The following is a 72,089-nucleotide window of genomic DNA, read 5'->3' on the forward strand; positions in this document are numbered from 1 at the left end:
GTCAACATAATAAAATTTTTTGTTCAAGGGACCTGAAACATTGTATAAAATAAAAACCTTGGTTGTTAGTTGTGTAGACGTAGCATAGTTGTTAAACTTGAAATAAGTTATTATAAAAAAAATTTGTTGTACCCTCTACTAACTATTAGTAACTATTATCGTTAACGTTGGCAGCACAATCCAGAAAGAGTTGCTAAAACTCCAAATAATTCAGTTCAACTAGTTCACTCGTTATTTTAAGTTGATACAACTAAGCACTTTTTACAGTGTAACAGCTTGTGAAGTGAAGCCTGAGATTGCTGTTTTTTTTCTTGCCTGCACATTAATGTATCTTTTATTCTCTCATAAATATTTATTAGATGTTAAATCAAGTGGTGATTACAAGCGGATTAATTACAGACTGCTGAGGCGGATTTATTGATTTGAGGCTGAAATCAAAAAAATTAAATTAGTAGCCAGAAGCTGCACAACTTCGGCCTAACATGTTTGCTCCAGAGGACAGGAAGTGGGTCAGCATCTCGCTCAAAGACTCGCAAGATGAACCGGTGACCTTTCAGCGACAGGAAGTGCCCTCTCACTGATGTGAGCGCTCGGGCAGCTGCGGCGGCGAGAACCTAAAAAAAAAATACACAGAGAGCTCATTATGATAATAGGGATCTGCCGGGGAGCTTTTCAGCGAGATTAAAAAACAACTTGATTAACCCGTGTGTCATTCACGCAGCTCCGCCTCGAGCCACTTTGAAATCCTGAGAGGGAAACAAGGCTCACAGCGTCCGCAGATAACCGCTCGATGGAGAAACTGCGTGCGACAACACCGATCTCGACAAAGTGACTTTGTGTTTTTTTTAAATCTCGTTGGAGCTGTTTCTCTTTGACACTGACACACGGGAGAATACAAATCACACTCGGGGCCCTATTTTAACGATGTAAGCGCACGGCGTGACGCGCCTGGCGCAGGTGCGTTTAGGGCGTGTCCAAATCCACTTTTGCTAGTTTGACGGCGAACAAAAGGGTCCGTGTGCCGGGTGCATGGTTCTAAAGGGTTGTACTTAGTGCCTTCATTAACTCATCGGTGTGTTTTGGGCGTAACATGCAATCAACCGATCAGAGCGTCATCTCCCATTCCCTTTAAAAACCAGGCGCGTTTGGACCTTGGAGCATTGCTATTATGATTATTTGTAATCTTCTGCATGTGTGTGTGCTGCTGTGCGTCCCTGTGTGTGTAACAAGCATAGTGTGTGCGCGCTGTGCACGAGCCTAGGACCATTTTACTAATACGCCAAAATAACAATGAAATGCTGCGTTATTGACTTTAGACCAGGTTTTTGTTGGTCAATGGCACGATCACCTACCGCTGCCTCAAGATAGCAATATGCCCAGAATGCACCTGAACACACCTCCCTGTAAGACCAGCACGCCCTGCTGCGTTGGTCTTAAACTAGCAAAGACACTTGCGTCGGGCTTTGCGCTGCGCTGTGCCGGGTGCAAGATAGGGCCCTTGATCACTTATTTTTTTAGGATTTTTTTCACTTTATGGCCAAAAGTGTATCGATACTTTACGTTCACACAATTTGTAAGTCTCGTATCCATTCACTCGTAGCCACATATGTGCGTGCCAGTGTTGTAGTTCTCGGGATCAGTCTTTTAAGGTCTCGTCTCGCAATCGACCACATTTTCACTCGGTCTCGTCTCGGGTCGCAGATAAATAGGAGTCAGGATTTTATTTCAAGACCGGTCAGGACCACAACTTAGGAAATGTGTTTTCAGAGGGATGAGTTGTCCTTTCCTCAAAAGCATCACGGGAATCCGTCAGCTGTATGGGCGGAGTCAGCAACAGCTTTCAGCTGCACGGCTTCCAGGAAGGCTGCTCTCGTGTATCCTCGATCATAGCTCCTCAGAGATCCCTCCTCCAGCCTCGATCCTCAGGTAGTCTATATCGACGACGTTTCATTGTTCAAGTGTCGCCGGATGTCCCTTCTTTTCGTCCTGATGTCCGTCCCCTTCCTCTTCCTTTGTGTTGGCGTTCTAAACTCCGGTGGATTTATGTGGACTATGGTTAACTGCTCCTCAGATCTCTGCAGGGTAAATCCAGACAGCTAGCTAGACTATCTGTCCAATCTGAGTTTTCTGTTGCACGACTAAAACTACTTTTGGACATACACATGTTCCACCAAAACAAGTTTTCTATTTTGCAGAGGCACCGTGGCTCCGTCCGGCGCTTAGCGCCGCCCAAGACGTTTGTGATTGGTTTAAAGAAATGCTGATAAACCAGAGCACGTTTTTCTCCGATGCGAGACCAATCCTCTGGGCAGGAATAAAAAAGCTTTGCGACGGCCTTCACCAAGGAGGCCCAACAACTCTTCCAGTTCTACCGAGGAGCGAGAAACTATCAAAAAAGAGAAGTGAGATCCAGCCAATATATTAGGCTTCCTGCTCACTCAGTCCATGTACACAGTGTTTTGGTCTAGAGGTGAAACAGCCACTTCACCTTTTTATGGAGCTTTAATTCTCATTTGGTCTTCCAATGGGTTCCCATGCTTCACCAGCTCGCCCAGTTAAATGAGATTAATACGACTCCAGGAGGCCCTCTAAACTCTCTCAGGTTTTAACGGCCACACAAACTCACACAAGCCGAGGTTGATGACTTCAGCCGGCCTCGTAAAGTGCACGTCTTGTCTCGTCGGCAGCTCCATCAATCACGGCTGATAATCACGATGGATGGGGGAGGAGCTCGGGCAAATTAAGGCCGAAAAACATTAAGGCGAGCACAGTGAGGAGGTGTAAGATTAATGCTGATGAAAGTGAGCGAGGCGGGGGGAAGGTGCATCAGTTAATCATTTGTAAACACAGAATTTTGCGTTTTAAATACAGTCAGATCAGTAATTGCATTTTAATGCTGTAGGTGTTGGACTGATGTTGGCCGTTATATTGTTGGCTAGTTTCATTTATAATAAAACATCAGATTTTTTTGTGTGCAGGAATCTTAATGTGTAAAGTAACTAGTAACTTAAGCTGTCAGATGAATGTAGTGGAGTAAAAAGTACATATTTCTCTCTGAAATGTAGCAGAGTAGAAGTAGAAAGTGGCATGAAAAGAAAAGACTCTAGTAAAGTACAAGTACCTCAACATTTGGAACTTAAGTACATTACTGGAGTAAATGTACTTACTTACATTCCACCACTGGACACAGATATGGTAATCATAATGGTCCGAAATGATGTGAAATTGCATTTTTAATGCAATTGAAAAATGTAACATATCGAACAAGTGACTAAAGCTGTCAGATGTTTTTTTTATTAACGTCATAAGGGAACAGTGTTAGGTAACGTATCTGGAAGGTTGCTCACTGACATAGTAATTAATTTGTTTTCATTTTATGCCTAGGATACGCTAGAACACTTTGAAAAGACTACATTCTGACACCATCTCACATCTAACGTTAAAGACTGTCATAATATGTAAAGACTGGAGATCCTGCAGGGTCACACATTGCAAGACTACAGCTAGATTTGTTTTCGAAAAATGCAACCGACCTAGCTAGCTAGCTACCACTAGCCTACGATATGCTAGAACACTTTGAAAAGACTACACTCTGACACCATCTCACATCTAACGTTAAAGACTGTCATAATATGTAAAAACTGGAGATCCTGCAGGGTCACACATTGCAAGACTACAGCTAGATTTGTTTTCGAAAAATGGAGGGAGAGCACCCATTGGTTGTTGACAGTGTTCACGTGATTTAACTTCACTACTAAGACTTCAAACTTAGGATAATATCAAACACATCCAGATGGGAGAAAGACTGACTGGGACTGAGTTTTATGACTTACACCAAACGATGGAGACGACGGGAGCATCCTCCCCGACTCTAGCTAGACTCTCAGGATTATATTCAGATATTGGACATCAGTCTGCCACGGTGGAATCGCTTGAAAAGCCGTTTAGTGTACGGTCTTCCACAAACCCAGGGAAAACACTGAGATGGCCGTCTGGTTTAATACAGAAAATCTCCACAGCGAGTCTATTCACGAGACGCAATGTGATTGTCAACATTGGGGGACAAAATCCACAGAGCTCGCTTAGTTCATCTGCAGGCTTTAGCAGTGTGAGTTAATCAACTGATGTGTCTCATATTCCTTCTTCCCCCCACCCCCCCTCCTCCCCTGACACTTTAGGTAGAAACTAAAAGACTGTGACTTAATTTGATGAACCCAGACTGCTGCTGAAATGAACTGTTTAGTTCAATGACTTTGTAGATGTTTTTTTTTTTATGTATCTTGTCTTTATGTTTCAGGTTGGAGAGAGGTTTCATATAAATGTGTCTGTCTGCCTGTAATTGGCACATTTAAATCAGACTGTGTAGCAGCCGTGTGGTAATGAAGAAAGTCGTTTAACCTTTTTTTGTCACGGGCGATCCAGTCTGACAGCTTAGGTTGCCATGGGAATCCTGTGGACACTGGGGTTTGTGGGTAATTGGTGTTGCGCTGAAGTGGGCGACAGCAAGTGTCCAGAGATAATGATTTCACAAAAGCAGAGCCAGCAGAGAGGATTCCGCTCTGTAATGCAGAATGGCATTCCCTGGGCGGACTCTCTGTATCTATATCTCTGTATCGGTCGTTTTTGAGACGCTGTCTATCACTGAAGTATAATAATGTTTTCATACGTTGAAGTGAAAGATTCTTCCTCACAAAAAAATGAAATTTGTGTTTCTGTTTTCTTAGATTTTTTATGTTTAAGAAGTCGTGGGAAAATATGATGCTTCACTATAAGGAAGCCACAATAAAGTTCAAAATCAAAGTTTTATTTTACTTTTACTTCTAATAATTAAGTACATTTAACATTGGAAAATTACTTTTGATACTTAAGTACAGCAAAAATCTGCTTTTTGATGGATTTTTTCAACATTTTTAAAGCATTTTCGACGTTTTGGGCTCTTTTTTCCACTACCACCAGAATAAACTAACACCAACTTATTACCACTAGTTTTACACTTATTTTTGGGAATATATGGTCCATAAACCTTATTTAGCCTATATGAAATTATATCTAACTTTTGAGTTTAAAAAAAGCTAAATTATTTAGGATGTTGATGGATAATCACAGACAGTCAAAGTTCAGTCAGGATGATGCTATAAAACTGAATAAACACCCAAAATTCAATGAGAGTTTTTCATGGAACCATCCATGTTACTTTTGGGCAATTTGGTTGAAAGTAGTCATGCATAGCCAGACCTTCCTCCACAGCGCTGCAGAGGAGGAAGGTCCACACAGCATTCCTGGATGGGAGAAAAACATGCACTGGTTTATTGGCATTTCTTTTAACCAATCACAATAGTCTTGGGCGGTGCCAAGCGCCTGAAGGAGCAACGGCGCCTCTGCTCAATAGTCTCAGGAAGGAACTTGTTTTGGTGGAACATGTGTACGTTCAAAAGTCGTTTTAGTCGTGTGAGAGAAAACTCAGATTGGACAGATAGTCTAGCTAGCTGTCTGGATTTACCCTGCAGAGATCTGAGGAGCAGTTAACCATAGTCCTCACAAATCCACCGGAGTTTAGAACGCCAACACAAAGAAAGCCCAAGGGAACGGATATTCAGCCTAAATGAATGAAATCCGGCAGAATTTCAATCGGCAACGTAGCAATCTCGGAAGTGGAAGGTCGAGGATATAGACTAGGTTGAAAGAAACACAAATTTCTGCTATAGGCAACATGAGGGCTAAAAGGTGACTTTAAGTTCTACGAAAGTCATTTTCTGGTAAGATACTTGTACTTTTTACTCAAGTATTGCTTCCAAGCACTTTATACAACACTGATAAATGCAGAGCTGCATATATCTATCACAAACTACTGCATCTAAAATGCCCATTTACAAGGTTGTCTGTCTATATTCAGGAAACTATTCAGAGTGAAATTTGAATTGAGTGAGCCATAAATTACTTGACCTCATCAATAACAGACATCCCTCATTTTCCTCTTCAGAAAGATGAATTTGTATCATCTGCCAAAACACGGTGCGTACATCCATCTGTGAAGGGAAGACATCATTACCCTCTGTTGATCCTCCTGGATCTCGTCTGGAGTGTCCTTGAGTGAAACTGTTTATCCCTTCCTGCTCGCTCTCTTTGTACGTTTCTGTGGATAAGAGCAGTAGAAGATGAACGCTGCAGGAATGTGCTTGCCGCAAAGGATCCAGGCAGTGAAAATGGTAATCATTCAGTAACCAGGGATTTAAGGATTTAAGGATTTGAAGGCTGCCCTTCAGAAAGTAGCATCATTTGGTATCTCAAATGGCAGATTGAGGTCTCAGCGTGGAATAAACCTGCTATTAATTTCCAATTGGATCAGCAGCGCGAATAAAATGCCAAAAAGCTGTAGAGCGTCCAAATGCTCTCTATGAAGGGCCACGGTATCTGGATGCAAGGCCACGGGTAGGGGGTGCAACGGGTCATAAAACTCACGTTTCGGATCGGGTCATGGTCAATTCCATGGCGGGCCAAAACAAAGAGAGCACGGGTCGAACTTGGCCCGCGGGCCCCAAATTCGGCATCCTTGCTGTAGAGAGACAACCAGAAAACCAATAAAAATGGTGAGCTTTTTATTTAAAACTGACCATTGACCAAAAAAAAAGGAATACTGCTAAATCCTAAAAATGCTGCCTAAGGACAGGAGAGGCTGCAGATTTCAGGTTTGTGTGTGTGTGTTTTTGCCTGAAGATACAGCCAACTAATCCGTGGCCTTTTCCCGCTGCTACCGCTGAGAAAGTGATGAATAAGTAATTTCCCGTGAACAGAATGGACAGATGGAGGCGAGAGAGGAAGACTAAAGGGGCTGGGGGAGAAGAGGAAGTAAAATAATACTGTAGGAAGAAGACTTCTCCTGCTTTCTCAGCAAAGATTTCCTGCAACTGTATCCTGATCATCCTTAGGGCTGCAGCCATCGATTGTTTTAGTTGTCGAGTATTCTACGAATGAATCCATCGCTGAATCTGCAATTCCGCCGGGTGACGCAAAATTGGGTGGAACCCCCGACAGATTTGGCGGATGATTTCTAATCTCAACTAGCAGTCATTTTAGACTCATGGCGTCACTTTATAGAGACAGAGCACATTTAAGGAGGGGAAAACAACTCTCCGCGCTCCATTGACTTGTACTGCGTGCAGGTGTCCTCCTCGTCAATTCCGTCTGCTAGCAAACAACAGAAACACGCCTAAAAGCTGCTGTGTGGTGATATTCACTACAAACAATGTAAAGAACCAAAACTTAAGTTTTCATAAGCTGCTGACCTGAAAAACTGAGCTTTTATGAAGACAAAAGTGGATACAGATGTGAGGAATCGGGAGAGAGAATGGGGAGGCACTAAGCTAATGTTATGTCTGACGTTACGTGTGTTAGCTTAACTTACAGACATCTAGTTAGGCTAAAACATTTGGATATTTGTCTTGGTAACAGAAGTGTTTGTAAAAAATAGTGTTTTCCCCGTTCCCCCTGCTGATTCCTCACGTCTGTTTCCACTTTTGTCTTCATAAAAGTGAGGACTCAGCAGCTAAAGCTAGCGTTATCAAAGTTATGTTTGTTAGCTTAACTTACAGACACATAGTAAGCATAAAACTGACATTTGGGTATTTGACTTGGTAACAAAGTGCTTGCTGCAAACATAACTTTAGACTTGACGTTGAAACACAGCAGCTTTTAGGCATTTTTCTGTTGTTTGCTTGCAGACGAAATTGACGAGGAGGAAACCTACACGCAATACAAGTCAACGGAGAGCCACAGAAAACCATAAGCAGGCTGTATTGACAGTTGCATCGATGACAAATTACTCCAGGAATCGTTGCAGCCCTAAACATCACGTCTTTTTTCCGTTAGACCTTTGACCTTAACAACAATAATGCAGATTACTGATTTCATTGTACTTCAAATTTTTTTTTTTTTGTATCATCCCTAATAATTATTATATCACTATTAGATTCATAGCAGTTTACAGCTGACATGTAGCCTACATTTACTCAGAGAGCATAATGACAGATGTGAATCTCAGATTCTTTTCTGTTTTATATTTTCAGGAATTCCTCTAGGCATTCCGGCAGCATCTGAAATAAACAAAATTCCTGGCGTCTCTTCCCATAACCAACCTGGCTGACAAGCAAAACGCTTAGTTATTCTGATGCAAAGCGAGCCGGGGCTGATAGCGAGGGTCCTTGATAAAGCAGTGAATAGAATGGGTCCTTTTTCAAATCCCACAGTTTTCCCATTCAGCCCAGATGAATAGACACGTCCAATCCAGTCTGAGCCTCTAATAGGAGCTGAACTTCTGGGGCAGCAACGGCCGCTCTGAATGAGTCGTGCACCCCCCACCTCCCCCCACCCCCACCCCCACCCCGCTTCTTGTGCCAAATCTCTCAGAAGGCATCTGCATTTCAGACTCTTTGTCTTAAATGATTAACATTGTTGAAATCTGCTTAGCGAACATGCATCAAAATACAAACCGCTCCGGTGGGATTCCGTTACATTGCAAATATGAAGCTTTCTGCAGGAAAACGGAGAGAAATGTTGATTGCAACAATTGAAACCCCTTAAATGTCTTATGTTCGATAAATAAGGCCTTAAAGTGGACATATTATGCTTTTTCGTATTTTCTGTCACGTCTACATTCTTATAATGTTTGACTTTCATGTTAAACGTGGCCAAAACTTCAATAATGAGTTAAACGTATTTCAGAGAAACCCCCATGAGCTAAAACGTTCAGATTTCCAACTGTTCTGAACGCTCTGGTTTCAACAGTTTTTTCTACTCTCGGCTAAGTCTTACGTAACTCTAAGCTGTCCTTCTATGATTGGTCATCTGCTCCAGGTAGGCAGGACCGGACAGTTTATTTTTTTAAGCCACTGCATTCACACCATTTCTTCTACGTATTTCTTCTACGTATTTATTATTATTTTTCCATACCCATTTTTTTTTGCACATTAACTCCTTCCACATTTTTCAACATAGAAACTTCATTCAAACATCAAAATGTTCAGCGCCATTAGGACATTCCTGCTTCTTCATGAAATGTCCATAACTTTCATAATTTCCAAAATATTCAACGTTTTTCGGGGAAATGTTCCCCCATTCAAGTGAATGGACGGAATATTCAAATTTGACACAAATTCATACGTCTTCAACTGCTGTCTACTCATTCATACATTCACGGAGAAATACCATTCAAACTTTAAAAATGTTCCACCTCTTTCATACATTCTGGCTAGCGTCAGCCTTTTCACATACAGCCTTCACACCGCCATTCTCATTCAGTTACTGTATGCTCTTTTAAATAGTGTGATTGTCATTTAAAGCGGATAAAGTAGACCTAACATTAAACGACTTTTGGAGCTAATCCACTGTTGCAGACTAATTTCCAATATCTGACTGAAACCCTGCAACACATTCTTACTCCCACCTCGTAAAAATACGGACACTTGGTCAGGTGCCTTTGTCGTTGTTATTGACGCTAAAAGTCTTCTTTAGCGTCATCTAATGCGCTTTAACTAAACACGCTTGGTCGGGACTATTGGCGTCCCTTTTGACGCAGTTATGTTAAGGAAAAGGTCGTGGGTGGGTTTACGTTTCCCTGACACACGGGAAGAACGGGACGGTTGAGTTTAGGAAAAGGTCGTGGGTGGGCTTACCCTTTCCATGACACGCGGGAAGAATGGGACGGTTAAAGAAGAAAGCAACTTTAGGAAACACGCGGGACACGAACTCCGGTCTCCTGGGTGAAAGTCCTTACATACTACTCGCTAAACCCCCGCGTAGCTGCTGCTCTCCCCGGTACGTTATACAAACACGCTGAAGGGCGCTTGGTCCGGTCGGTCCGCTGTCCAAAACGTCCGTATTTTACGAGTTTGGAGTGAGAACGGATTGGACCCTGAGAGTCTTGCTAGAGTCGGGGGTCTCCCGTCGTCTCCATCGTTTGGTGTAAGGTCATAAAAGTCAGGGCCAGATGTACGTACGTTTGCGAACGTAGTTGTTACAGACTGAAACTGTGTCGCAGTGTTTAAGGGTACTGCACTCCGGAACCTTTATTATTTAACCCAGGTTCCCCCCAGGGAGGTTAAGAGGGTGACCCCGCCCCGTTGACATGTGCTTCCCCGGTGTGTTGCTACCTGTGTATGTGAGCTGCTGCAAACGTTAAGTAAAGTCCGTTAACAGTTCAAAGTCTGCGTGCATTATTAACCGTCCAAGGTTATAACACTGGCGACGAGGATTTAAACCGAGTTAGGTCGAAGAAGAAGTTTCCGTGTAGTTTACGCATGGCTACTGTGGGTTCACTTAGTGAATATGTCGAGTCGGACAGTGATTGGATTGAATACGTCGAGAGACTGGAACACTTTTTCCTGGCGAATGACATTACAGAAGAGGACAAGAAACGCTCCATCCTCCTCAGTGTGTGCGGGGCGAAGACGTATAAACTGATACGCAACCTGGCTACGCCGCGGAGCCCGGGAGGTATTGGGTTTAAGGAGCTGGTGAAGATGGTGCAAGACCACCACAACCCGAAGCCATCTGTAATTGTTCAGCGCTTCAAGTTTCATACTCATGCCCGCAGGCCAGGGGTTTCGGTGGCTGCGTTTGTGGCGGAGCTGAGACAATTATCGCAGCACTGTGAGTTTGGAGCAGCCCTGGACGACATGCTGCGCGACAGGTTAGTCTGTGGCATCAGTGACGACGGCATGCAACGCTGGTTGTTAGGAGAAGCTAATCTCACGTTCAAGACGGCGTTGGAGATTGCACAAGCAATGGAAACAGCGGCCAATAATACTAAGGACATCCAACAGGCCAACGGGAGTGTGCAGCACCGCGCCGTTCATCGCGTGTTCAAGGAGAAAACAGGCAAGCCAGTGATGTCAGTTGAATGTTACCGGTGCGGAGGAGCACATTTTGCCAATGACTGTGGCTTTAAAGACACTGTATGTCATAACTGTAAGAAAAAGGGGCACATTGCGAAGAAGTGCAGAGCTGCTAAGAATAAACAGAGAAAGGATTGGGGGAAATCTAGGCACAATATGAACACACATCACCTGGAGAGTGAGGAGGCTGAGGAACAGATTTCCTTTAACATGTTCAACCTCATCGACCTCAGCGAGCCCCGGGCTGAGCCCATCAAGGCAACACTGCAGTTAAATGGAAAGGAGCTGGAAATGGAGGTGGACACGGGCGCCTCTGCTTCAGTGATAAGTCAAGCTACCTACCTCAACTTGTGGCGCTCAGAGGTAGCGCCTGCACTCAAAGGGACTAATGTCAGACTGAGGACATATACGGGTGAGTGCATTCCACTTCTTGGAGCTATAGAAGTTAACATTGTGTACCAAGGGCAGGAGGCTACGGCAAGGTTGTTTGTGGTTAAGGGAGAGGGGCCAAGTTTGCTTGGTCGTGACATCCTGCGGAAAGTTTGCCTGAACTGGGGGGAAATCAAGCACGTGAGAGTGATTGAAGACATCCTAGGAAAGTACGCGGATGTTTTTAAAGATGAGCTGGGCACCCTCCATGGCACAACTGTAAAACTATGTGTAGACCCCAACGCACAACCACGTTTCTTCAGACCTCGCCCAGTGCCATATGCCATGAAAGCCAAGGTGGAGGCGGAGCTGGAGAGGCTCCAGCAGCTAGGTGTCATTGAGCCTATTGAGTTTTCAGACTGGGCAGCCCCGATTGTGCCAGTTTTGAAAGATGATGGTAAAGTACGCATCTGTGGAGACTACAAACTGACGGCAAACCGGGCCTCACAGCTCGATACCTACCCTCTGCCACGGGTGGAGGACCTGTTTGCTACTCTGGCAGGTGGAAAGACATTCACAAAACTGGACATGAGTCATGCGTACCAACAGCTGCTGTTGGACGAGAAATCCAAACAGTATGTCACCATCAACACCCACAAAGGGTTGTTCAAGTATAACCGCCTGGTTTTTGGCGTGGCATCCAGTCCGGCTATCTTTCAACGCACCATGGACAATCTGCTCCAAAACATTCCCCATGTGGCAGTCTACTTGGATGACAGTTTAGTCACCGGGAAAACAGAGGAGGAGCATCTGAGTAACTTGGGCCAGGTGTTGAAGAGAATGGCAGAAGCCGGGCTGCGGTTGAAGCGTAGTAAATGCGTTTTCCAAGCTCCAAGTGTCACCTACCTGGGCCACAGGATTACGGCTCAGGGTCTGTCTCCTGTGGATGAGAAGGTGAGGGCAGTAAAAGAGGCTCCAAGTCCAAAGAATGTGGCAGAACTCAGGTCGTTCTTGGGCTTAGTAAATTACTATGGCAAATTCTTACCTGACCTCTCAACTGTACTGGCCCCCCTCTATCAGCTACTGCATAAAGACAGCTCATGGAAGTGGCAGCGAGCACAAGAGGCATCATTCCAGCAGGTAAAAGAACTGTTACACTCTGATCGACTGCTGGTGCACTTTGATCCAGACAGGGATGTCATCCTGTCCTGTGACGCTTCGCCCTATGGTGTGGGGGCGGTCCTTTCGCACCAGATGGAGGACGGCTCTGAAAAGCCGATTGGATATGTGTCGCGCACTCTCACTCCAGCAGAAAAAGGGTACTCACAGCTAGAGAAAGAGGGACTAGCTGTGGTTTTGCTGTGAAACGGTTTCACCAGTACCTGTATGGTCGTCCCTTTACCATCTATACAGACCATAAGCCCCTTATGGGTCTGTTCAGTGAGTCAAAAGGCATCCCACCCATGGCTTCAGCAAGAGTACAGCGCTGGGCACTAACCCTCTCAGCGTATCAGTACAAAATAGTGTATAAGGCGGGCAGCGAAAATGCCAATGCTGATGCCTTTAGCCGACTCCCTCTTCCAGACGCGCCAAACCAAACTTTCCTGCCCCCAGAGACTGTGTTCATGTTAGATAGGCTGTCTAACACTCCAGTGACATCAAAGCAAGTCAAAATGTGGACTGAGAGAGACCCACTGTTATCTCAAGTTAAGAGATGGGTGATGCAGGGCTGGCCAGCAGCTGTTGGGCAGGTGGAGTTTAAGCCCTTTTTCAAGCGTCAGCTAGAGCTAAGTGTCCAGGATGGCTGTCTCCTCTGGGGCTCCAGAGTGATTGTTCCACCCCCAGGGCAGGCACGGGTGATGGACGAGCTGCATGACGCCCACCCTGGCGTGTCCCGGATGAAGAGCCTTGCCAGGTCATTTGTGTGGTGGCCAGGGATGGACAGTGCTCTAGAAGAAAAGGTAAAGGCATGTGCACAATGTCAAAGTAACCAGAAGATGCCAGCACCTGCCCCGCTCCACCCATGGGAGTGGCCTGGTCATCCGTGGTCGAGGCTCCACCTGGATTTTGCTGGTCCATTTATTGGTCACATGTTCCTAGTGCTGGTGGATGCACATTCTAAGTGGCTGGACGCACACATCATGTCAAACATTACTGCCCCAGTCACCATTGAAAAGCTCAGGAGCATCTTTGCTACTCACGGGTTGCCAGATACTGTTGTGACAGACAACGGGCCCACTTTCACCAGTGAGTTGTTCCAGGAGTTCATGGAGAAAAATGGTATTCGACATGTCCGCACGGCTCCGTATCATCCGGCCTCCAATGGCTTAGCAGAACGAGCCGTTGAGACCCTGAAAGATGGTCTACGAAAGATGTCAGGACATACACTGGAAACTAAGCTTTCCCGCTTCTTGTTCCAATATAGGATCACTCCCCACACAACCACGGGCATCTCCCCAGCAGAAATGTTAATGGGGAGGAAGCCCAAATCTCATTTGGATCTGCTCCACCCAGACGTCGGAGCGAGAGTTGTCCGTTCGCAGGAAGAGCAGAAAGGGAGGCGAGACCAACATGCTAAAGAGAGGCTTTTTAAGCCTGGGGACTGTGTGTTTGCCAAGAACTTTGCTCAGGGTCCTCCCTGGCTGCCAGGACTCATCAGCCGCCAGACAGGACCGGTGTCCTTCACGGTGGACTTGTTGGATGGACGGCAGATCCGCAGGCACCAGGATCACCACACTGTCACTCTCGGACAGTGTGGACAGCTCGGTGGCTGATTTTGAGGTGCCAGTAGCACCACAGCAAACTGATGGACTGTCTGTGCAAAGTGAGTCTGTACAGGTAGACCAGCCTGTCTGCACCCCAAACTTGGCTGGGAGTACACAACCTGCTACAGGACCTGTTGGTCCCACAGTGGGACTGAGGAGATCTAAGAGGCAGCACAAGCCTCCAGATAGACTGACATGTTAAACGGTCCAAACGCTAGGACAAAATGTTAATTGTTATTAATATTATATGTTAAATATATTCAAGCACAAAGCATTTGGTAGATTGTTGTTTAAAATTGTTATGCAAGACACATTTCTGTAAGTTAGGAAAAGGCCGTAACGTGACAGAAAATATGTACGTTCATGAGTTTACAAAGGGGACCTGAGTGGCATAGTTGTATTTGTTTACATTATGTTTTCACTTAAAGGGGGAGAAGTGTTACAGACTGAAACTGTGTCGCAGTGTTTAAGGGTACTGCACCCCGGAACCTTTATTATTTAACCCAGGTTCCCCAGGGAGGTTAAGAGGGTGACCCCGCCCCGTTGACATGTGCTTCCCCGGTGTGTTGCTACCTGTGTATGTGAGCTGCTGCAAACGTTAAGTAAAGTCCGTTAACAGTTCAAAGTCTGCGTGCATTATTAACCGTCCAAGGTTATAACAGTAGTGTTATCAGCGCCGTGGCCAACCCGCAGAAAGCGCACACTGTGATACTTCAGCTCCCGTCGTATTTACCAAACCTGCAGTTCATCGGGTAACCAGCGCCTTTCTCCGCCCACTACACCGTAAATTGCGCTTGTAACAAAGCGTTGAGTACTGGTGCTATGATACGGCTGAGTGCAGACTGCCATATTCCCACTGCTGATGCTAGGACTGTTTGAAATGATCCTGATGCCAATATTTGTAACGTAGCGAGGAATTTAAGTTGGAGATTCAATGTCATCGTTGATTTCTTCCGGTAACTGTAATATTGCACAGCTGCTTAATCTGTAACGCTTAATGATTTCCTGTTTGCTCAACTGAAAAAGTGGGATCCTTGTGGCAAAAATCCTTTCAGCTCGATTCCTTGGCCTACGTCTTCGTCTTGCTCAGATTACTGCCGCCATTTCACCAGGAGGCGTATGCCAGGAAACCCGCTTGCGGCTGGTTTACACCTGCTTTTAAGAGGCGGAGAATTTTCACCGCAAAATAGAGGCGCGCCGTTACGGGCATTTTCTGTACATACCGCGGAATACGCAATTAGCACTTCACGCTTCCTCTTCCATCTCTTTATGGGGAACTCCCACTTTCCCCCTTGACCCTCCCGTGAATGCATATGCATGACACGGAAAAGGCGCAATTTGCCATTTTCAGTTCCCGCAAACAGGCAGTCGCTTTTACCTCAGCGCGGCCCGTTTGTACATACCTCGCCGTGCTTTTTACGCGCAACGTTGCGAAACAAATACGCCCGAGGTGGGACGCAAAAGCGTTAGCACATCTGGCCCTCAGTCCCAGCCAGTCTGTGTCCCGTCTGGACGTTCAGACAAAATCAACCATGTTTGATGTCATCCTAAATTTTAAGTCTTGGTAGTGAAGTTAAATCACGTGAACACTGTCAACAACCGACGGGTGCTCTCATTCCAGCACCAAACAGGAAGCAGCAAACGGCTAGAGCCGCTGGTGTTTATGGTTGCTTTGGCGCCGCCAAGCTAAACGCTAAAGAGGGAAAGTTGCCGATTTCGAACCCTTCTGAAACGGGCACGAATCTAGTTGTTGTATAAATCTCCTCCAGTTACCATAGCGGTAAAAAATAAAACATAGTTCATGCATTTTATTTATAGACTTTTCAGATTGTGTTATTGTAAAAATTCACGTCGTTTTTGCATGCGTAAGATAAAGCATTTTCAGATAAAGCTCCTACTGCTGCTGTTATTATTATAATTATTAATGTAGTGACACAGACCACAGCAGTCGCAGCGGTACGTTTTCGCCCGCTGGCAGCGTTTAATCACCTGACCCTGTAATGAACAGCGCCTCATTAGCAGAGTGAGCGTCCTGCTGCACGAGTCATTCCCCCACCCCGCAGCTCCACTCAACTATATTTATAGGGCCTGTTCAAAACACACACATCATTACTGACTCCGGGGCCACTTTTAGAGCGTTTGTTTGCTCTCTGTAATGCCCCTTTTGCAGAGTAGTGATGATGGTGACAGAAGTAGCAACCAGAAGCTGTTGCAATGTGATTTGATTTCACTTTTTTTTGGGTTCCGTTGTCTGTGCTTTTTTTTTTTTTTTATGGAAAGGGGATGGACATTAGCAGTGGAGGTCCTGTTTTTGTTCATTAAAGTAAATCAGGACTGAATGAGTGCAGACTAGCCATTTCAATTATTTAGATATTGACAAGTAAAGGAAGGGGAGGGGGGAGAGCAAGAGGAGCTGAGGCAAAGGAAAGGTATAAAAACGGAGAGTCAGGCTCCATCTAATTAACTACAGGATGACTTCCATTGTTGTATTGTAACGAGGTACAACTACTTTGTTACTGTAACTTAGAATTTTCACGTATGTGTACTTGACTTTGTTATCTACAAACTTCCACTTTTACTCCACTGCATTTCCCCCTACACAAGCACTCGTTGGAGTGAAAGGTTCTTTCTCACAACATTTTTTTAAATTCGGTTTCTGTTTTTCTCTTTGTTGGTGTCAGACTTTGGACTGGATGTCAAAGACGGCGTGTGGACACCCTGAATAGGCTAGTACACTTTTTTTACTTTTACTTTACATAATTACATACATTTCATATAATTAAATGACTTATGATACCTAAGTATAGTATATGTCGGGTACTTTGCTCCAGTAATATTCTAAAAGGTGACTTTAACTTCTACCAACGTCATTTTCTGGTGAGATACTTTCACTCAAGTATTGCTTTCAAGTATAGAAGACAGTGTGTGTGTGTGTGTGTGTGTGTGTGTGTGTGTGTGTGTGTGTGTGTGTGTGTGTGTGTGTGTGTGTGTGTGTGTGTGTGTGTGTGTGTCTGTGTGTGTGTGTGTGTGTGTGTGTGTAGCCACGCCCCCACGCAGTGACGACACCCCCCCGTCGCATCCACTACAGCTGCTCTCCTCCAGAGCTCCGACAGACCGGACCAGAGACACACGGGAAGCGGCGTGTCTGCGCATCTGTCACCGTTACAAACTTCATGGACTGGTCGGAGGGGGGGTGGACGAACGATAATCTTATTTCCACCTTTTCTTTTTAACATCTATCCTTTTTTTCCCTTTTTCTTTTTTTGGTCTTCCAGTCAAATGTCACGAGGGAAAAGAAAAAGAGGAAAAAGTCTCTCCATCGGCTCTTATGTTTCCCCCTATTCTCACTGAGCCGCCACTCCGAGCGTTCGGGCGTCCAGCCAGCAGGAGGTCAGTCCACATTCCCATCAATTTTACACTTAATTACTTCTGATTGTCATTTTAACCAGCCATTTACGCATTTTGTTCGCTAACTTAGCAGAATAATGTGCGGAGAAGAATTCGGCTTCACTCACGTGACAAATACCCATCGTATATTCCCGTGGTAGCCTATTATCCGCCTGCGGTGCTCTATAGTGATTCTACATGGAGTTGTGTGTCATTGCTGCTTTACAGGGAGTTTATAGCGGCATTACTTTTACATTATTACTTTTTTTAAGTGTTTAATGACAATTAGGCCTATACTGGTTTTCTGGGTCTAGTTTCTAATGCTTATTTAAGTTTTTTCTTTCTTTTTTGTTTCTTTTCCTCTTTTTCATCATCTCTCCGGTCTACCGGTAATGTTTCTTTAATTTGTGACACACGTGAGAGATCAGCAGCATATGGAGGAGAAGTGAGTGGAATTATAAAATAAAATTGGACAATTAGCGCGATATTGTCACGTGTGCGCACGCGGCCGCGCGCGTGCACACCTCCTTAAAGCCCTGCCAATAAGGTCATCTGATAAGCTGAAAATCCTCCATCTCTCTCTCTCTCTCTCGCTCGATCAGGGCTGCCCCGAGGTTTGAAGCACGCGCCCGCACACACACACACACACACACACACACACACACGCACACACACACACACACACACACACACACACACACACACACACACACACACACACACACACACACACACAGTGCCTGAAGTCATCCTGTAGTTAATTAGATGGAGCCTGACTTCAATCCTTCCTTCTATATGCTCGTATTCCTCGCTCCCTCCTCACTTTTCTCCTTCTCTCCATCTCCTAATGTCTCTTACCTGTTCCTCTCCACCTCTTCTTCTTCCCCCTATCCCCTCCCTCCTCTGTCTTTTTCTCCTCCTTCTCTTCTTCACTGCCCTCTTCTTCCTTCCGTCTGCCTCCTCTTCTTCCAAACTGTTTCACGGACAATTATTTTGGCGCTCCTTCCCTTGTCTCCTCTTCCATGTTACTCTTCATTTGCCTCCACGTCCTCTTCTTTCCTCACTCGTCACATTTTCTTTCTCTTCCTCTCTCCTTCCTCCTTTTTTTGTTGTTGTTTCCTTTGTCTTCCTCTTTCAACAAACGCATGCACGCAAACAGATTGCCAAAGTGACACACATACTAACACACACACACACACACACACACACACACAGACACACACACTTTGTGTTGTCTTTTACTACACCTTCCCGCCCCCGTCCGTCGAGGCTGTAAGCCTGAAAACTCCCATGTCATCGTTTTCCAGGTGCGCTCCATTTTGTATTTAATGGCTGCTCAGCACAACACACACACTTTCTCACTTTCACACACACACACACACACACACACACACGTGCAAACACACGCACAAACACGCACGCACACACACGTACAAACACACACTCACACGCACCCACACACGCACTCACACGCACACACACAAACCCACACAAACACACACACAGACACACACACACACACACACTGTGGATGAAATTAAGTCTGGCCACGCTTTCTTGCAAGTGCATGGTGCGAGCCCCCCCTCTGTCCTGAACACACCAACTCTCTCTGTGTTGATCTAAAACTCATCAACAAATCTAACATCTCCATCATAGTGATTACATTAGGACATTTGACACGCAGATCCCACTGAGCCAATGTGTCCTCCCAACCATCCTCCTCATTGATACAACCCACAGGAGCGTATCATGCATAGGCTGCGACGCCTTCCAAAAAAAAAATGTATCCAAACTCTCCCCCAAAAGCCTATTATAATTTCATTTCCATAAATAAAGACATTTGCACCATAAGTTGTTGCAGAAAAATTCCCCAGAATGCAGAAAAGTGTTTGCTCAAACTTCTCTGGGGAACACCCGACCCCCTCGGTAATGTTTGTGTCCAGGTAAGTCGATTGAGAACAATTTCTCATTTGTAACGACGACCTGTCACATTCACACACAGTTCCACATTCCTACCTGGAAACTGCCCGGTACAACCACAGCCTGATCTGCTGGCCACTGAGCAGCTCCACTGGAGCCGTTGGAGGTTAAGGGCCTTGCCCGAGGGCACCTCAGTGGTGGTAATGAGGGAGGGGACAAGCGCTGCTCTTTCACTTTCCCCACCCAGGTTTGATCCTGCCGGTCTGGGGATTGAACCTACCTGCAAATAGAGACGCTGGAGGTACATTATAGAATTCAAAGCACTTAATGTTGGCGCTTGAGCCGTCTGCTGCCCCAGGGCTGACTTGTTGACGTGTGAACCTCTTTTCGGGGTGGAGGAATCGCCCTCAGCGGCATTAAAACTCAGCACTTTAGTGGGCTCAATTTAATGCCGGAAATTTCACCCTGAGCCGAGAGAGGAGCGATTGTAATATTTTACGGATGAATTTTCTTCTCCGGTGATGAACGGTGGCGGTCGAGGGCAGAGCGGCGCCTCAGACTAATGTACTTGACCACATGCCAAGCGGAGGTTTTTTAATTTTTAATTATTATTTTTTTGGTCACAAAGCAGCAGCAGAAAGACTCACTCAGCCTGCAGGGGATATGATATGACCAGCGCTGGAAGAAGTATTCAGATCCCTTTACTTGAGCAAAAATACTAACATCACACTGTAAGAAATGCTCTGTTACAAGTAGAAGTCCTGCATTGACAATCTTACTTAAGTACAAGTATGTAAGTGTCATCAGGACAATGTACTTAAAAGCATTCAAAGTAAGTTACTAGTGGTTCAGTTTGACATGATTTTCCAGCCGCGCACCAACAGGTCTGTGCTGCCGCGGGCCATTCTCTGTCCCGTAATCTGCTCATTTTAAAGTGCCCATATTATGCTCATTTTCAGGTTCATAATTGTATTTTGAGGTTGTACCAGAATACGATTACATGGTTTAATTTTCCAAAAAACACCGTATTTTTGTTGTGCTGCACATTGCTGCAGCTCCTCTTTTGACCCTGGGTGTTCAGGTCTCGGTTTTAGCTACAGAGTGAGGCATCGCACTTCTATCCCATCTTTGTTGAGAGGCGCACTAGCTAGGTAAGGATCACATGAGCTAGCTAGCTGTTTGTTTCTACAGTCTTCTTCAGTTAGTACAAGGCAGGATTAGCCGGGAGACTTGTTCTGAACGAGGGGCGCACTTCCGACTTTGCGTGGAATACCTGCAGAACAGGGACATGGAAGTAGTTCTTTTGTCAATTGTGGTGAACTAGTGTGTGTTGTAGCAGCGTTTTGCCATTGAGAACGAGCTAGCATGCTACGGTTCGCCACCTCGTCTCTGCTACTGACGTAGAAAGCCCTGCTGATTTTGAACAGCTCATTGCTCTGAAGGCAGAAGACATTCAGAAACCTGTATCTCACTCAAAACAGCATGGATGGTTTTTTTCTTCCAAGTTTGTATGCGTGTGGAAGCACCGGAGATGCAAAATAACACCCCAAATCCCAATCCCAATTTTTTTTTTTTCATAATATGGGCAGCTGTGATGGCAAAGCGATAAACTCTCCGTGAGCATATGGCTGCTGCAAACGGTTATTATAGCGGCATTCATCCAGGGATTAGGACCGGCCGACTCGCGGCTAATTAAACCTTCGACTCACCGCTCCTCCACTCTGTCAGCCTGACTGAAGTGAGTTAATAACGCAGAGCATTTCACCGACTCGCATATTGATGCACACGTGGTGGGGGGGAATTATCCTGTTCCCAATTTTGAGGAAGGTTAACCCACACGCCCTCCAGCAGTCTGCTACGATCCCATGAGAGCTCATTTTGTATTTCTCTCTCTGTAATTTAAATCCTGTCTGCAAAAGAGGTCACATGCAGGGTATCACAGTCTTGTTTAACTGGTGTTTCTTTTTTAAGGGTAACTTCTGTTTTTTTTTTCAACTTGGACCCTATTGTACTATGTTTTTGTGTGTAAGTGACTGATGGGAACAACAATCTTTAGTCCAGTATTCAGCGAGAACGCTGTGATTAGCAGCCACGAACCGGACTGCAATGTAATCCTACGGAACAAATGTGCATTGTCAATTCCGTCCACTAAAAGTGCAGTTCTTGCCGCTGACGGGCTCAGATTATTATTCTAAGTGTCTGACAACATGACGGAAAGGATTCCTACAGTTATAGACTTTTTTTGAAAAGAGTAAAATCAGTTGTGTACCCAGAAACCGCTCTGAGGTCGCTAGCGTTAAACCCACCAGACTCCATTTAGATAAACTATACTTTTAGCGTGTATAGAGCCAACATATTTTCACATGTAAATCTGTAAACTATGTGTTCATTTCAACCAAAACTTGAGTTGTGATTGTTGGAAAAGTGGAAAGACGACCCAAAACGGCTTTTCACAGTTTTATTTTGTTTCTGTCGACTTTGAATGAAGTGTATTTTACGATGCTCAAATTCCTGTTTATTTACATGGAGTCTGGTGCAATTTCCCAGATATTTATGTGTTTAAAAAAAGGATCTTACTCTTTAACAGAAAGGTCGACCTCCTTAGAAATCCTTTGCATAATGTTGTCAGACACTCAGAATAATAATCTGGGCCTGTCAGCGGCAAAAATAGCAATTTTTGTGCGTATACAAGCTGCGCAACATACATTGTAGCTTGTTTCGCTGACTGCCGATTGCAGCGATCTCTCTTAACACTGGACCAATGTCAAAGATGGTTGTTCCCATCAGTCACTTGGACACAAAAACATAGGGAAAAGTTGTTGGAAACAAGACCCCCGAAGTCATCTTTTAAATGCTTGTGTCAGTTTTCCTTCTCAAATCCTGGTGCAAACGTTTCCAGGAGGCTCAGCGTGGATCTGCAGGGCTCGTTTTTAAAGAATCCAGTTGGGTCTGAGCCGAACCTCCTGCTGCGTTTCCCGTCGCAGCCAACCACAGCCTCCTTGTTTTCTTTTTCCAACACCCCTGTATCTGTCTGGCCTCCTGCTGCAGTCCGCGGGGGACGGCCTCCACGTTATATCAAAGCCGGTGACAGTGTCTTTGTCTGTCGGCTTGTTATTGATCGCGGCCTAGACTCCGGCTAGCTGCCCGCTGAGGAGGGGTTTTATCGACGAGCGACGCTCCCCACCCGGCGAGCAGAGAGGGCGCAAGGGAAAAGAAATGTCAACCCGGCGGAGTTTGACTCCACGCCACGGCTTTCAGCACAACTTCCATTTGAACAGATGCAGCCGTTTTCAAACAAGCCGTGCTCCGCATCCCAGAACACTTTGTCATTTTGAGGCATGAGAAACAAAAGTAATGATGCTCGTCTTGCAGCAAAGAAGCGCAAAAAAGTAAAGCAACTTTGCCATTTTGTATCATATTGTTCAAACTGAGCGGGACATGGTGAAAGGGGGTTAAAGGGGTTTTCACTGTTTAAAGAAGTTGTGACAGCGTTGAGGAACGTACACTTTAGTGACCGGGCGACAGCTGGCTTTCTACAGTCATCTGATTTCTAAGTAATAACGTGAAAGATTGGTTTTCAGAATCAGGTTCAGGGGTTTGACAAACATGGTTTCCTCAGGGGGATTTCTCCTAAAGAAAAGAAATAAAAAAAAAAGAAGTGAAAGAAACCAAATAAAAAAATGTTATTAGATAAACTTGCTGTCCAACAGGTAACAGTAGTTTTCTTTGAGATGCACACGTTTACTAATCCAGATAACAGCCTCGTTCATGTGTATACCAAAAAGTGAAGACGTTTATAGAACATGGGGTTTCCCATGTTGGTTTTGGGCAATTAAAGTCGACGTTTGACGCCTTTACGCCAATTTGATTTTGACAATTTGCTTTTTTTCAACAGTGTGGTCGTGTTTTCGACCTTTTGTGACACTTTGTTCGAACTCGTTAACGCTACTTTGGATGTTTTTGTCGCTTTTTTTTTCATTACGGGGCAAAGTCCGACTAATGAGCTGCCAGAACCTTTTCTGTTATTTTACGGATTCATTTGTTAGAGTGCAGATCAGCTTTAGCCAAAAAGCTCTATAGTCCATGCTCGTCGTCTCCTTGCTAATGACAGCTCACGTGCTGTGTGTTCTTCGCAGTTTTAGCTGGAAACCGAAGATGCTGTAACAAAGCAAAGGGCTTTATTTTATTATTTTTTTCAATTGCCTGCATCTGAATTAAAATCCCCAGCATTTTAATGGGAAAGCACGGAGCAGAGATCCTGCTCCAAACATTAAAGCGCTAATGAAGTGAACAGTGAAAGGCACTTTTTAACACGGCAGCTTCTGCAGCCGGTGTTTTTAATCGGATTGAAATGGCATCATTAGTGTGCAAATGCGAATGTTCCCACTGTCGCTCGCCGACGTCCTGCAGGAAGAATACAAGTCCCTTGTGACTGAAGGCAAACAACGTTTTGCTGCAAAACAATTTCTCGCCGCGTCTCCAAATCAGATTACTGTCCTCTGCTGACTTGTGTGTTTTCAGACTCAAAATTGAATCGCATCTCAGTGAAGGAAATTGGAAACTTGTGTGACACAATCCAACATGTAAATACTTAGAACACACAGAGCAGTGCAGCATTCGCAGCCGGAGGAGGGGGAGATGGTTGCCGTAGGAAAAGATTACTGCTGGTGCTTCTGCAGGCAGCAGCTGAACATCTGAAGTTAAAGGAGACCTATTATATAGCATTTTCAGCTACTTCTATTGCATTGTGTGTTTCTACTGGAACACGTTTAAATGCTTTAATGTTCAAAAGACACTTTATTTGATGCATGCTGCCCATGGCTGCTGCACCTCCATTCACCCTCTGTCTGAGACGCCCCGTTGGAGCGCCTGTCTCTTTGGGCTTCCCCCTCCCGCAAAAGCCCACTGTGTTCTGATTGGTCAATGTTTCTGCATCTCTGAGTCTCCACATCTGTTGCTGTCTCTGTACAGTCTTTGGATACTGACTGCAAGTGCAACGGAGTATATAGCAGGACTTTTTTCTGTGGAAAAACACCAATAAAGGCTGGCTAGTCTCTATCCACGGCGTTCCACTTCCGAGATTGCTCCGTTGGCGGCAGTAATTCCGCCGGATGTCCCTCTATCCGTCCTCTTCCTGTGTCTCTGTGTTGGCGTTCTAAACTCCTGTGGATTTGTGAGGACTATAACTATAACTATAACTGCTCCTCAGATCTCTTCAGGGTAAATCCAGACAGCTAGCTAGACTATCTGTCCAATCTGAGTTTTCTGTCGCACGACTAAAACTACTTTTGATGTTCCACCAAAACAAGTTCCTTCCCGAGGCTATTTCGTAGCGGCACCGCGGCTCTGTCAGGCTCTTAGCGCCGTCCCTCCCGAGACAATTGTGATTGTTTTTTTTTCTCCCATCCCGTATGGTTGTGTGGACTAGCCAGACCCTCCTACGCTGTGCTGTGGAGGAAGGTCTGGCAATGCGAGACTAAGCAGTAATGTGATCCGAAATTGGGGAGAAATGAACAACATTGGCAGCCAAGGTTACAGCTTTCCCTGGCATAAAGCATGCAGCTACACGTGACAATGTAAACACTGCAGTTACTTAAAAAAAAAAAACACTGCAGTAGTGCCTGCCTGGAGCAGTTGACCAATCATAGAAACCCAGCTGAGCCGACAATAGAGTAGTAGTTTAGCACAGTGGAGTGAAGTTTTTGCTCACAGGGATCTCTCTAAAATACGGTTACCTCATTATTTGAAGCTATAGGCCACGTTTAACATGAAAGTCCGACATTGTAACATAAGAGATATGACAGAAAATACAGAAAAGCATAATAGGTCACCTTTAAGTATGAGTTTTCAAGTTGTTCCAAGTTTGATGTGGAAGAACCAGGGTTTAAAGAGGGCTGAGACGATCTGGAACGGCATTCCGGCACCTTTGATTAATAAGTAAATTAATCTAATTAGCTGTTTCATACATCAGTGTTTCAAATTTGTTTTACGAATGTAAGGGACTTCTCCTGTATCAACAGCCAATAGAGAAGTCAACTGGTAAATTCAAGCTATAAACTATAGAAATAAAATTATCCATATTTTTTTTATGTTACAAACAGCTTGTTGGAATGGCCGAGTTTTAGACGGAGCCTCAACGACTGCCTGAAAGCATGGTAACGTTATATGGCCACGCGAGATAGAGAGTGACTGAAGAGAGGGAGCGCTCAGCGGCGTTTGAACCAAGCAGTGAATCAGAGAAATAAAAAACGTGTTTTCGCCGATTCATCAATAGAAATGTAACTGTAGCAAGCATCTCACTCTCACTAACGTTATCCACATTCATATTTAGACGAAACAAATTACATATCCAGCTTCAAAAAAGCCTAAAAGTCGGAAGTTAGAACTGATGTACAAAGAGGTTATGGAGACGATACACCGTCTCGTCTCATTGGTGTAGACTGGCAGCTTTCAGAACGCCGCAGACGGGCTCATTGCAAGAAGAAGTTTCAACACGTCTCGTCGCGAATCTTTGCTCTGAACTGGGCTTTACACTCCGGCGTCGCTTTTGGAATTTGCTCTAGGTTCCAGTATCCGCTTAATGCCTGAATGCAGATGTGTTTAAAGTTGGCTGGGCGCTCCCACCCTGAAATGCTTTGTTTGTTTCCCATCCAGATGAAAAGCTGCCAATGAGCGATTTCTACGTTGAGCACCAGCCATGGCTGCCCATCGCATCATCAGAGTGACGAACAACAATAACGTCCTTCCTCGCTGCAAGTCTGAGGGGACGCTCATCGACCTTAGCGAAGGGTTCACCGGGGCCAGTCTTAACGATGTCAAAGGTCAGTGTTTTGCTGTATCCACGACAGTTTCAGCGCCATTGTTGTTATAGAGAAACTATGTGTACTGTAAGGTACAATATCAATTATTCAGATATGATTCATTGGAACTAATTAACTCAATATCTTTAGAATTTGTTGTTTTCAATTTTGTGCTTTTCATCTTTAAATTATTCAGTCATATGTTGGAAGCAGTATTATTCTTTCCCTTTCACTGTTTGCACTTCATTACAGCTTTGTTTACATGCTCTGCATGACGTGAACTAAAAATAGAAGATGACGCAGTAAATTATGCAGTTCATCTGCTCATATTTTTACTTTGTGATCTGAAAATGTTGTCCTTGAATTCAGAATGATTAAAGGTTTGGGTTATTTTGGGAGCTATTTTGTCTTCCTTCGTTCTTGAGCCTTTTGAGACTGAAAAATGCCCTCAGACGTTGTTTGTTCAAGCAGCAAAATACGACCTACATTTACGTTATAATGGCGGTGCTCTCTAGTGGCACTAGTAGTTTTGCAAAGCAGGAGGCTAGGTGACGAAATATAAGAGCGCCAAAATATCCACATAAGGAGGCAGGCTGGGGTGATGGATGGGTCAAACAAACACAGGACTTCCACCCGGGAGAGTGATTTTGGATTCCTGTTTGAAACTAAAAGCAAAGGTTCTGTGCTAAAAGTAAATGGCAATTTTTTTTTTTACTTAACAAACTTCATGTTCAGCGTCAAGTGAGTAACATTCAGGAAGTGAAATAACGTCTGATTACCAAACCACATTGCAATCAACGCTGAAGACCGTCACTAATAGTTTTAAGAGATTCTGTCTAACATCTTTTTCCATTTCAGTGCCTTCTCCCAGTGCCTTAAGGCTGGATACTTCAGCCTCCTATGGAGCTGCGCAGGAAGTGGTTGCCATAAAGGATTATTGCCCCAGCAGCTTCACCACGCTGAAGTTCTCCAAAGGGGATCGCCTCTATGTGTTGGACACGTCAGGTGGAGAGTGGTGGTACGCCCACAACAACACGGAAATGGGCTACATCCCAGCCGCCTACGTCCAGCCGGTCAACTTCAGGAACTCTATGCTTAGCGACAGTGGGATGATTGACAGTCTCGGGGAAGGATACGAGGATGGGTCAAAGGAGTTTGGAGGTTTGGGGGAGTGGACAGGGATAACCCTTAAGCCCTCCCCAATTTACAACAACAGTCCCCTCTCTCTGAACCCCTTTATCCATCCGTTAGATCAAAACTGCAAAGATATAGGTGTAAGGAACTCAACAGATCTTATTCTGTTTGATGCACTGGCATCTCCATCATCTTGCTCAAACTTTAACACCAATACAATCATGACCAATGGGTTCAGCAGCTGCCACATTAACAATACCACCCTCACCAGCCCAAATCAAGCGGTTGGACCTAACCTCCACAGGGATAACCCGTTTTTTAGGGGTAAACGCTCCCACAGTCTCTCAGAACTGTCAGTCTTGCAGGCGCAGTCGAATCCAACCTTACCTTCCTCTGGATTCTTCACAGGCCTTAAGGCTCCTTCACCGGAGCAGTTTCAGAGCAGGGAGGACTTCAGGACTGCTTGGTTGAACCACAGAAAGCTAGCCAGGTCTTGCCATGACCTTGACTCCCTGGGTCAGAGTCCTGGGTGGGGCCAGACGCAGCCGGTGGAGACCAACATTGTGTGCAAGTTGGACAGTAACGGAGGAGTTGTTCAGCTCCCGGACACCCAAATCACCATACACATCCCTGAAGGCCACGTCAGCCATGGAGACCACCAACAGATCTCCATGAAAGCGTTACTAGATCCTCCTCTGGAGCTCAACGGTGACCACTGCTCCACTGTTAGCCCCGTGGTGGAGATCAAGCTGAGCAACATGGAGACCAGGTCCTTTATCACGTTGGAGATGAAGGTATTGGTAACCATCAAGAAGGAAAGTTGTCACACGGCAGAGGTGCTTTGCGTTCGAAGTGACTGCAAAGAAGGGCCTTACACACCCATCCCCAATGCTTACATTTACAAGGATACAGTCCAGGTGCAGCTGGATAGTTTAGAGCCTTGTATGTATGTGGCTGTTGTGGTTAAGGCACAGTACATTAGCCACAATACCACTGTTTGGGACCATGTGCAGAGGAAAGTAACGCTGGGTGTCTACGGTCCCAAGCACATTCACCCTTCCTTCAAAACAGTTGTGGCAATGTTTGGGCATGACTGTGCCCCCAATACATTGTTGGTAAATGAGGTGGGCCGGCAGGCTAACTCCACCCCGCCAGTGGCCCTCCAGCTGTGGGGGAAACACCAGTTTGTGCTGGGGTACCCTCAGGACCTCCAGGTGGGATTGTACTCCAACATGTCCAACTATCAGGTGAAGGCGAGCGAGGGTGCCGGGGTGATTCAGGGATTTCAGGTCAAACTGGGGAAAGTCAGCAGGCTCCTGTACATGATCACATCGCGTGACCCCAACAGCATCTCAGATTTTACTCTCAGGGTCCAAGTCAAGGATGCCCTTGACTGTATCCTCACCCAGTTTTGCGTCCAAACGCCATCACCGCCACCAAAGACCGAAGCGAGGATAATGGGCCAGAGGAGGTTTCTGAAAAAGAAAGAGGTGGATAAGATTGTCCTCTCACCACTGGCTGTCACTTCCAAATACCCAAAGTTTCAGGACCGATGCATTACCATCCTTAAATTTGGCAAGTTGATCAAAACAGTGAATAGGCAGCACAAGAGTACTTATCTGTTGGAGTACAAAAAGGGGGATGTTATTGCTTTGCTCAGCGAGGACAAAATCAAACTGCGAGGGCAGCTGCGGACCAAAGAGTGGTTCATTGGATACTACCTGGGGAAGATAGGCCTTGTCCATGCCAAGAATGTTTTAGTTCTGGGTAAGGTCAAGCCTATTTATTGGTGTGGGCCGGACCTAACAACCACAATGCTGCTGGAGCAGATCCTGAAGCCTTGCAAATTTCTTACGTACATCTACGCAACAGTGAGGACGGTTTTAATGGAGAATGTGGGCAACTGGAGGGCATTTGCAGATGCCCTTGGGTATGGGAATTTGCCACTTAATTGTTTTTGCCGAACCGAACTGGACAATGAGCCGGAGAAGGTGGCGTCGGTTCTGGAGAAACTCAAAGAGGAGTGTACGAACATGGAGAACAAGGAGAGGAAGTCCTTCCAGAGGGAACTCATGATGGTAAGACCAACCATGTCTTTATTTCTTATTGGTTTATTTGTATTGTGGACTGCTGTTTGTGTGCATATTAAGAGAGGTCAAAATAGAGAACAGTGTATTGATATTACTGCAGTGACCCAAATGAGCAACTGACTTTAAGGTGGCCTTAAGCTTTGGCCTTGTTCAGTCAGAAACTGCGAAGCTGCATCCCTTTTTCCTTAAGGTAGGAAATACAAACCTGACCTTTGAAGTTATTAGGGGTATACACATCTATCACTGTCCCTACTGTAGACAAAGAATGAAGAGCTGAACCAATTGCGGTCTACATTTCAATGAGTTATTATCCATAATCCACCCAAAATAGTGAAAAGGCCCATAGCAAGTTCTCAAAGCCTAAGGTGATGTCTTTAAATTGCTTGTTGGCTGTTAGGGTTACAGTCAAAATGATGATGATGATGTAGGACAGAGAAAAGTAGTACATTCTCACATTTGAGAAGCTGTAAACAGCCAATATATTGCATTTTTATTTAATAAATGACAATTGCAGTTAATTTTGTGTTTCGGAGAAGAGTATAGGTCAAATTCGCAATCACCTAATTGTCCTTGAACAGAGAAATACAGTACATAAATCATACATTTGGTGCCGTCTCTTCCAACTGTTATATTGCTGCGAAAACATTCATGCTCAGCAAAAGCATTTACTGCAGAGATAAATGTTCAGGAAAATTGTTCAGCATTAGCATAACACTGCTGCAACAGCTATTATGCTCAAATTATGTACATTACAAACTGAGCATCACTCAGATGGTTGCTGCCTCATTAGCTAAGCTTTGTTGAGCCTAAAAAGAACAAAAATGCAATTTCCTCAACAGTCAGTCACTGGCTGTCTGATTGATTCAAACCTCTTTGCACTTCGGCCCCTTAACATGATTTCTTTCCACTTCAGCCTTCGTTGCAGTCAGACAATGTGACTGTGTGAACTGGAAGAATTTGAGTCCTTATGCTCAGTCATGTGAAGGGTAAACAACTTGTCTTACAGCCTGAGGTGGTGTACAGCCACCACATGAAAAATGAAGGGGGTGCTGGAGGAGAAAATCCTGTGAAGAGAAGCACAGAAATAAAGCTTAACATCTGCAGTTTGAGTGAAAACAACTCTGTCAAGCAAATGCACGCCGGCCTCGATGTGTTTTTCTTCTCCAACAGCACCGACACCCTGGGGGAAGCAAAATAGTCCCGAGACATTTCCCTCGCCATATGCCATTATTCAAAAAGTACTTTAGCAAAGTACATTTGCCAACTGCTGTTCATCCAGGCAGAGTTGATGAAGCGTGCATGCACTTTTGTCACGGCAACATGCTCAGCGTGGCCACCGGAGCAGCCGGGGGGTCAAGTGCCTTGCTAAATGGAACTTTGACAGTTAAGTAACTGTGTCCATGTTCGGACACCATTCGCAGCCATTGGCTGTATCCGGATATACCCTGTCTTTTAAAGTGCAAATTAATTTACACACATCTAAGAATCTAGGTGTGAATTTTCATATATGTACATGGACATTTACATGTCTAAGTAGTGCACGAAAGTGACTTTGATGAGAGAAAGCCGTGAGAACTCTTGAGCGACGCTTTACATTCAAAGTGGGCATTAAGGAGCTTTTACTGCATCATTTGGAGTTGTTGAAGCTCGTCTTTTGTTGTGAAGAACAGAAGTACGGTCCCGGATGTGTCGGCAGCATTGATGTTAATTTGGGCGATTTAGTAATTTTTAAGCGCCCTGTAAGTTTTTACAGCGGGGAGATAGGTGTGAGTATGGCAAAGTGTAGCGCGCGGCTAATTCACCGGCGTTAGCTTACTCCAGCCGGCTCTTGTAAAGTAAAAGCCAAAGTTTAATGGTTAAAACAATAAATTGTTAGAAAGGTAAGAAGTTACACTTTAGTTTGACACCATTCAATAAACGGAAAACATTACAAGGGCATTTATATTCACATTTAAACAGATATTCTGATAGAACGTTAGCCAAAAAGTGTCCGAGTGCGGACACAGTTTCCTTAACTGTTTACTGCTGTTAGTGCTTTTTTACCTTGCACTGTTATCCAGAGCAGCTCCCTGCTTGGCTGTACGTGGTGCAACCTCCCCATAATCTCACAAAGTCCAAAGCAAAGGAGGCATGCTTTTATGTTTTTTTTTTATATAAAAAGGCTTTTACTCTGGCGGCTATACCTTCAACTCTTGCTGAGGCTTTTAAACGTACTGTGTTCACAAAGAGGGCCTTGGCTTTCTTATCTCTGAACCAGGCTCCATCCTTGACTCCTCTGGGCTCCATTTTTTTTATTTTTTTACATTTACTGGAAAAAGAAATGAAACGAGCACACCCTAATGTCCCTAACCCTAACCCTCACAGCAGTTTTCTTCTGAAGTCAGAAACACTTTCATCATCAAGGACGATATAGAAACTTGTTTCTGTTGACCTCGATGGAAAGATTTGTCCACGTGTGTTGCAGCACACGCATATATGGTTACCCATTGTATGGAATTCATCTCTGACATAATGTTTCACCCGAGTTAAAGGCAGCGGTGGTAGAAGTATTCAGACCCTTTACTTAAGTGAAAGTATTTTTCCAAGTGTTTTCCAAATCTAAATGTATTTGCTGTTTGGGTGTTTGGTTTGGGCAGTTTGCATATGAGATTACTCCTCTAATATCAGCAGCAGATCTATCACTCAGTTAGGCCAGTATTTTGCTTTTCATCAGTTTTTATTGAAAAAAAAGTAGATTGGTTTAAAAAAAAATTTAAACCGGTTGTCCTTTGATTTTACTCCTGGATTTTTATGTGCAGCTGCATTTAAAACTTTCCTGCTGCAAAAAGTTACTGCTCAGTTTGCTGCTGCACTACACCCATTGTTAACCACTAGTGTGTGTGTGTGTGTGTGTGTGTGTGTGTGTGTGTGTGTGTGTGTCCTGTGACAGCAGTAAATTGTCATCAGGCAGCAGGAACATTGTCCTGTGAGTTACAAGGGCTTGAATCACAAAATCTTCTCAGCGTTACATATGCGTTAGTCAATAAAACAGTCCTACGTTACTGGCTTCAAAATCATCGATTAACAAACAAGGCATTCATTCTCTCAATAATGAGTCAAGGACAGGTTTTTTTTTTTTTTAAGGACAAAAACACACACAAATCTTTACATTGTTCCTCATGAAAGTGTCTAAGCATCACGGAGAAACACTGTGGTTAAACTACACAATGTGTTAGTCTAGGGTGTCCAAGATACAAATTCAGGTGCGCTTTATTAACAGACGTTTTAGGAAAGGATGGGATGGGATGAAATTATCTCATCTCAAGGGGACCAACGGACTGGGGAATGGGAATCAATGACTATAAACTGGAAGGTATCATAGTGCGGAACCCAGGGAGTGAGAGTGGCTACGAAATCACCTCGTCACTGTTTAAATATTTGTAAAACCCAGAGGCAGACATTGAGGTTGACCAATAGCACTGATTTATGAAGAAAATATAAAAATGACGAAATATGGAGATACGATGACTGTCTGCCTGAAAGCGACGTTATGAATGCTAAATAGGGGGGTTAAAGTCAAGTGTTACTGTAAAGTATAGACTTCCATTGGCACTTGGTGCCATCATATTTGCTAACTAAGCTAAGAAAAAGCTTCTGCTCGTTGACAGAGGTGTCGTATTACATAGGCTACATTTCCATTGCTATGTTTTGGTTTAAAAACCAATATCTTCTGCTACGTTTCCCCATACTCTCATTCCGCCTGCTCTGGCATTTCTCCTGGCATTACCTGAGTGTTCAGTGGAATATGACACAATAGTGCCAAACGTTCCAGAATACAGCCAACACATCGTACACCGGAATCTTCACCATATCAGTCAACTGACCTTTGTTTCTGTGTGCAGAACACAAGTCAGGATAAGCTGTTGGCATTTCTAACTGTCTCATTCAAACTAGCTTCCCTAACCTGTAGCTATGAGTTACAAGCAGCAGGTTTCCCATTATAAAATGGCTGAGAAGTCCTGCTCTGCTGCCTCTTTGGACACGGACCTCCAAGTCATAAGAGGAAGCCGGCTCTCCTCTGAGTCTTCAGACTACTTAGTCCTGGACTTAATTGGACCAGGAGCCTTTGCTAAAGTCGCCAAGTGTGTTAAGGCAGCCACCAATGATACGGTGGCTGTGAAGATAACAAAGAAACGCTCAATGTCTGAGGCAGAAGAAGAGGATGCCATCCTGCAAAAGCTGAGGGCGTTCGACCCAGACATGTGGCACTTTGTAAGGTGGGACAGCTCATTCATCTACAAAGCACATCTCTGCCAGGAATTTGAACTGCTGGACATGAATCTCAAGGAATTTGTGAATATGAGACCGACCTCGTCACTTCCCCTGAGAGACGTCCGGCCTATTTTACATCAGGTGGACACAGCTCTGCAGTTCCTGAAGAGCTTAGGGATCGCTCATTCAGATCTCAAACCTGAGAATATTATGCTGGTGGACCATGTACGGCAGCCATTAAAGATAAAACTGATTGACTTTGGCTCCGCCTGCGATGCCTCAAAAGCAGAGCAGGGTTCACGTATTCAGCACCAGTGGTACCGGGCTCCAGAGACCGTTCTGGGTCTCTCCTGTAACGAGGCCATAGACATGTGGTCCCTGGGCTGCATTGCTGCCGAGCTGTTCCTAGGCTTCCCGCTTTACCCTGGGAGCTGTGACTATGAGATGATTTGGAAGATAACGCAAACTCAGGGTCAGCTGCCAGGGTACTTCCTCAGCACTGGACTCAAAACGAGTCAGTTTTACCGGAAGACTTGGCCAAACATGTGGAAACTCATGACGCCACACGAGTATGGACGCATCCCGTGGATCGACTGCTTGTTCGGCTCCCTGGATGATCTGAAGAAAGTCCGGCTGAAGCCAGACAGGCGTCTGTCAGAAGCGGACACTCTGAGCGATAAGGCTGACCTGGAGAACTTTGTGGATCTGGTCAAGCAGATGCTGCAGCTGGATCCTACTCAGAGAATAACACCCGGCCAAGTGTTGCAACATCCTTTTGTTACAATGAGCCATCTGATGGACTTCTGTTGTCTGCAAAGTCTGAGCTCAGATGAGGTTGACGCTGAGCCAACCCAGCAGCCACCCTCAGAAAACCAGTTATCCAAAAGATCCTCATTTTGGACTCAAAGTCCAAAACACATATTGTCAATATCTGACAAGGATACATCTAGACTTGCCCACATCAAGCCTCTGGAAAAAAGAAAGAGGGCCTATGCTGAAATTTCACAGAGTAGCAACAGAAGCCCAGACAGCACCTCCCCTGTACGGAAGAGGAGGAAGATCTGTGTAGGTAGACCTCTGATAAAAAGGTTGTACGGTGAAATTACAATGGACAGCAAAAGAATCCCAGGGATCTCATCCCCAGAAAGGAAGAGGAGGAAGATCTGTAAAGGTAGACCTCTGATAAAAAGGCCTTACCGTAAAATTACAAAGGGCAGCAAAATAATCCCAAAGATCTCCTCCCCAGAAAGAATGATCATAGATTCAAATGAGAAAGACACAGAGCTACCAAGTACTTCTAAAAAGGCCCCATCCACTGTGATCCACGTCACATTTCAGAGGAAGGAGGACAAAAAAGAGACAGAGGGCAACAGCAGAATCCCGGAGATCTCCTCCCCAGAAAGGATGATCATAGATTCAGAGGAGAAAGACACAGAGCTACCAAGTACCTCTGAAAAGGCCCCTTTCACTGTGATCCACGTCACATTTCAGAGGAAGGAGGACAAAAAAGAGACAAAAGCAGTAACCAAGATATGGATCATCGGGTCAAGTTATATCCGACGAGGGGAGGAAGCAGCGTATGAGAACTTTGGGGAGAACTTCGGACTTAATGCCAAAGTTGATTGGTTTGGCAAAGGAGGCATGCGCTGGAGTGGCGTCCTCCCCCGTTTTTATGCAGAGTTGTCAAACGCTCAGAGTCCCCCTGACATCTTGGTTGTCCACGCTGGTGGCAACGATCTCGGCATGACCGCCAAGAAACTTGCATCCATAATGGAGTGAGGAGATTGATGGAGCTCAATGCAGAGTTTCCATCAATGACGACGTTATATACTCTGTATCAACGAGCGGAAAGTGTGGAGAAATGGACCGCCAGGGAGGGTCAACGTCGACAGGAAGACCGTCAACAAATGCATGAGAAAGGCTGTTGGCAACTTTGGCGGCGAAGTCATTGAACATCCCCTCCTGAGATATTTTGACAGGAAAATATTTCTGGCAGACGGAGTGCACTTCACCAAAAAGGGAAATGGCATCTTTGTGACCAGCATCCAGTGTGTGCTGGTGAAGATCCTTCAGAAAACGCTCCCAAGAAACTATTATTAATCATACCTCTATTATTATTATTATAATAGTTGGTAAGGTTAGTATTGTGGTTGCTGTTCCTCTTTAAATAATAAATACAAATCTGTAAGAAAAAAAACGATTGGTGCAATGTCTGTAGGGACAACACAGATTTCCAAATTATAATTAGCAGTGGTGGATGGATAATTATGGACAACAGATTGGTAAACATTTGTGAGTAAATTTATCTTAACCCTCATGTTGTCCTCGGGTCAAAACTTCTATATCAGAAACATGGGTTTCTTTTTAACCAAATTACTCAACAAATTAAGTGCAATTGCAAGTCCTCGAATTCTACTTTCATTGAATTGTGGGTATTCAATTTTATAGCATTTGAAAAAAATTGAAATGGTTTCAAATCCTGACTAAACTTTAACATACACACGTCTGTGATTCTCCACCAACAAGCGTTCCTCTAATATTAGTCGAAATCATTCATCATTTCAAAATGAGGTATAATCTCCTATAAATTCAATTTATTGACCACGAATTCCAAAAATACGTGTTAAACTATTGGCAATAAGTTGGAGTTAGTGAAAAATCACATGAAAAACATTGAAAAAAAGTGACAGAAACATTGAAAAAAGTGACGAAAAAAATTGTGAACATCACACATCAAAAGTGTGAACATTCAGAAAATGTGAAATGTATCAGAATATATATATATATATATATATATATATATATATATATATATATATATATATATATATATATATATATGATAGGCCAAAAGTTTGGACGACACCTCATTCGTTTCCTTTTTATTTTCATGACTATTTACATTGATCACTAGATTTCATGAAACTATCAAAGCAGATGACATGAACATATGTTTGTGGAATATATATAGTGTGTAGAATAACAAAAACATGTTCTCATATTTAAGATTCTTCAAAGTAGCCACCCTTTGCTTTTTTTTTAATAAAGTAAAATAATTCCTACTAATTAACCCTGACAACACACACCTGTGAAGGTAAAACCATTTCAGGTGACTACCTCATGAAGCTCATTGAGAGAACACCAAGGGTTTGCAGAGTTATCAAAAAAAGCAAAGGGTGGCTACTTTGAAGAATCTAAAATATAAGACATGTTTTCAGTTATTTCACACTTTTTTGTTAAGTACATAATTCCATATGTGTTCATTCATAGTTGTGATGCCTTCAGTGAGAATCTACAATGTAAATAGCCATGAAAGTAAAGAAAGACATTGAATGAAAAGGTGTGTCCAAACTTTTGGCCTGTACTGTATATATATATATATATATATATATATAATTTTTTTAAAACGGTGAAAATAATTGTTAATTTTGACCCAGAAGGACAAGTGCATGGTCGACCAGAAGACAACACAAGGGTTAAGGTGAGGCAAGCTGTCGCAGCGTTGTAACTGCGGGACGTTTACTTGTAACAGAGCATTTTCACAATGTAGTATTAGTACTTTTACTGAAGTAAAGGATCTGAGTTCTTCTTCCACCGCTGGTGTTTCGGGGTTTAGAACAGCTCCAACATCTCTCCCCCCCCTTCTCCTCCACGCGGGCCGACAGGTGTTCTCATGTGACATGTGAGCAGGCATTGATCAGGACGATGCTGGAGGCCTAGAGGGGACATCCGACACGGCCCCGGCAGATCTTTTTAACGCTGAGGCTCGGGTTACAGAGGCAGAGGACGGATGAGAGAGTGTGCCTGTCAGCGAGAGGAGAGTGGCTGAAAGGCCAAGGGGAGCGTTGGTTAATAATAGATCTATGCAGAGAGGCGCGGCGAAGCACTCCTGCATGCAGGGGGACGTCATCAATCGCCCTGCTTGTAGACTCTCGTCCAAAACCAAGGTCTTTAGTCCTAAAAGTCAACCGTAAAGGCCATTACACACCGGGGGCGTGACCATAGGGTTACAACCCCTCCGATAAGCCATTCTGGGCTTTTTTGGACGTTTGTGTCGCGTTTTTCGACGTTTTTGTCGCCTTTTTTTTTTAGAAATTTCTTCACCTTGTTTGAGCTATTTTTTGGCGCTTTTACCAAAGTTTTTGTCTCTTTTTTTCCAATGTTTTTTTGTCTCTTTTTTTCAAGGTTTTATTTTTACGAGGGTTTTGTCTCTTTTTTTCAATTCATGCATGTCCCGGAACCTCCCTAGATAGTTGGAGATCTCAACCCCCCTCCAATGTTGAACCCAAAGTTATTGACGAATAACTGTCTCGCTTTCCCCCGACTACTCCTGAGTGGAGTGACAGGCAACGGCGTAGCGGACACGGGGTACGGTGGGAAATGCCTCCCCCCCCCCGCACTTTCCTTGTCTGTGCCCAAAACTTACAACACGCCCGAGTTGATTTGAACGCACCATAAGTAAGCGACGGGCACGGTACTCCGGTTGCATCAGTTGACTGATAGACTCCTATAGATATAAGGGTTTTTCTCTGCCTGCTGTTTTTCTCCTCCTTCCTCTGCCGTTCTTTCTGTTTTCTCTCCGTCAGTGTTATCATCTGCCTCCGCTCCACCTCCCCCCCCCTCCTCCCTCCTTCCCGTCGCTGACAGCCGCCTGGTCAGCTGTCAGCCCCATCTGTCCGTCTGCTTCGGGGGCTTCCTGCAGGTCGCCGCTACCTCATGTTTTTCAGACACTTTGGTCTCTCGCCGAGCAGACTGTTTTTCTATTTTTCAGAGCGGAATACTGTTGTTAGTTATTAATGTGGAAACATCGACTGAAACCAGACTGGAAACAGGAACAGAGATAAAAAAGGAAATGTGTTGTGGTGCATTTGTTTCTACATTCTGGCATTTCATGGAGAGATTTGTAAATGCAATAACGTTGTCATATGTCAAGTTAATTCACCAGGAGAATTGGATAATCCAGAATTCCTGAATAGGCTTTTTTTCTTTTTATATAAAATGAAGTCAGAATTATCCTGGTTGCCAAAAAAGGACTGTCAGATGAATGTATTGGAGCACAAAGTACAATATTTCCCTCTGAAATCTAGCTTGATGGACTCATTTTTATAAACGTAAAACAGCACACTAAATATGATGCGGGTAAGATACATTTAACTTCACAGTGCACAAAAAGTGATACAAGACCGTGAGAAGAAAGAGAGAAACGGGGAAAAAGAGTCTCCGGGGAAATCTAGCGTGTCATCCATTCATGTTCCTGGGCTCACCTTACGTGAGTGACTAAGCAGTGAGTGTGTGTGTGTGTGTGTGTGTGTGTGTGTGTGTGTGTGTGTGTGTGTGTGTGTGTGTGTGTGTGTGTGTGTGTGTGTGTGTGTGTGTGTGTGTGTCTGCGTGTGTGTGTCTGTGTGCATGTGCAACGCGTGTGGGTGCGTGTGCATGTGTGTGTCTGTGTCCGTGTGTGTGTCTGCGTGCGTGCGTGTCTGTGTGCATGCGTGTGCATTCGCGTGTGTGTTTGTTTGTGTGTGTTGTGTGTGTGTGTGTGTGTGTGTGTGTGTGTGTGTGTGTGTGTGTATGTCTGTGTGTGTGTGTGTTTGGACCGGGTCTTTTTTTAAACCAAGGCCTGGGCTCTCTTTGTTTTGGCCCGCCATGGCATTTGACATGCTCGTGCTTATTCTACTCTCTTATTTTGAAAGTGCTGTCAAATCCTAACCACAATGACTACGAAACAAACATTTTGTGCAGCTAAAAAAAGTACTTCATCTGAGTTTTACGGCAGTGCTGTTAAAACTTCCTCATTTAATTAAACACGTAAGAATTACAGGAATTACGGTGGCCTTCACTCCAGATACATTCTGGCCGTGGTGTGAAGGAATTTAGGCACCTCTGACCTGGATCGGCAGATTGAGGACATCGCAGTAGAAGGCCAAAGTGCGTGTCAGCCAGGTGGTAGAGAGAGTTAGAAGCAGACAGGGAGAGAGAGAGAGAAAAGGAGGCAGGTGTACGGTGTCTGTTTCAAAACCAAATAATTCATCATCTTCATCATCCATTTGGTTTGTAAAGAGTAACCTTAATTTCACTTTATTGCAGAGCTGAAGGGTAAACATAGATTATTCTCTTGAATGGAAATTATACGACCATGTTAGGGTTCTCCCTGTCTGTTCTTTTAAAGGTCCAGTTGTTCATTATCAAAATCTGTTACCGTTCACAAACTTGTTCTTTTTCATGAATATTTACCACCACCATCAATTCCAAGTATTCCTGTTGGCTTGAAATTTGACATTTGCGTTTGCATGAACTGGGGTAGACGCTCCATATTCGTGCTCCATCTTGAAATACGTTAGCCGGTAAGGGACATAAAGGACATACTGCTCCGCTGTTCGCATTTTCTCTGTCGCATGATAAACTCACAAGGTGCTGCTAATGCTGCTAACGGGTATCGTAGCTTCCCAGCGCCGGCAAGTTTGAAGAAGGAAACATGGAGGACCACACGTATTCAAAATCACAATTTTATTTTTTTATCCTTCGCCCAGAAAAAGAAAAAGGATATTGAACGGCTACCGTAGCTGTAATACCTACTTTGAACTGCGCGGCGCGAGAGAGTTGATTGCGATATATGATCTTAACGCTAGATGGGAGAAATTCCCACACGTTGGACCTTTAAAACGGCGAAACTCCTTGATGTAAGGTATTTCATCCGACTGTATTGTGAAGTATTGAACTTTTTAGTCCATTTAAAAGTGCAGATATCCTGTGGTGAAATGTAACTAAGAACATCTACTCCAGTACTGTCCCAAATGTTGAGGTACTTGTACTTTACTTGAGTCTTTTCTTTTCATGCCACTTTCTATTTCTACTCCTCTACATTTCAGAGAGAAATATTAGACTTTTCACTCCACTACATTCATCTGTTACAGCTTTAGATTTAGATTTACTTAATACCAATACCAAACCGATACCAAAAATGTATAAAAAAAAGTTGCGCATCATAAACATTATGCAAGTAAATAATTATGATTAATAAAATATTTGCTTGTGCACCTGTTCGGCCTGTTTCCTTTCAACAAAGGGCCAAAAAAGAAATCACAATATTTAACATAATTCAATTTACAGGTTTTTCTGGAGGACGTACATTACTATGCAAGACTTAAAAAGCCTCTTAGAGTTTACATCAATAAATTAAAAGGGAAATGGTGCAAAGTTGGTATGCACATGTATGTCAGCAAACCAGTAACACAGATTTTTAAGTGGCATGTGGCAGCCGAAAGTGGCGTGTCCTGGCATGTGCCACTTTCCTAAAGCCAAGTGGCGTGTTATCGCGAGGCTACGGCACAAGCGGGTTGTGGTCAGGAAAAGAAGAAACTGTTGGGATTAGGAAAAGAACTGGTTGGGTTTAGGAAAAGAACTGGTTGGGTTTAGGAAAAACGGCATTGATAAACACGCTAAAAAGCGAGTATGCGTCTTGATAACACGCCAATAATGGCATACGTATTGGCGTGTCATACGTACGCCCCTTCATGACATCAGTCTGATATGGCATATGGCACGTAATATTGGCATATGGAAGTACATGCCACTGGCACGTGTCACATGACCCTTAAAAATCTAACTCCCTCTCCAACAAACAGAAGGAAAACGAGTTTCTATCTGCTTGTGTTTTTACGGAAGCGTAGTCCTGCCAGAAAACAGAAAAACCTATTGCGTTGTAAGGTTTATAGTAATAACAAGATATTTTTAACATACAAACTTATCAAGTTATAACAAGACAATGTACTATTTATGACGTTATAACGAATGATCACGTTAAAAAATAACAAGAAAATGTTCTCGTTATAACTTAACCCTCGAAAGATGAAAGGCCCACCGGCGCGTCCAAACAATGTTTGACAACACTGACTCAAAAAGCGATGTTAGAAAATTTCATTTCAGACATTTATTTACTATTTTAATTATACACAGTATAGCCTGTAAGACTTTGGTAAAGTCACTTCAAGCACCGAAACAATTCGTACAACGCATCGTAAGTTAAGGTTTGTTTTCAAAAGAGATTTGAGCGAATTTCAAAAAGCCAACGTCAACGTTTTCAGCTTTAGCACCAAAATATCTCGTCACACGTCGCTCAGAACATTTTGATATGAAACACACGGGGATCAGTTATATGCAGTCTAGTGCTGTCAGTTAAACGCGTTATTAACTGCGTTAATGCAAACCCATTTTAACGGCGTCAATTTTTTTTATCGCGAGATTAACGTTCTTTTTGGCCTAGCAAACTTTGTAGTTTGTACAACAGCACACCGGATCTAGCTAGACCGGAAACTAAACAACACTACACTTGTTTGGGCTAGCGAGCCGGCCAAAGAGTAGTAGGCTAACGTTACATTTTGGGTGGAAGGCGAGCGCGAGACGCCGAAATGGATGCCAATAAGATTCTGAATGGAAAGTTGACTTTTAAAAAGTTGCCAAATGGTTCCATTGAGAAGACCAAAGTGATGTGTGTGTTTTGTCGTTGTGAACTGAGCTATCATCGCAAGAGCATTCAAATGAGAAAAAATAATGGGACAAAAAGAAATCAAGGGACATTTAGAATAGATAAAAATGTGCGATTAATTGTGAGTTAACTATGACATTAATGCGATTAATCGCGATTAAATATTTGAATCGTTTGACAGCACTAATGCAAACACCTTAAAAAGGTACATTTAAGAAGATGTGTGAAAGTGCCCTTTTCAATGAGGGTTGATAAGTTTGAATGTTGCAAATATCTTGTTAAAACGTGAAAAACATCTTTCCCATCTACCGTACAGACCTGTGGGATTGACCGTATACCACTGTCACTAAGGAAAGGGGACAGGCAAAAACAACTAAACCAGAGAGAAAGTTTCTGGATTGACAAACTGCAGGCTACTAGATGCCCAGGCCTGAACGAAAAGAACTTGATTTTAGTGTCTTCCTGTAAACCATACCCTTTATTTTGAATATGTGCTGTAGCGATGCATGCATTGTATGTAACCTTTGTGTGTAGTCACGACAAATTCTGTTCTATTAAGCACCAAGAAGGACATCTAGTGGTCTTTGTAGAATACTGCAACCCTTAAACCTGCCTCTGCCAAATGGAGGCTTCTGATTGGTGGTTTGAGAGCTTATAAGAAAGTCTTTTCCTGTTTGAAAACTGTTGACTCCCTGACGAAGGCTTGTATGCCTTAATGCGTCGGATGAAGATGACCAAGTGCCTTGGACTAAACTTTTCACGTAATAACGTGACGCGGATAAGTTTGTCTTTTTGTGCCGTGGCAGCCTTATGCTTCCGTAAGTTTTTTTCTGTTTTGGCGTTGCTGCCTTGACAGCAAGGCTGAATCAGTAGAAACTGATTGCGCTCCAATAAATTACCTTGATTTTTATCATATTGGAAAATGAAAAACTCGTTCGACAGCATACACTTCCTCAGCGTGCGTCTCGGGGGAATCTTCGACGTGATTTACATAAAAAAAATAAAGCACAGAACCTGAACATACTTTTCCTGTGCTCCCGTGGATGTGAGTAATCAGCAGTCAAGACGAGCCGGATAACGCGGCGGGGGCGTTCAGGATGCTGCTGTCGCGTCCGTCTGAAGGCCATTAGACAAATCTTCTCTGAAGAGCTTCGAGCAACGCTGGCCTCGGGTCTGGTCTTCTGAAGCCAGTAGGAAACTGTTGAGTTGGAATGACAAGAACAGACGAAAACAGTGACAACGTTATTTATTTCAGACAGCGGCACAGTACGACCAAGTAGTTCATTTTCAGAGCAATGTGTTTCCCCGCATTATTCTGCGTATCGTGGGCGTCGTTAGGCCTCGGCGTCCCCGGCTACAGCCCCGAATGTTTTATAAATAGCCCCGGATCTAGCACTGGATATCTCTCTCTCTTTCTCTCTCTCTCTCTCTCTCTCTCTCTCTCTCTCTCTCTCTCTTTTTCTACAAAAATAAGAATAATAGAATAAAGCAATGATACGACATGTATAAGACATGTGCGTGCGTGTGTGTGTGATCCTTGCTTTTCTGAACCAACATATTATCTTTGGATGGACACACACAAACACACACATTTTACAGAATGTGTTTGCTTGCTAATTTTGTGGGTGTGTGTGTGTGTGTGTGCGTGTGTGTGTGTGTGTGTGATCATTGCTTTTCTGAACCAACATATTATCTTTGGATGGACACACACACACATCTTTTACAGAATGTGTTTGCTTGCTAATTTTGTGTGTGTGTGTGTGTGTGTGTGTGTGTGTGTGTGTGTGTGTGTGTGTGTGTGTGTGTGTGTGTGTGTGTGTGTGTGTGTGTGTGTGTGATCTTTGCTTTTCTGAACCAACATATTATCTTTGGATGGACACACACACACACACATATTTTACAGAATGTGTTTGCTTGCTAATTTTGTGTGTGTGTGTGTGTGTGTGTGTGCGTGCATTCGTGTGTGTGTGTGTGATCCTTGCTTTTCTGAACCAACATATTATCTTTGGATGGATACACACACACACACACATGCACACACTGCGTTTTTTTTCTTTGCTTCTTTTCAAGAAAAAACAAATCTTGCCTGCAGTGTGCTTTCCAGTCAGCTGCTCTTATTAATGCTGAGTGTTTTCTAACCCTCATGTAACCGGGTTATCTGAGTAGGAACGTATTTATAGCATGCAGTCGAGGGTCATAACTACGGGCCTAAGGATTAAATTAATTCACTCACCCATCAACAAGGTTGTTTCTTTCTTTATGTTTGCTATTCAGCCCCTGCAGCCAGTTTACAGACAAACAGGACTGTAACCGTTTCTTTTTTAGGGATAATGTGATGATCAACTGGGGGTTTCTACACAAATGCCTCTAAGAAATGATCCAAATGAAGCCTTTTGAGCTGACTGATGTCATGAAGTGGCGTATGTAAGACATGCCAATTCGTATACCATTAGTGGCGTGTTATCAAGACGCATACTCGTTTTTTAGCGTGTTTATCAACGCCATTGGGCCTCCATTGACTTACACGACCTTGCGATTGCATACGAATTGACGCCGTTGCGAGTAGTATGAAAGGGCGAAAATCCGCGTAGGGAGGTTGCTCGGGGTGGAGGACGGGTCAAACACGGGACTTTCACCCAGGAGACCGGGGGATCCTAAACCCAACCCCGTTCTTCTTTTCCTAAACCCAACCCTGCGTGTGACGTTCCTAAACCCAACCGTAGCCTCGCGATAACACGTAGCCTCGCGTTAACGAGCCATGTGGCTTTAGAAAGTGCCACTGGCGTGTATGTTTACACTGTGGCGTTGCAGACTACTGTCCGCTGCATACAGCGTAGACATACACACGGCTAGCTCAAAATGCATACAGATTACACACCACTTGGCTATAGGAAAGTGACATGTATGTTTACGTGGAGTCATGATATCACGTTGTTTTGAGAAGGAAAACTCCCTTTTGGCTGACCTGTTCACCACTCATACACCGACATGTGAAGCCTGTCAAGATTGGTCACACGCGGAGACTTTGTCGTTTTAAAGGGCATTTGAGACCAAAAGGTTGGAAACCACTGGACCAGAAAATGGGATTAGAAGTCCAATAGGTTGGAGCTCGATTTGGGAATCACTGGTCCACATGGTTCCTATACCGATTACGATGTAGCTATCCCATTAATTAATTAATGATATGATGCAATGTTGAAAATCAACCATCAGATATGATATGATATTGTCATCAAGAGACATGCTATTTTATCTATAGAAACACTTTCTAAATTGAATTTCCAGAAGGCATATAGCCTATATATTAGTGCAATCTAAAATGACACAGGATTTTATCCCCCACCTCTTGGTCTTTATATGTTTATATGTTTTTGAAAATTCACTTTTTAGATGGTTACAATAGAATGTTTTTTCAAACTTTTTTTGAACTTTTTGTTGGTGAAAACAACAACTATTTCTCTAGGAGCCAGTAAAAAAATTAGCTTCAGGCAAGTAGGATTTACAAGTGAAAAAACAACAACTTAATGTTGAACCCTGCAGCACTTTAAATATTTCTGCTCATGTATCAAAAAACTCTCAGGCTTAGTTTGCTGTGTCTCTCTCTCTCCCCCATCAGGCGTTGCTGAAGATGGACTGCCAGGGTCTGGTTGCCAGACTGGTCCTGGATTTCGTCTTGCTGACCACGGCGGTGGAGGTGGCGTTCCGCTGGAGGGAACTGGCCGAGAAACTTGCTCGAGTGTCCAGACAGCAGATGGAGGCCTACGAGGCTCCGCACCGCGACAAGAACGGCCTGTTGGACAATGAGGTGAGAGAGACGGTGGGTCTGTACCGCCACAGGTTTTCAAAACAGGGGACCTGTCTGCATGTGGGTGGACAGACAACCCGTTGTCACTCCCAACTCGTACAGTATGCTTGGTCAGTGTCTCTCAGCGTCGACGTGTCCGACGGAAAAATCACCCGTCTGTATGGAACGCACCGGGCAGAGCTCGACCGCGGCGCTGTAAGATGACGCAGTATTAAGAGAGACAACGGTAGAGAGTAGTACGAAAGAACCGAAAACCTGTGTAAAAGCTGTTTCATGCTTCTTGCGTTCAGCGCTGTCAGGGCGCAGCGGACGGCCGCGTGGTCGCCGCGAACCGTCTGGTCTTTCATACTGATTGCGGCCTCTACTACCGTGTCCACATTGTTACAGAATCTTGAAAGGGCACGGCTCGGAGATCAGACCCACGCATTTGCGTCATATCGCCGTCCGCACCGCGCCGACCGCGCTGAACGCAAGAAGCATGAAACAGCTTTAAAGAGGTAGGTTGGGGGGGGGGCGGGGTGGATGGGTCAAACAACACAGGACTTTCCCCCAGGAGACGGGGTTCATGTCCCGTTCTTGTCCCGCGTGTCACTCAAACGTACATTTTATAACCCCACCAACGATCTTTTCCGTAACCTAACTGTCCCGTTCTTGTGCCGCATATCAGTTAAATGTACGTCCCGACCCAGAACGCCAAAAAGCGGGAGTCCCGAGAGCGTCAAAAAGTGACGCCAAGCGTCCTGACCCAGATGGTCTAAATATGACGCTGAAGGAGACGTTTTGCGTCACTAACAAACGCCAAAAGAGAATGTGTTGGGATAGAGGAGCGCGGCAGAGTTCCAGGAATATACAAAAACCATGTCGATGTTTAATCCAGCTACTAGCTAACGGTCATGTAAGGCTAACGTTACCTGCTGCCAAGTGTAGTGTTAACTATAGCGTCAAGTGCAGCGATGCTTCTGTTGACCGTAATGTCCGTTTCGGAGCATCAGAGAGAAGCGCAGGCATTTCAGTTGACTGGATATGAGGCACCGAAATCCGCATTGCCGGTAGATACCGGTCATTTAGGCACCGATGCCATATTAGTAGGACTGGGCGGTATGGAGAAAATCAAATATCACGATATTTTTGACCAAATACCTCGATATCGATACCGCAACGATATTGTAGTGTTGACTATTAGTGCTTTCACAAAATATTTACACAATGAGATTTTTGATAAATAATCATCAGTAATATGGATATAATGACTAAGAGGGTAAAGGCAAATAATAGAACAGTTACAACAGTCTGGTGTGTTCAGAAAAGTGCATCACTTTACTGTAATGCAGCCTTTAAAACCAGAAAAAGACAACACTTGTGTCATATTACGATGTTACGATATCCAAAATCTAAGACCAAATCTAGTCGCCTATCACAATATCGATATAATATCGATATATTGCCCAGCTCTACATATATTAGCACAGGTTTTCGGTACCCAACCCTAGGTGTTTTAGCCTATATGTGTTAACATTTTGGCAAATTCGTACCACTAAAAGTATTCCTCTCTGTCCATCCTCTCCTCTCTGTCTTTCACCCTGATCCCAACCGTTCAGTCCATGTGGAAGCCAGCCTACGATTTCCTCCTGACGTGGGCCGCCCACGTCGGGGACAGCTACCGAGACGTGATCCAGGAGCTCCACCTCGGCCTGGACAAGATGAGGAACCCCATCACCAAGAGGTGGAAGCACCTGACGGGCACGCTAATCCTCGTCAACTGCCTCGATACGCTCCAAAGTGCTGCCTTCTGTCCCACGGGATACGGAGATTTCGCTGTGTGAACACTTTCGTGCACCTGGAGAACACATTCTGTTAAAAGTCTACGAGGGCTGTTGCGGTAACTGGTAGAGACCAGTCCGATACCAGTGTCGGAATAGTCTCCGATACGGTCTAAAATGCCGGTATGGGTATCGGAGAGTACCGGAGTTTATGCACCGATCCAATACCACATAGTTTAGCCCTGAAGAAAATCTACTTTAAAGTAGTTCATCTATGTTCTTTTTCCGTGATGACTCACTCAAGTTCAGGTATCGGAATCGGTATTGGGAAGGAAAAAATGGAATCGGACCATTTCTAGTTACTGGAGCCCAATACATGTGCAGAGTTTTGTCTTGGACGGTTGGACAAGCTTCTGTACGTCCTCTTGTTTGGAGTCTTGGACGGGCGTCATCGGTGGCAGCACCGATTGGTTTCCGTTAAGCGCCAGATGTACAAATGTTATTGCACGATTCTTGGCATTGAATAAGTCAATGTGAAACTGGAGGATCTGCCTCTCTCTGTTTTTATGCCTTTTGTTAGGTTAGTCCTGTTTTCTCTGTGTTTTTTTTTTTTACCTCCCCCTTGGTCTTCCCTTTTAATTTTGCTCCAATTGATGACAGTGTGTGTGAATTGTTCTTTCCGTTTCCACATCTCCCTCAGGACAACATCAGAGACCTCGCCCACTGCAGTATACGTGACCACACGTACTGTGAACTTTGACCTGTCCGCCACCTTTAAAAGCTGTTTTTACCCCCCCTTTGTTTGCAAGCTAAATTTTTACACACAACGCAACTTTTCCCTCCATTCTTTCACTGCTTCTCACTGGCCGAAGAAGGCGGAGCTGATGTGTTGTTTAAATGAAATTAATCAAAAAAATAGTTTCATACATTCAAAACATTAAGAGCATTTCTCGGTCATGGTAACTTTACGTGTGACTCGCAAGATATACTTCTATTTTTTATACTTGCAGAACGATACAGGCGATGATATTATTGGCAGTGTTATTCTTGTGTACTGTACGCTTCAAGAGTTAGAACTTCAGAATCAAAATTACAACCGTGGTGTAAAATATGTACACTTGAGTTTTTAGCCGAACATCCAAATCTATTTTCCTTTTTAAAGCATGAAATCCTACATTTATTGTACATAAGTGCATCCAATATTTTCAAGATGTTAGACTGTTGCGCACACACGTTTTAATTTTTTCAGGGATTACGTATTTGATGAAGATAGACCTAAAATGATCATGATAATGTTAAAATTCCTGCTAAAGGTGCCAGTACAGCACATTTTTTGCAAGTTTGCTATTTTTACTTTCTGACTTCTCCAACGCATAAATTTCATTATTTTCTTGTGGTGCATTTTATTGGAGTGTTTTAACTTTGGGTTTTTTCAACTGCAATGCAATTCTATAGGACAAATGTGCATTGTCGACTTCGTCCACTAAAATTGCTTTATTTCTTGCAGATTAATATTATAAGTGTCTGACAACATTATGGAAAGGATCCCTACAGAGATAGACCTTTTTTTAAAGAGTAACATCCTCTTTGTTTAACCAAAAAAAGCTCTGAGGTCGCTAGCGCTAAACTCACCAGACTCCATTTTAAAAAACAGCACTTTTAGTGTGTATAGAGCCAACATATTTTCACATGGAAATCTGTAAACTGTGTGTTTATTTCAACCAAAACTAGAGTTGTGATGGTTGGAAAAGTGGAAAGACGACCCAAAACGGCTTTTGATAGTTTTATTTTGTGTCTGTCAACTGTAAATGAAGTGTATTTTACGATGCTAAAATTACTGTTTATTTACATGGAACGCAATTTAGCGGATGTATTTATGTTTAAAAAAAGGATCTTACTCTTTAACAGAAAGGACTATCTCTGTAAGAATCCTTTCCATAATTTTGTCAGACACTGTCAGACACAGCACTCAGAATATTAATCTGAGCCTGTCAGTGGCAAAACAAGCACTTCTGTGGACGTAAATTGAAGGTGCACAATTGCCCTATTAACTTACATTGCAGCTTGTTTCTCCGCTGCCGACTACAGCGATCTCTCTTAATACTGGACCAATGTCAAAGATTGTTGTTCCCATCAGTCACTTAGACACAAAAACAGGGAAATAGGGTTGATAAAAAAAAATTAACTTGTGGGTCCAGGACAGGCACACACAGTTTACTGCTTAAATAAATGACATGTGGCTTTAAATTGTGACAACCTAAGTATCAGAAAATATCTAGTTTTTGTTTTATTTATATTTAAAGAAGCCTTTTGTCTCTGATTTGGGTTTCTACATATGTTGTTTGAGTGTAATTAATTGGCTTTGATGTTTTTATTGTTCATTTCTACATCTGTTTTCGTCTCAGTCTTTTGTTCTCGTTTCGTTTCAATATGTTTTGTGAGTGCTGCAGTGTTCCTGTGTCTGTTTGGAATATGAAGATGCTCTGAACAGAAAATGTGCAAGGAGTTTATATATATATATATATATATATATATATATATATATTTGTACCGATTGAGTATTGACACATTCTTAAGTTGTGTTGTGTCACCTGTGACAGGTTGCAAATCAGTTTTTTTCTGTTCAGGTTTCAATAAAACCGAAAACATTTAAAACAACTTGTAGTGACTAAATGTATGTTTGCAAAAGAAGACTACACATTTTATTTTATTTTAAGTATATCTGGACATTAAAACACTCCCAATCCCACTGATTTGTCAAATAAAAGAAATATCTGTGCAGTAGATCAAAGTAGGGTTGAGGATGAATCCATATTATTATTGATTATTGACCAGCGGGGGAGGGTTTATAGCTACAGACACGGCACAGATTTTAAACTATAAATAAAATTGAATTGAATATTGTAAAGATACGATTATCTTGTCTTATTCTAAAAAAAAAAATTTAAGTAACAAAATACCTTTTTGTGTTACACATTTAAAGTGAAATACGGTGTGTGGCATCAGTTTATTTTAAGATATGGTTTTGCATACATTTTGCATCTGCAAAAGTATTCTTATTAATATTTTGATATTATTAACCATGTCAAGCAGCCCTACACTGTAATACCATTGATGCCAATTTACAAATGTTACTAAAGTAAAAGTATGTAAGTATCGTAGCTAGCCAGCGAGCGAGCCGAGCATCAAGCCGAGGTGACTTATAGTGTGTGAGATGAGAGATGTAGTTCCCTGAGCGGTGTAGGGAATTATGTCTAAAATAAGGCCTTTAGGCCTGTCAAATCTGACTCCAATTTATTTATTAATTCCCACGCCTTCTTACATTGGACTTAAGTTTACCAGAACACAAGGATCAATCTGAGACGAAGAGTTCAGTTAAGCAAGTTTACTGAAGTCCAGCATTTAAGTTACAACACACGTGTGGGTACACAAAAAAGATCCTAAGTATACGGGGTACAGATTCACTCAGGCTCTGTCAAAATGTGCACCCCGCCTGACCAAACTGCTAATCTTTTATTCTCTTTGCTTGAAGGTGTCCCCCCCTCCTCTCTCCCTCCTGTCTTCCGGGCAGATGTTCCAGCTCTTTACACACACACACACACACAAGATCCACCCCCCGTTCCACTTCATCGTATGGTACAGTAATACAAACACTCACATTCCTGGACTTAGTATATGGTACTCAAAGTTTAAGCTAACTTTCTGTGTGTCCTGAGTCTAATACACACTCAGATTCCTGAATTTATATGGTAATCTAAAATAAAGAATTTCTTCAGTGTGTAATCCACGGCTCAGTTCAAATGGGATCCCAAAATAATTTGCCTCTCCCCTGGTCACTTTGGTCTTTTTGGTAAAGCAACAGCTGATAATCCCATTAGTTATGACGTCATGTCACATCTATTGTTTTAGATCTATGGGTGAAACTGACTTCCATCTGTCATTGTCTGACTCTGGCTAAGACAGCAAACGCACATTTCTCAAAATGGTGGACTTCTCCGTGGTGACAAACGTGTGCAGAGATATAGCCAAGGGCCGACAGATTCTTTTTTTTCACCTCTGTGAGTGTGCAAATCGCGGCCTCGACTGTGATGGTTCCTGCATAAGTGGCTGTGTAGTGTGTCAGTGTTGTCAGAGTGTTGTGTGACGCTGCCGTCATGAGTTCCACCCGGACAATACAGCGGATTCCTTTGTGTAAACACACACACACACACACACACACACACACACACACACACACACACACACACACACACAGAAAACAAATCCAAATATCATACATGAATGCACAAACGTGCTGCGAATGCATGCGCAAACACCACACGTGAATGCATTCAAACACATCCTAGTATGCTCTCTTTCCCAGCCACACGCTGTCCTCTACACACACACACACACACACACACACACACACACACACACACACACACACACACTTTAATGTGCTTTAATTAAAGCAGACAATTATTCACCCTCAGAGGACAGGCCACCTGGACGGAGTCGTCCTTCGCCTCTCGATGACTCACCCTCAACATTCCTGCTCGTCTCCTGGCGACGACTCCAAACTCATTTTTTATTTATTACATCAAACCCAGCGGTGTAGTCTACGTGATATGCAGGTGTAGGCAGTACACCCACTAAGGAAGCTCCAGGATTTCCGTATACCCACTTAAAAATGCCCAATGACACGCAACGACATACTTTCCATTATATTTTTGATATATTTTGAATTGTCATCTGTGTTTTCCTTCTTAACATATAGGCTAAATAAAGGGATTTCCACAGGAAATTGGTGCATAAAAGTGTATATACAGGAAATGAAGTCGGTGATGCTCAAAACTTCCCTGGGGAGGACAGCCAGATCCCCCACTATGATATATATATATATATATATATATATATATATATATATATATATATATATATATATAAATATATATATATGATAATGGGTATTTTATAGTGAATGAAATTTACCGCTGCTAATTCAAACACCACTACAAAATGGAGAGCACACTATAGTGCAATGTTTCCATGATAGGGAACGGTTTCCAAGAAGACGTGTGTGTGTGTGTGTGTTTTCGTGCGTGCTTGTGTGTGTGTGTGTGTGTCTGTTCAGAAATCTTATTGTCAACAGTTTGACTGCTCTAAGTCGATGACAAACTGCAAAACACGCGCATCACCAAATCAAGCCTATATATATATATATACATATATATACATATTAGGAACACCTGTAAGCTTTCAATCACATGGCAGCTGCTTCAATGCATTTAGGGGGGTGTGGTCCAGGTCTAGACAATCTCCTGAACTCCAAACTGAATGTCAGAATGGGAACGAAAGGTGATCTAAGCAACTTTGAGTGTGGCATGGTTGTTGGTGCCAGACGGGCTGGTCTGAGGATTTCACAATCTGCTCAGTTACTGGGATTCTCACGCACAACCATTTCTAGAGTTTACTAAGAATGGTCTGAAAAAGGAAAAACATCCAGTGTGCTGCAGTCCTGGGGGGCGAAAATGCCTTGTTGATGCTAGAGGTCAGAGGAGAATGGGCTGACTGATTCCAGCTGATAGAAGATCAACTTTGACTCAAATAACTCGTTACAACCGAGGTATGCGGCAAAGCATTTGTGAAGCCACAACACGCACAACCTTGAGGCGGATGGGCTACACCAGCAGAAGACCCCACCGGGTACCACTCGTCTCCACTAAAAAGAGGAAAATGAGGCTACAATTTGCACGAGCTCAGCAAAATTGGACAGTTAAAGACTGTAAAAATGTTGCCTGGTCTGTTGAGTCTCGATTTCTGTTGAGACATTCAGATGGTAGAGAGTCAGAATTTGGCGTAAACAGAATGAGAACATGGATCTGTCATGCCTTGTTACCATTGGGCAGGCTGATGGTGGTGGTGTTATGGTGTGGGGAATGTTTTCTTGGCACACTTTAGGCTCCTTAGTACCAATTGGGCATCGTTTAATGCCACAGCCTACCTGAGCATTGTTTCTGACCACGTCCATCCCTTTATGACCACCATGGACCCATCCTCTGATGGCTACTTCCAGCAGGATGATGTACCATGTCACAGAGCTCGAATCATGAGTTCACTGTACTAAAATGGCCCCCACAGTCATCAGATCTCAACCCAATAGAACATCTTTGGGATGTGGTGGAACGGGAGCTTCGTGCCCTGGATGTGCATCCCACAAATCTCCATCAACTGCAAGATGCTATCCTCTCAATATGGGCCAACATTTCTAAAGAATGCTTCCAGCACCTTGTTGAATCAATGCCACGAAGAATTAAGGCAGTTCTGAAGGAGAAAGGGGATCAAACAGGGTATTAGTAGGGTGTTCCTAATAATCCAAGGATCACAGGTGTCTTTCTGCTGATCTAACACTTTGTCTCTCTGTCCCTCACATCAAAGCGATGCGAGAGGAAAACGGTCATTTCACACACTCGCTGTGCCTTTCCTTGATTCAGAGACAAATTGGCCAGCTTTGAGACGCTTTGTTTGAAAATGCAAAGCAGGTGGGGTGGAGGATGTGTGTGTAAGTGTGTGTGTGTGTGTGTGTGTGTGTGTGTGTGTGTGTGTGTGTGTGTGTGTGTGTGTGTGTGTGTTAAACAGGGCGGGGGTGTTCACCTTGTGGGTCTGCAGAATGTAAAGAGCCTCTTGAAAAGAAAAGTAATGATGTGCTCGCTCTTTGTCGTTTTTAGGAGCCACGGGGATGTGTTGCCGTTGTCATGTGGAAGCCTTGTCCTGTCATGGTGATTAACTGAACTGCTGAGTCATTATTTGTACCCTTAAAGGGTAACTTTGTTTTTTATTAAACCGGGACCCTATTTCCCTATGTTTTTTGTGTGTAAGTGACTGATGGGAACAACACTCTTTAATGTCCAGTAATGAGCGAGAATGCTGTTGACCTGGGAACCGGGCTGCATTGTCATGCTATGGAGCAAATGTGCATCTTCAATTTGGTCCACTAAAAGTGCTCGTTTTGCTGCTGACAGGCTCAGATTAATATTCTGAGTGCTTGACAACATTATGGAAAGGATCCCTACAGAGATAGACCTGTTTGTTAAAGAGTAAAATCCTCTTCGTTCAACCAGAGACGGCTCTGAAGTCGCTAGCGCTAAACTCCACCAGACTCCATTTAAAAAAACAATATTTTTACATGTAAATCAGTAAACTATGTGTTTCTTTCAACCAAAACTAGAGTTGTGATTATTGGAAAAGTGGAAAGACGACCCAAAATGTACCCCCCTCCCCCACACACACACACACACACACACATATTTGGAAAAGGTAGATTTGTCCCCACTTCAAAACATATGGAATAGGGCGCCCGGATAACTCAGTTGGTAGAGCAGGCGCCCATATATAGAGGTCTGGTCCTCGACACAGTAGGCTCGGGTTCGACTCCGACCTGCGGCCCTTTGCTGCGTGTCATTCCCCCCCCCCTCTCCCCTTTCATGTCTTCAGATGTCCTGTCAAATAAAGGCCTAAAAATGCCAAAAAAAGATTTAAGACACCCTTAGTGGACCATCTTAACCTGTCTCACATGTGATGTTTTGAATGAATGCTTAGGCCTACAGGAGAATAATTAATAAATTGATGCAGACATGGCATAAAAATTCACCAGAATGCAGGAAATGAAGTGTTTGACGCAAAAAAAAAAAAGAAAAAAAGATATGTTATCTGGACAAATGAACCAGAAACCATTCAACAATCCAACAAGAAATCACTGGTCCAGCTTATAGCCAATTTAATATTTTCTGATATACAGTATATATATATTTTTAAGTTTGGAAAAATTGTTACATTTCATGTCAGTTTCCTCCTCCGTGTTTTTCTTCAGGTGAAGGAAGCTTGCAGAGAAGCCTGTGTCGTTTATTCTTAACCTTTCTCAACGTCTGGCGACGCTGGAAAAGATTAGAGGCGAATCAGTGAAGGAGGCGCTTGTTTTATGGATGGGAAGACTGTGTGGGCGCGAGGCGTTCAGGTGACTCAGCCTTGTTAGAGAGAGGAGTGGAATTAGATTTAGTTGTGGTCTCATTAAGTCAGTGTGTGTGTGTGTGTGTGTGTGTGTGTGTGTGTGGGTGTGTGTTTGTGTGTGTGTGTGGGTGTGCGTCATGCGTACATGCGTGCATGCGTGTGTGTGTACGTGCATTTGTGAGTGTGTGTGTGTGTGTGTGTGGTTACCTTTGTGTGTGTGTGTGTGTGTGTGTGTGTGTGTGTGTGTGTGTGTGTGCGTGCGTGCATGTGTGTGTGTGTGCGTGCATGTGTGTGTATGTGTGTGGTTACCTGTGTGTGTGTGTGTGTGTTACCTGTGTGTGTGTGTGTGTGTGTGTGTGTGCGCGTGCATGTGTGCGTGCATTTTATAATTTGTTTCATTGATCTCACAAACACACCCACACACACACATTAGCAGGGAAATGTCGATGGAGGAGGAGGGCAGAGAGAACAATTAGTGAGGTCTTGATGACTCAGGTTGTGTTGCTGTGTGTGTGTGCATTTGTGTGTGTTTAGGGACTGGTTTCTACTAAAACACATCAACACAGTGTTTTCATTCATTCTGGCTGATCAGACCTCGTTAAAAGCTTTCATGTGGGTCCTATAGCTGAGTTCACCAAACTTATCTTTTCAACCTGGACTCCTATGTTTTTGTGTGTAAGTGACTGAAAAGCATTAAGACGTATATTATAAATGTGTCTATACCTCCACGATAAACGTGTACGTTTTCCCACCTTTACGTACACACCGCCGCCGACTTGAGCTTCTAAAGTTACCGGAAGTCATTCATTTTCAACGGAAGCCGGCTTCTCTCAGCTGTAAGGAGCGGCAAATCTGTCGGCGTCGCGTTTTGAGTGACCAGAGCGTCAATCAGAACGTTGAAAGTAGGTCAACTTTATGGTGATGAGCCTGTCGGTACCAAGGGGGTAAGCTTCGCTTCAGAACTCGAACCTCCGATGGCGCCATTTTGTTGCTACAAAGGTATCACCTCCTGTTAGCATTCCACTGGCCACCATTTTTTTCTTACGTCACTTGACTGCGAATAACTTTACATCTGAAGCGTTTAAAGACTCTATTTGTCCATTGTTTAGTTCTAAAGAAACACAACAATGTATAAAAGGCTCCATTACCTTGTACCTCACGTTATGGCCCCGTAGCAGACGTTTTTGTAAAAATAGGCTAACGATTGTGTCATAACCACTAGACTTACTGTCGCACAGTAGAGGAATTACCGTATAGTACAGGAGAAGCTTGCAGGCAGTTTCGACTTACATTAGCTGTTTAGGTTTAATTACTAATGTTAACTAGCATGTTAGTTAGCAATAATTAGTCTGTGCTTATGTTATCTCCTTACATAAACCTACACTCTGCGTCTCTGTAAGATTGGGATGATTGAGATTTCTCTTGGCACAGCTACCAGAAGACTTACAACTTTCAGACAGGTTGCTCACGTCACATTTCCGTTGTCTCCGTCAGTTGGAGGCTGCGCAGTAAAGCAGGGGATCACCGCAAAAGTGCTTCTAATAGCCTTCACTGGTCTCCGTCCAGAGCAACGAGATCTATTGGTCCATTATATATATGTCAATGTTTTGTTATAAATAAGCTGTTAAAAGTAAGAAGTTAATTTGCCTCAAGTCTTATGAGTTCTCTATTTACGTTGCTGTCACTTTAAGACTCTCAGCTGGTAACCGCTATGTCGCGTGAGCGGTAGTTAGGAAGTAAACGAACGCTACAAACTAACGGTTCAGTGATTCATGGTTGTAGTGTAGCAAGCCAACTACAGCTACATTTGCCTACATTTATGCCTAGAGTAGCATTGTTGGTATGTATTCATTCACTGTTTTTTAAACAATTACATAGGTTCATAGATCATTAGTTTGATGTCAGTGTTATTTTGTGTTAAGTCTATATTACAAATGTCCGTGATCGCTGGCTTTGGTGCTGTGACTAGCGTTGCATGGTTGCTAGGCAACTATAAGTCACAGGACAGGCTACACTCGTATGAATGAACGTAATATTGTTTACATGTAAAAATATCTTTGTACAGCATAATCACTATCAGTTTAATAGTTATGAATTATATTGTGTAACGGTAGAAAGGAAATATTTTAATTGATTAAATTACATTCTGAACAGAGGCTATATAGTATGTTAAAAGCTAGCATAGAATTGATTAGTCTGTTTTTGTATGTTACAGTTTCACACTTTCCTTGAAACGTCAATAAACCTGTGGACGTGGGAACGACTGTCTTCTTCAGAGTCTTGATGTTAGGAGAGAGTTTAGCTGGCTGTCAGTGTATAGAGCAATACCGAAGACGGCATAGTGAAACAACGACTCTCAAGCAGGCAAGATAACGCAGTGTAAGCTGGCGGCTAACCGTTACATCGTCAAACGCCGCTACTGGAGTGTGCCATGGAGCCAGACGCGTCAGAGAAGTGTCTGCATAGTAGAGGTTCACAAGCAGAACAATCCATGGAGCCAGTAGCATCCTCTAAAAACACGGCTCGTTCGCCGTCAGTAATATCCGGTGTATCATCGTGTGGGTCAGCTGCAGTGAAAGCAAAGAGCGAGGCGAAGCAGCAAAAGCACCGTCTTTTACGCCCTAAGAGGAATTGAATTTAAGGCTGGAACAGGCTAGGTTGGAAGCATCCATGGAAATGCTTAAGCATAGAAAAGAGGCAGTTGCAGCCATTGCTAAAGCAGAATCACTTGAGGCTGCAGTTGATATGAATGGTAAAAAACACAGTTGTGAACTGAACATAGACTCTGTTCCTTTTGAGCCCTCACAACGCACAGAACAATTTGTTACTTCACACTTCATAGAAAGAACATCAGAACTACAGTTATGTGACGACAGCAACATCATGGCAAAGTTAGCGCAGAGCCCTAGCTACAACATCCCACCTCCATGTCTAAAACCTGAAGCCAGACCTTTACTTCCTCATCAAAATAATACTGCTCCAGCTCATCTTACCTCACAGCAGGCCTGCATCTATGCTGATCAGGAGGAGCCACTCACCAGGCATGTTGAAGGTGTGCGTGCACCACACAGTGGGTTCAATGATGAGCATACTACTCCTGTGCACCACTTCAGACCTCACAGTTACAATGGCCATCCTTCTCCCTGTTGCCGTCCTGTGTCACCAAACCCCAGTAATGGCGGCTCACACATAAATGACTTTGTAAGATATCTAGCACGCCGTGAGCTTGTGGCTACAGGCTTACTCCTATTCAATGACAAACCTCAAAATTACAGAGCATGGAAATGTTCCTTTCAGAATGCAACCAGTGGTTTAAACCTGACAGCGAGTGAGGAGATGGATCTTCTGCTAAAATGGCTTGGCAAGGAGTCAGCAGAGCATGTTGAGCAGATAAGAGCGATACACATCCACCGTCCAGAAGCGGGACTGACTATGGTGTGGGACAGGCTTGAACAAACATATGGCTCAGCTGAAGCAATAGAAAATGCTCTGTTCAAACGCATTGACAGTTTTCCAAGAATAACAAGCAGAGATGGGCCTAAGCTAATGAAGCTGAGCGACCTACTAATGGAACTGCAGGCAGCCAAAGCTGAAGGAGACTTGCCTGGCCTCTCTTTCCTAGACACGGCAAGAGGAGTCAACCCAATAGCACAGAAACTCCCGTTCCGTCTGCAAGAGAAGTGGGCATCGGTAGGTGCATCCTTCAAACGGCAGAACCGGGTGCCATATCCTCCATTTGCCTACTTTGTAGACTTTGTCAAGCAGGAAAGCATCATAAATGATCCAAGCTTCAGTTTCATCGCCCATGCAGACACGGCTTCTAGGACCGAGAAGACAGCTTGGAAGTCAAACAGACAGCGTGAAGTCTCTGTCCATAAAACAGAGGTATCTCCCAGGGCAACATCTGACACTGGCGAGCCCCCAACAAGGTTGGACGACAGTGATAAACTATGCCTACTGCATAAAAAGCCACACCCCCTGCGTAAATGTCGTGCATTCAGAGATAAGCCCATTGAAGAGCGCAAAACAATGCTAAAAGAGAACAATGTGTGCTTTAAGTGCTGCTCTTCCACATCTCACATAGCAAAGAACTGCAGAATCAAAATTCAGTGTTCTGAATGTAAGAGCAAAAGACACAACACAGCACTCCACCCTGGACCCGCACCCTGGATGCAAGAGGCGGACCCTGCTCCTGAGCACGGCGGGGAGGAGCAGGAAAGTTCCCGGTCTCACTCCCAGTCTCATGTGACTAACAACTGCACAAAAGTCTGTGGTGGGCAGCTAGCAGGCCGTTCTTGCTCCAAAATATGCCTCGTAAAAGTGTATCCAGCTGGCCAAAGAGAAAAGGCTGTGAAACTGTATGCAATCCTCGACGAGCAGAGCAATAGGTCACTGGCTCACTCACAGTTCTTTGAAGTGTTCAGTGACCAAAGTCCAAGCGCTCCTTACACACTAAGAACATGCGCTGGAGTAAAGGAATCATCAGGAAGAAGAGCCAGTGGCTATGAAGTGGAATCTCTGGATGGAACTGTTTGCATCTCGCTACCGAGTCTCATAGAATGTAACGACATCCCAAATAACAGAGACGAAATTCCAACACCTGAAGTGGGTCTTCATCATGCTCATCTACGGTCAGTGGCACACCTCATCCCAGACATTGACCCACAAGCCCCCATTATGCTTCTCTTAGGACGGGACATTATCAGAGTGCATAAAGTCCGCAAACAGGTGAACGGCACTCACAACCTGCCCTACGAACAGAAGTTGGACCTGGGGTGGGTCATTGTTGGTAACGTGTGTCTAGGTAACGTCCACAAACCTCTGACAATCAACGCCTTCCACACGAACACCACAGAGCTGAAACGCCCCACTCTCTTTGAGCCATGCCCTAATGTGTTCCATATTAAAGAGAAGTTCAGCAACATCCAGGTCACCAGTCACCCCCGCACATATCCTGTTGATCAACCTACATGTGAAGTCGACCACCTGGGATGCACTGTGTTCAGGCGGACCAAGGACGATGACCAGGTGGCTACTTCTATTCAAGATGCCACATTTATGAAGATAATGGATGAAGGGCTACGAAAAGACTCAAGCAACAGTTGGGTGGCACCGTTACCTTTCAAGATTCCACGCCAGCGGCTCCCTGACAACAGGCCACAAGCACTGAGGCGTTTAATGTCTAAATGTCTAAAGGCGTTTAGGCGTGCCGGTAATATTCGTGAACGACTGGTCCACTCGGACATGTCTAATCCACCTCAGACTACTTGGCTTTCAAACCCACCCCTTTTTATAAATGTGGTAATCGCGCGCAATGCTCGAATTCGACCAATACGAAGGAATTTTCACATCCCCGCACTGGCAAGAAATATTCTATCTCTTCATTTATTAATTGTAACAGTACACATGTTGTGTACCTTCTAAAATGCCCTTGTGGACTGGCGTATATAGGTCAAACTAAACGTCAGCTCAAATTAAGGATATCTGAACACAAGACAGCTATTCGGACCCAGAACATAACTTATGCCATGGCGAGGCATTACAAGCAGGCTAATCATGGCTCCCCTGCATCACTGAGGTTCTGGGGAATTGAGAAAATCACACCCCCACCCAGGGGTGGTGATATTATCAATAAACTCCTATGCAGGGAAGCCTTTTGGATACATACACTTGGCTCTTTAGAACCTCTAGGCTTAAATGAAGAATTAAATTTGACTTGCTTTCTCTAATGTCAAAGTGTGTTATAGTATAGTATTTAGATAAATATACTTTTAGTCCCCATTGCCCTGTGAACATCTTTGTAAAAAACTTTAAACATTTTTACATTTGTATACATTTTTTACATTTGTATATTTTTGTTTGTATATATTCATCTTTGGTTTGGCTATGGGCATTTGCCCTTTAACGACTGATTACTGAGTGTAACACCTTGGTTGAGATGGGTGTAACTTTAGATTGTCACTGCCCCTTTTGAGCACAATCACACCTGTTGATGATCCTTATTAAGGGGTTCATTGCCCATTTTCTCCAAGGACTCTGATGAAGATGTAACTATGCATCGAAACGTTAGTCACTGTTATGCACCTTAAGAAATAAAATCATCAAGTAGAAGACATCCGTGTTGCACCGGCAATTTTTTGCGTTTAATGTCTCTCAAGCGTAACTTTGACAAGAAGCCTGAAATGAGAGAGCACTTTATCAGCTTCATGGACAAGATGTTTAAGAATGGCCATGCTGAGTTAGCCCCTCCTCTCAGTGAGGAAGAAGAACGATGGTACCTACCGACATTCGGAGTGTATCATCCAAAGAAGCCAAAGAAAATCCGTGTGGTGTTTGATTCCAGTGCCCAATACAACAGCGTGTCTCTCAATGATGTGCTGTTAACTGGACCTGACCTGAACAACACGCTACTTGGAGTTCTGATCCGCTTCAGAAGAGAAGCCATCGCCTTTACAGCAGACATAGAACAGATGTTCTACTGCTTCCTGGTAAGAGAAGAAGACAGGAACTTTCTACGCTTCTGTGTTTCGAACCAATGACCTCTCCAAAGCTGTTGTGGATTACGCGCAGAGGGTCCATGTCTTCGGTAACAGCCCATCACCTGCAGTGGCTATTCATGGCCTGCACCAGTCTGTCCAAGTCAGTGCAAGTTCCACATCGACCCAGACGTAAGGCACTTTGTGATGCGCGCGACTTCTATGTAGATGATGGCCTGAAGTCCCTGCCCTACAGCTGAAGCTGCTATAGATCTGTTAAAAAAGACACAGGATGTTCTCTCAAGGTCGAATCTAAGACTGTACAAGATCGCAGCAAACAACAAAGAGGTCATGGACGCATTTCCATCCAGCGATCATGCAAGCGACCTCAAAGACCTGGACCTTGATGCAGACGTGCCACCAATGCAACGCGCAGCCCCGGACTCAATTGGAACCTCCACAGAGACTGTTTCCTTTTCGATGTGTTCAATGAGAGGAAGCCTTACACCCGGCGTGGTGTCTGTCGACGATCAATAGCCTCTATGACCCGCCATTTGTGTGCGCCCTTCACAATCCAAGGCAAGGCTATCCTGCGAGAGCTTACTGCTGAGAATGGTGACTGGGATGCTCCATTGCCTCAAGAAATGGAGGCTGCCTGGACTTCATGGAGAGCATCTTTGTCGCCCGCTGTCTGAGCTTTCCATCCCCAGACGCTACACAGCAGCTTCACCATCAGCAGCCAGCAAAGAGTATTGTGTGTCTTTGGCGCCGCGTCAGTGAAAGCCATCGCTGCTGTGTCCTACTTAAAAGTCACAGACGGCTGGGGGAACAACCAGGTTGGATTCGTAATGGGGAAAGCCAAGCTGGCACCTCGCCCTGAGCACACAGTGCCAAGACTGGAACTCTGCGCGCGCAGTGCTTGCTGTCGAAGTTAGCAGACCTGATCTCAGCCGCTAAACACTGCGCTACGTTACCGATGCTAACCTACTACTCAGACAGCAAAGTGGTCCTGGGCTATATCTCCAACGAGACCAGGCGCTTTTATGTTTATGTCAGCAACAGAGTGTTACGCATCCGAAGATCATCTCGTCCAGACCAGTGGCGCTATATACCAACAGATCAGAACCCTGCAGATCACGCAACACGCTCTGTCCCTGCTGCCCACCTAAAAAACACCAACTGGCTGAGTGGACCCAAGTTCCTGTCCAGACCAGAGCCCAGCACCTCTGAAGGTGCTTACAACCTCATTGATCCAAGCTCAGATCCAGACATTCGGCCTCAAGTGTCCACCTTCAGCACTACAGCCTCACACAAGCAGCTTGGTTCTCAACGCTTTGCCAAGTTTTCGACTTGGAAGTCCCTGTGCTGTGCATTGACTCGTCTTGTTCACATAGCTCGTCATTGTAAGACAACCCAGAGAGAAAACAATGCCTGTAAGAGCTGGCATTACTGCAAAGGAGAATTTTCTGTTGAAGAATCCAGTCAAGCTTCAGCCATAATCATCCAAGCTGCACAACAGGAAGTCTATGGCCAAGATATCAAATGTATTCAAAAACAAGAGAGGATACCAAAAACCAGTCCTCTGAAAAATCTGGATCCCTTCATTGACACTCGTGGCCTTCAAAGAGTCGGAGGTCGTCTCCACCACTCAAGCCTTGATCAGAGTGAAAAGACTCTTTTGATTATCCCTGGCCAGCATCACATTTCAGTTTTGCTCATCAGACACCACCACGAGCAGATCCACCACCAAGGCCGTCACTTTACAGAAGGGTCTGTCCATTCAGCTGGCTTCTGGATCGTTGGTGGGAAGAAAAGAGTGAGCAGCATTATCCACCAATGTGTAACCTGCAGGAGGCTCAGAGCTCCACTCAGCATCCAGAAAATGGCTAGTCTGCCACCTGATCGTCTGTCAACAGACCCTCCATTCACAAATGTTGGTCTAGACGTGTTTGGCCCTTGGACTGTCTCCTCACGTAGGACCAGAGGTGGATTTGCACAAAGTAAACGGTGGGCGGTGATCTTTACATGCATGAGCATAAGAGCCGTGCACATCGAAGTCATAGAATCCCTCGACACATCCAGCTTCATTGACGCGCTACGGCGTTTCCTTGCTGTGCGCGGGCCAGTCAAACACATCCGTTCAGACCGTGGCACGAACTTCGTCGGCGCCTGTAAAGACTTAAAGATACCTTCAAACATCGAGAGCACTGCTGTGAAGACTTACCTGTCAGACCAAGGCTGCACTTGGACATTTAATCCTCCACATGCATCCCACTATGGTGGCGCTTGGGAAAGAATGATCGGACTTGCCAGGAGAATTCTGGACTCAATGTTTCTCCAGCTGAAAAACAAACTTACACACGAAGTGCTGGTGACTTTCATGGCAGAAGTGGCAGCAATCATCAACGCCAGGCCTCTTGTTCCTGTAACCACAGACCCTGATGACTTGTTCATACTCACACCAGCTGCTCTTCTCACGCAAAAGGTGAACATTGTTCCTGCTCCTGCTGGCGAGTTTGGAGTAACAGACCTCTACAAGTCCCAGTGGCGACAGGTCCAACACCTGTCCAACACCTTTTGGGACCGCTGGAGGAAGCAATTCCTCCCAACACTGCAGGCTCGCAAAAAGTGGCAGGCCACCCATCCAAACATCCAACCAGGATGTGTTGTTCTCCTTAGGAACAGCCAAGTACCAAGAAATGAATGGCCTCTTGGACTGATAACTCAGACTTTCCCTAGCAAAGATGGGAAAGTGCGACAGGTTGAGGTGAAGGTTATTAAACCAGGAGGGACTGTTCTCTTTCTTAGGCCAGTCACTGAAATAGTGCTTCTCCTACCTCCATATGTTTAAGTAAATGGACTGTGCTTAGATTGTTGGGTACGGCTTATTCACCGTCGGGGGGGGGAGTGTTTTGTTATAAATAAGCTGTTAAAAGTAAGAAGTTAATTTGCCTCAAGTCTTATGAGTTCTCTATTTACGTTGCTGTCACTTTAAGACTCTCAGCTGGTAACCGCTATGTCGCGTGAGCGGTAGTTAGGAAGTAAACGAACGCTACAAACTAACGGTTCAGTGATTCATGGTTGTAGTGTTGCAAGCCAACTACAGCTACATTTGCCTACATTTATGTCAGGGTATCTTGGACTTTTAGTTGGTGTTCATTGACTGTTTGTTTCCCCATTCACTGTCACCAGCACTCAATCTCTCTCATCCTCCCGCACACACTCCTCCCACTGATTCATACTCCTCGTCACTCACGCAGATCAGACGCTCCCAGTCCCCTCAGTCCTAATTACACACACCTGCACCTCATCAAGCCTCATCCTCAGTCCACCACCTGCAACTAATCAGCCACCACCTACATGAGCAGCACAACCACACACACTCCTTGTCTAGTCTCGTTTCCACACGACGGCCTTTGACCACTCCGCGTTAAGCCTAGTCATTCCAAGTTTGCCTTACCTTTGTATACTGTTTGTTGTCTGCTGCTGCTCTGAAACCTGCCTACCCAGCTACCAGATTTCCTGCCTGTTGCTTCCTGCTCGTTGTTGGATCATTGTCAAATAAAGATCTGCTTCACTACTCCAGTCTGTCTCCTGGTCATCCGTGACAGAAGACTAGACCAATGACAACGAAAATGGATGAGGATGCGCCATGGAAGATTTCCTGTTCAACCAGAATGGAGACACTCTGGAGGATTTCGTTGCGTGTGTACCTCCATTACTATCAGAACGAGAGCTGGGAGGAGGACTTTTAAAGCAGCAGTTCTGGTCGGGTTTGGATGACCCACTTGCTCAGATGCTGCTGCTCAAGGACCTCAACCTGCCTTTTAGAGAGTTGCTGGACCGAGCCCTTTGGGTTTGTGGTTCCTCCCTCACGGTAGCGCTTGCCGGTCCAGAGCCAGCCGATCCGATGCCAAAGTCTTCACCTCAGGCGCACTTCAGTAGGGGAGCCATTCGGTCTGCCCAGTCGACCAGAAGCCAGAGACTGCTCCGCCGGACTGCCCAGACGGAGGCGGATCACGCGCACTGCCCTGCGAGGACTTGCAACCCTTCTGTTCCCGAGCTGATGTGCGGCTCTCCTTACCCTGGGCTAGCTAGTAGCTTTCCTGAGTCCCAGCTAGCTAGTAGCTTTCCTGAGTCCCAGCTAGCTAGTAGCTTTCCTGAGTCCCAGCTAGCTAGCATGCCCCCTGACTCTAGGCTAGTTTGCATTCCCCCTGACTCTAGGCTAGTTTGCGTTCCCCCTGACTCTAGGCTAGTTTGCGTTCCCCCTGACTCTAGGCTAGGTAGCAGTTCCCTTGACTCTACTGTCCCTAGTGTCCCCGAGTCCTCTAGTGTCCCTAGTGTCCCCGAGTCCTCTAGTGTCCCAGAGTCCCCTAGTGTCCCCAAGTCCTCTAGTGTCCCTAGTGTCCCCGAGTCCTCTAGTGTCCCTAGGTTCCCCGAGTCCTCTAGTGTCCCTGAGTCCTCTAGTGTCCCTAGGTTCCCCGAGTCCTCTAGTGTCCCTGAGTCCTCTAGTGTCCCTAGTGTCCCCGAGTCCTCTAGTGTCCCCGAGTCCTCTAGTGTCCCCGAGTCCTCTAGTGTCCCAGAGTCCTCTAGTGTCCCAAGTGTCCCCGAGTCCTCTAGTGTCCCCGAGTCCTCTAGTGTCCTCTAGTGTCCCCGAGTCCTCTAGTGTCCCCGAGTCCTCTAGTGTCCCCGAGTCCTCTAGTGTCCCAGAGTCCTCTAGTGTCCCAAGTGTCCCCGAGTCCTCTAGTGTCCCAAGTGTCCCCGAGTCCTCTAGTGTCCCTAGGTTCCCCGAGTCCTCTAGTGTCCCCGAGTCCTCTAGTGTCCCCGAGTCCTCTAGTGTCCCATGTGTCCCCGAGTCCTCTAGTGTCCCGAGTCCTCTAGTGTCCCCGAGTCCTCTAGTGTCCCCGAGTCCTCTAGTGTCCCAGAGTCCTCTAGTGTCCCAGAGTCCTCTAGTGTCCCAAGTGTCCCCGAGTCCTCTAGTGTCCCTAGGTTCCCCAGAGTCCTCTAGTGTCCCTTGTGCCCCAGAGTCCTCTAGTGCCCCAGAGTCCTCTAGTGTCCCCGAGTCCTCTAGTGTCCCATGTGTTTTTTTTTTTTTTCTGTCACTCTCTTCTATTCTCTCTTTTTTCGTTTTTCTTTCTTTTTCTCTTCCTCTTCTCTCCCTCCCCTCCTCTCTTTTTCCCCCTAGTTTTCTTTTCTCCTTTTTTTTTTTTTTTTCTTTTGTGGTCCTTTTTTTTTTTTTTTTTCCCTCTTTCGTCCCTCTTCGTGCCCCCGGATCCTTTTTTTTTTTTTTGTTCCTCTCTCGTCTCTTTTGGGCCCCCCCCTCTTTTTTTTTTTTTTTTTGTTCTGAAAATGTCCGGGGCGCCGCGGGCGGTGGCCGGCTCCTTAGTTCTGGGGTTGTGGGGGTGGTGGCGGGCCCTGAGGCGAAACCTGGCTTTCTTTTCTGTGGGCTGAGGCGGGGGTGGCCTTTTCGTGGGGGGGGGGGCGGGCCTTCCTTTCCCCCTCGCCCCGCCGGGCTTTCCTTCGGTGCTCCCCCCCGGGGGCTTTTTCCTTGAGTTTCCGCCAGTACCAGCTGGCATTTCCCCTGAGTCCAGGCCAGCTGGCATTTCCCCTGAGTCCAGGCTAGCTGGCATCCTTCCTGAACCCCAGCTAGCTAGCACACTTCCTAAGCCCTCGTCGCCGGTCCCGTCCGGTTCGAAGCCCTCGTCGCCGGTACAGCCCGGCTCGAAGACCTCATCGCCGGTCTCGTCCGGCTCGAGGCCCTCATCGCCGGTGCCACCCGGCTCGAGGCCCTCATCGCTGGTGCCGCCCGGCTCGAAGCCCTCATCGCCGGTGCCGCCCGGCTCGAAGCCCTCATCGCCGGTACAGCCCGGCTCGAAGTCCTCATCGCCGGTTTTGTCCGGCTCGAAGTCCTCATTGCCAGTCCTGGACATGGTCCCGGGGAGCCTCCCCAAGAGTGTTTTGGGGAGGGGCGGTGCGCCTCCTATGGGGACCTCCACGGTCCCGCCTACATAGTTCCCTTGGCCGCTCGGGGGGTCGTCTCCGCCATGGCCTCCAGAGGAGACAGCTCCGCCATGGCCTCCAGAGGGATCAGCTCCGCCATGGCCTCCAGAGGGATCAGCCCTGCCATGGCCTCCAGAGGAGTCAGCCCTGCCATGGCCTCCAGAGGAGTCAGCCCTGCCATGGCCTCCAGAGGGATCTGCTCCGCCATGGCCTCCAGAGGGATCTGCTCCGCCATGGCCTCCAGAGAAGTCTGCTCCTCCATGGCCTCCAGAGGGATCAGCCCTGCCATGGCCTCCAGAGATGTCTGCTCTGCCATGGCCTCCAGAGAAATCTGCTCCGCCACGGCCTCCAGAGGGATCTGCTCCGCCACGGCCTCCAGAGGGATCTGCTCCGCCATGGCCTCCAGAGAATTCTGCTCTGCCATGGCCTCCAGAGAATTCTGCTCTGCCATGGCCTCCAGAGAAGTCTGCTCCGCCATGGCCTCCAGAGAAGTCTGCTCCGCCATGGCCTCCAGAGGGATCAGCCCTGCCATGGCCTCCAGAGAAGTCTGCTCCGCCATGGCCTCCAGAGGGATCAGCCCTGCCATGGCCTCCAGAGATGTCTGCTCTGCCATGGCCTCCAGAGAAGTCTGCTCCGCCACGGCCTCCAGAGGGATCTGCTCTGCCACGGCCTCCAGAGGGATCTGCTCCGCCATGGCCTCCAGAGAATTCTGCTCTGCCATGGCCTCCAGAGAATTCTGCTCTGCCATGGCCTCCAGAGAAGTCTGCTCCGCCATGGCCTCCAGAGAAGTCTGCTCCGCCATGGCCTCCAGAGGGATCAGCCCTGCCATGGCCTCCAGAGAAGTCTGCTCCGCCACGGCCTCCAGAGGGGTCTGCTCCGCCACGGCCTCCAGAGGGGTCTGCCCCGCCACGGCCTCCAGCGGAGTCAGCTCCACCACGGCCGCCAGTGGGCCACCCAGCTCCGCCGTGGCCACGCCCCCAGCCGGCTCCGCTGTGGTCACGCTTCCAGCCAGCTCCGCCCAGGTCTTGGGGGAGGGCCTGGAGTCCGTCCGCCTTCGCCCTGTCCCCCTCCTGTCCCGGTCTCCGGGCTGCCCGCCCCCCCTCCCGTGTTTTGCCTTTACGGCGCGGGTCGCGCCTTGTGGGTGGGGGGGTAATGTCAGGGTATCTTGGACTTTTAGTTGGTGTTCATTGACTGTTTGTTTCCCCATTCACTGTCACCAGCACTCACTCTCTCTCATCCTCCCGCACACACTCCTCCCACTGATTCATACTCCTCGTCACTCACGCAGATCAGACGCTCCCAGTCCCCTCAGTCCTAATTACACACACCTGCACCTCATCAAGCCTCATCCTCAGTCCACCACCTGCAACTAATCAGCCACCACCTACCTGAGCAGCACAACCACACACACTCCTTGTCTAGTCTCGTTTCCACACGACGCTTTGACCACTCACGTTAAGCCTAGTCATTCCAAGTTTGCCTTACCTGTACTTTGTATCCTGTTGTCTGCTGCTGCTCTGAAACCTGCCTACCCAGCTACCAGATTTCCTGCCTGTTGCTTCCTGCTCGTTGTTGGATCATTGTCAAATAAAGATCTGCTTCACTACTCCAGTCTGTCTCCTGGTCATCCGTGACAATTTATGCCTAGAGTAGCATTGTTGGTATGTATTCATTCACTGTTTTTTAAACAATTACATAGGTTCATAGATCATTAGTTTGATGTCAGTGTTATTTTGTGTTAAGTCTATATTACAAATGTCCGTGATCGCTGGCTTTGGTGCTGTGACTAGCGTTGCATGGTTGCTAGGCAACTATAAGTCACAGGACAGGCTACACTCGTATGAATGAACGTAATATTGTTTACATGTAAAAATATCTTTGTACAGCATAATCACTATCAGTTTAATAGTTATGAATTATATTGTGTAACGGTAGAAAGGAAATATTTTAATTGATTAAATTACATTCTGAACAGAGGCTATATAGTATGTTAAAAGCTAGCATAGAATTGATTAGTCTGTTTTTTGTATGTTACAGTTTCACACTTTCCTTGAAACGTCAATAAACCTGTGGACGTGGGAACGACTGTCTTCTTCAGAGTCTTGATGTTAGGAGAGAGTTTAGCTGGCTGTCAGTGTATAGAGCAATACCGAAGACGGCATAAGCTGAGTTCACCAAACTTATCTTTTCAACCTGGACTCCTATGTTTTTGTGTGTAAGTGACTGAAAAGCATTAAGACGTATATTATAAATGTGTCTATACCTCCACGATAAACGTGTAAGTTTTCCCACCTTTTACCGTACGTACACACCGCCGCCGACTTGAGCTTCTAAAGTTACCGGAAGTCATTCATTTTCAACGGAAGCCGGCTTCTCTCAGCTGTAAGGAGCGGCAAATCTGTCGATGTCGCGTTTTGAGTGACCAGAGCGTCAATCAGAACGTTGAAAGTAGGTCAACTTTATGGTGATGAGCCTGTCGGTACCAAGGGGGTAAGCTTCGCTTCAGAACTCGAACCTCCGATGGTGCCATTTTGTTGCTACAAAGGTATCACCTCCTGTTAGCATTCCACTGACCACCATTTTTTTTTTTACGTCACTTGACTGCGAATAACTTTACATCTGAAGCGTTTAAAGACTCTATTTGTCCATTGTTTAGTTCTAAAGAAACACGACAATGTATAAAAGGCTCCATTACCTTGTACCTCACGTTATGGCCCCGTAGCAGACGTTTTTGTAAAAATAGGCTAACGATTGTGTCATAACCACGCGACTTACTGTCGCACAGTAGAGGAATTACCGTATAGTACAGGAGAAGCTTGCAGGCAGTTTCGACTTACATTAGTTGTTTAGGTTTAATTACTAATGTTAACTAGCATGTTAGTTAGCAATAATTAGCCTGTGCTTATGTTATCTCCTTACATATACCTACACTCTGTGTCTCTGTAAGATTGGGATGATTGAGATTTCTCTTGGCACAGCTACCAGAAGACTTCCAACTTTCAGACAGGTTGCTCACGTCACATTTACGTTGTCTCCGTCAGTTGGAGGCTGCGCAGTAAAGCAGGGGATCACCGCAAAAGTGCTTCTAATAGCCTTCACTGGTCTCCGTCCAGAGCAACGGGATCTATTGGTCCATTATATATATGTCAATGGTCGGTACACGATCCGTTCTGCCTGCACGATCCGTTCTGCACATGCGCAAAATGTTGGCGCATGCGCTGTTGTACGAGAATTCACGACCCTGCACGATCTGTTCCACGCTTCCGGTCGACAGCCAAGCTAACGTTAGTTTAGCTAACAGCTAATTCGGCTAACCGCTAGCTGAGACAGCATGTAATAACTTTAAAAGACCCTCAAAATAAAACTTGAAAATAACCGTTAACATATATAACAGCTGTTACGTCAGCTCTACTTTACTTGTGCTCATTTAAAATACAATCACTCAATATTTGTCTTTATTGTTATTACTGTAAAGTCTTAATTTAGCTGCTTTTCCCATTAAGTTTGACTTAACGTTATTTTAGACTGAATCTAGCTGTCAGCTAGCGGTTAGCCAAATTAGCTGTTAGCTAAACTCATAGATATATACACGTGTATATATCTATGAGCTAAACTAACGTTAGCTTCCCGGTGAAGGCTAGCCATAGGCTAGCGTGGAACAGATCGTGCAGGTCGTATCCTCGGTAAAACAGTATTATCTTGCGCATGTGCAGAACGGATCGTGCAGGCAGAACGGATCGTGTACCAACAGAGCCAGCAACCAATCGGAATATAGAGGAATATAGAGCGCTGGCTGATTCCCGGAGAAACATACGATGTAAACTTTCGTTCCTACCAGAACATTATGGAGGAAAAGCTCATAATGGCCGTCGCTGGGCTCCCTATCATTTATGATATGACGTTGTTTGCGTATAGGGACCAGTTAACGTTACTTGCCGGTCACATGGTCTCTAAACAGTCCGCTCACGGTGA

At 44.9% G+C, this 72,089-nt stretch overlaps 1 protein-coding gene across 1 annotated transcript; it reads left to right on the top strand.

The window, feature by feature from the left end:
- The first annotated feature begins 17,117 nt into the window (after positions 1-17,117).
- LOC120554200 (SH3 domain-binding protein 4-A-like) lies at positions 17,118-49,339 on the top strand. Its single transcript, XM_039792931.1, has 5 exons — positions 17,118-17,413; positions 25,985-26,151; positions 26,989-29,342; positions 45,704-45,892; positions 47,491-49,339. Exons 2-5 carry the CDS (start codon positions 26,028-26,030, stop codon positions 47,713-47,715), a joined length of 2,892 nt encoding a protein of 963 aa, XP_039648865.1. The 5' UTR covers positions 17,118-17,413; positions 25,985-26,027; the 3' UTR covers positions 47,716-49,339.
- Positions 49,340-72,089: the final 22,750 nt, after the last annotated feature.

This window comes from Perca fluviatilis, chromosome 24 (assembly GCF_010015445.1).
Source record: "Perca fluviatilis chromosome 24, GENO_Pfluv_1.0, whole genome shotgun sequence".
In the NCBI taxonomy this organism is placed as follows: Eukaryota; Metazoa; Chordata; class Actinopteri; order Perciformes; family Percidae; genus Perca; species Perca fluviatilis.

What these genes read in the sequence shown, in the direction of transcription:
- LOC120554200 (XM_039792931.1), top strand. Translation starts at nt 26,028, where the DNA reads ATGGCTGCCCATCGCATCATCAGAGTGACGAACAACAATAACGTCCTT. An exon ending in CAGTCTTAACGATGTCAAAG is followed by an intron (nt 26,152 to 26,988) that starts GTCAGTGTTTTG and finishes TTTCCATTTCAG; the next exon opens with TGCCTTCTCCCAGTGCCTTA. An exon ending in ACGGCCTGTTGGACAATGAG is followed by an intron (nt 45,893 to 47,490) that starts GTGAGAGAGACG and finishes CCAACCGTTCAG; the next exon opens with TCCATGTGGAAGCCAGCCTA.